The sequence below is a fragment of the Pygocentrus nattereri genome, chromosome 3 (assembly GCF_015220715.1).
Source record: "Pygocentrus nattereri isolate fPygNat1 chromosome 3, fPygNat1.pri, whole genome shotgun sequence".
Lineage (NCBI taxonomy): Eukaryota > Metazoa > Chordata > Actinopteri > Characiformes > Serrasalmidae > Pygocentrus > Pygocentrus nattereri.
The window spans coordinates 42,372,949-42,445,037 of NC_051213.1; the positions used below are offsets into that span (position 1 = coordinate 42,372,949).

Below are 72,089 nucleotides of genomic sequence, written 5' to 3' on the forward strand. Positions count from 1 at the left end.
TGCCCTAGTGGACTGCTTTCAGACAGATAAACGCACACAGAAGGACGCAGCTGGACATTGCAGACAGACAGACTCTGAACTCCAGGGATGTTGATGTCCTAAACGGTTTTGCCCCAGCTCACCCCTCTCAAAGCCCAGACAGACAAATACACGCTCACGCGTTTATACCCAGACGTCCCATCCAACAAACCCATTTCACCCAAAAACACACTCTGACCCAGACACCACTGCTCCCAAACTGACACATACACACACCCACACACACCCATGCCCTCGCATCTAAACACAACCTGCTGCCCCCAGACACACACTTCACCCCACAAACGCTCCTGCCAAAATACGAGCTCATCATACGGCTTCGATTCGGAGCGTAATCCTCTGTCTGGCCTTATCGATGTCCGGCACACCCAACCCCAGCCTACATTCCCAACACATAAACACTTACACAAACTCACACAGTCACGAAAAGCTCCCACAAACAGGCCTTGTTCTAACTGCACTGTCTTGCTGGTGTTAAATCACTTCCTTCAGCCCAGTCTGGCGTCCAGATTTCTGCCCATTTCGCCTGTACAAAAAAATATAACACTATATAGACAAATATAACCACAAATTATTAAATAAGATGATGACATTTTTTTTATTGTGAAAAAAATACATCAATTAAAAAAAAAAATCTGCATAACAAAGTGATGTGAAATAGTGCATTGTAGAGAAATACCAGCTTTCTTTACAGTGCTAGGGAACGGAACCAGGGGTCACAATGTCTACAACACATATATGGTCATTTTACTTACTATACAAAACCAGCAGTGAAACCTGTGTGGGTCAAAAATGGCAAAATGGTGGCAAAAGTATTTTTTGGGGGGCATGATTTTGCCATACCACACTCTGAATGTATCATGAATGCATGAATGCGTTTTCAAAATACAACACTTTTAGTCAAAACCTTTTTTTTTAAACCAAGGCTGTAACTAGGATCCAAATGTTGGTTAGGTTCATTTTGCAGAAATGAGACCTGCAGCTCAAAGTGAAAAAAGGCTAAATTTATTTCATTTAGATCTCTCTCTTGCATCTCTGTCCTCACTGATAACTGAAAAAGCACATAATTAAACACACGGTATAAAAAGCTGTCTGTACCAAACTCCAGACAATGGGAGAAAAGACAAGCTGAATGTACCTGCTGATTATTAATAATGTAAGCTACATGATACTATACCATCTATATGCTTGTTAACAGTGAACGTTCTCATGCTGGCTATAGTATAAGTGGGTAACAAAATACAGCTTTAATTTCTCATCTAATCACCAACATAGCGATCAACAGAGCCTGCAGCCTAAACTGAGCCAAACTTAAGCGAATTTAGTCAATTTAGCTGGCAACATTACAAGCAATCCAAACAAGAAATGAAATATAGGGCTTGAGTCATTCTATGGAAACATCCATTTTTGTGTCCCTAGTGTTTACAGATATATTACACTTGAAAAACATGTTCAGGTTACAATTTCTTTATATTTTCAAACACAACCACACGTTGTTTTACCAAATTACACTTTCTTGAGCCTCAGTTTAGCAATATTGATCATTAAATCAATTATATAGAATTCCAAGCGCCACAGAAGTGCTCGTCCTCACAGTCATGTGTAAACGGTGAGGCCGTATTCTGAGGTTAAATGAAATGTTTTTCTGCAAATTTTTCAATAATCTATACATGACTATAAAATATATGATGACGTGAAAAGCCAAACAAATATTATAAAATATATAATGTAAGTTGTGGTTCCCAGGAGTCACCACTGTGTAACAAAACATCTCTTTATTTTTTAAATAAAAATCACACTGATGACATCACGTAACTTCCTTTTGCCTGTTTTCTGAAGAGCTATGAGGAAAAGCACATGGGACGTCCACTGTGTCTTTTCAGTTATCAGAAATGTTCTCATTTAGCTCACGATTTCATATGAAGCTTTTGGTTGACGTCACTGGTGCGACCACCTTTATTCTTAGATAATTGTGAAAAGATAGAACACAAATGGATTAAATTACGTGTTTTAATGGATGTTTCATGACTGACAACATGTGGTTTGATGTTCTGTAAGCAGTCAATTTGTAAAATGCATTTTCCGTTAAAAATGTCACTGGTGCTTCTGTCTCTGGTGTCACCTTTCTGATGTGTAGTGCCAATGAGGATCGGTAACACCAGTGACTCCTATGGATAGATACAAAAGTGGATGTTTCTGTAGAATAGCCCATTTGCATTTTACAATCTTTTTTTTTTTTTTTTACCCGATTTTTCTCCCCAATTTAGTTGTTTCCAATTCACGGGGGGGGTGCTGGAGCCTATCCCAGCGGTCATCAGGCGGAAGGCAGGATACACCCTGGAGAGGTTGATTGCAACAATTGAATTGTGTAGAATATGGCAAGGCACTTGGAAGGACTTTTGTGCAGTTCGCAGGGACCGCTGAGTGCACTGACAGACAAATAACTATTTTGAACATACTGTTTAGTACAGTAGTGTGTGGACTGAGACACAGCATGTGTGCAGGCAAATGAACCTTTTATATGTCAATTATGGCTGCTTTTAAAGAGCAATAAAATACGTGTCTTCATCCTATGCATTGATAAACCTACAGAATACACAAGCTGTTTTTATTTGGTTTTATTTGCATGCACACGGTGGTAAGAAAAAAAAACCCTACACCAATGGTATGTTCGGTTCTGCCATGGGTGAAAATCTGGCAACCTTAGGAAACTGCATTGAGACACTAGCTGAAATTAGCTTTATCGTTGCGGTGGTAATTTGATGAGCAAAAACATGATGTAAAAAAAACATCTCATGCCATTTCCAGGTGGTTGCTAGGGTGTTGCCAAAATTATACAAATGTACTTGTGTTATAACTGAAGTATGGGGGGAGAAACATGCCTGAACCTCCTTCTTCTTCCAATCTGATGTCCTATAAATTCACATCCTCACCTTCTGTTCCTGTGACATCGTCCCCACCGCCTCCCCAGTCCTGTATCAGTCCTACTACAGCTATGAGGGTCTGGCCTTCTAGCTACAGGCAGGACTCCAGCCCAAGTTCTCAGAGTTCTCCCCCTCCCTCAATCAGTCTTCTCTCATACTACCACCACCATGTTGAAGGCCTCATCTGATCTCACAAAATGGTATTTTAGGTTGTTGCTACAGTGTTGCCAAGGGGTTGCTATGTCATCCCAGGTTGTTGCTAAGGTGTTGGTGGGGCAAAATGTAGCAGAAGAACGAAAAGAAAAAGAAGTATAATACACATTAAATGCACTGAATAATAATGGTGTTGCGCAATCGCTAATGAGCACATACTTTATTGAATATAAACATAATCAATTATAGCTTATTCTAACATTCGGAAATTGTTGCAATAGAATTACCTCCATCAGATCGATCTATTTTAACACCCTTAAATCATATGTTTAGTTAGTGGGTCAATGCCAACTGTCACCACTCTTCACGAAGGTGGTTATTTATGTACGTATATTTATGCCAAAACAGTAAAGGATAGTTAAAGATGAGTGCTGAGCAGCTGTAGAGTAATGAGAGAGCTCATTACCTCAGCACATGCAGAGAATAAACAGCAGGGGAGAGAGAGAGAGAGAGAGTGGGAGAGAGAGTGGGAGAGAGAGAGAGAGAGAGTCCCAGTACCTAATAATGTTGTATTTGTTTTGGAAAGCAAGTACAGTAAAAATAGACTATTTGTAGTATGTATACATGTGTATCTATAAGATTTATGACATATGACTTATAATTATTATAACAGGGAAGTACTAACAAAAAAATAGTCATGTAATGTAATGAGAGGTTGCTTGAAATGGTGAGAGAGAGAGAGAGAGAGAGAGAGAGAGAGAGAGAGAGAGAAGCCGAGCCACACAGTCCAACCACACATGGGAAGACTGTAATTAGGGATGTCCGAGAATAGAGAGGAAGGAAAGGGAAAAGAGAGGGGGGAAAAGAAATAAGTCACCAACTCCATGCGAAGCTAAACACAAAACAGAAAACAAACACAGAACTTTTGAGGAGCTGAACAATTAAAGAAATAGTTTGGCAAAAAAATCTAATCCACACGATATTCCACTCGTGCCAAAAGTAGTCAGCCTAGACATGTTTGGAGTCTAAATTTTGTTTCCACTGTTTAGAACCGGAGTGGCGAGGCTAACATTGCTAACAAACTGCAGATGGAGAAAACCTCTCTGTGTGGGTGGGATGGCACTCTCTCCCCCATTACTCAGGGCGATGCTAGCCAGCGCAGGCATCTGTTAACTGATGTAGCAGAACTGGAGGTTACCATTCTCCTCCAAGTGTGGAGGAGATCCAATGATGTTGCGTTAGCAGCAGTTCAAAGATGGTGGTACTTCACATGACAATGAGGAAGCTTGTGCTAGCCCTCAGGCTCCTAGCGCTGGTGGTATCATGCGACTGGGGGAGGCCTAACTAGTGGGTGACTTGGACATTTGGCTTAATTAATGCAAAAACATGTCCATCTATAGTTACTATGCATGCTTTTTCACGCTTACCAGCAAGCCGATTGGCTGTTTGACAGGTGGGACTTTACCCTAAACAGACTGGGCGCTTCGAGCTTTCCCATTCATGCTTCCTCTAGTTATAATCCTTTATAATTCCTCTCCCATAATGTTCACTAACTACATAATAACATTCACTCAACCAAATTGACAGAAAACTTTCGTTCAGCTCTGCAAGCCCGAACGCAAGTCAGTGACACCCTACAGCAGGCCTAAGCAGTGAATATAGTAGCAGTGAATTCTAAACCTATAATTGACTTCTCATTTCCTTTGTGCGTTAGCATAGCATGGGTGTAGATGCATACAAACACTAATCCCTTAACTGGCCTTAATGAGCACTCCCTCAAGCAAAAGGTCAGTCCGTATGCCATCCTCTAATCCACCAAATTACACACACTGCAGCCTTGTCCGTCTGGCCTGGAGCCGGTCACAGAGTTTGAACTTTGACCTATGAAGAATAACACAGCTAATCTACCAATGACCTTGTCCCAGAAAACTGCAGGGTTAAGCATAAAGGAATAATGAGGTGTTGGGCGCAAAATATCACAATATTTTCTGGATTTATCTCAATATTAGATACTGTATTTAAAGGGCAATTGCACAGATTTTCATACGTATGAGATTTCTGCACAATTAAGGCATTTAGGTGATGTGAAATGCTCAGTTCAAGAGAAACGTATCAAGTGACAGTGGTTCACAGTGGTGGTGATGGGAACCAGATGTCTGAAGATTTTGACTTTAAAACGAAAAGCATTGATTTACGATAGTTTTGATATAAGATCTAAAATATATTTTTTATAATCTATTCGTGGTGGACGGATACATGACAGGTCAAATAATACTCAAAAATAAACATTACATTTACATTCACATTTACAGCATTTAGCAGACGCTCTTATCCAGAGCGACTCACAAGAAGTGCTTTGTCTATCTAGAGAAAGTATCTTTGCTAGTTACCAATAGGTTAGAGAGAAAGACAGTCCTGAGCTCAGATACTGCTAGAAACAAAAGTCACTGTAGATACCCAGAGAAAAAGGAACCGAGTTGAACACAGAACTCTGTGCAATACATTAAATGCAATACAATACAATACAGTAAACAATACAGTAAACTACGATACACATTACATATACTCTGAACACACATGTAGTTTCACTGGTAGTTTTGAACAATAAATGCAATGGCTATATTTGTGTTGTAGACATTGTGCTAGTTACCAGTAGGTTCGAGAGAAACCTTGTCCTGAGCTCAGATACTGCTAGAAACAGAAGCCTGTGTTGATACCAAGGAAAAAAGGAACAGAATTAAACACAGCGCAGTGCAAAGTATTTCACTGTGCAGTACATACACTCACCAGTCACTTTATTAGGTACACCTATTCAGTTGCTTGTTAACACAAACAGCTAATCAGCCAATCACATGGCCACAACTCAATGCATTTAGGCATGTAGAGGTGGTCAAGACAACTTGCTGATGTGCAAACCGAGCATCAGAATGGGGAAGAAAGGGGATTTAAGTGACTTTGAACGTGGCATGGCTGTTGATGCCAGATGGGTTGGTCTGAGTATTTCAGAAACTGCTGATCTACTGGGATTTTCATGCACAACCATCTCTAGGATTTAGAGAATGGTTCGAAAAAGAGAGTGTACAATATCCAGTGAGCAGCAGTTGTGTGGACGAAAATGCCTTGTTTACGTTTACATTTACAGCATTTAGCAAACACTGTTATTCAGAGCGACTTACAAGAAGAACTTTGTCTATCTAGAGAAAATATCTTTGCTAGTTTCCAATAGGTTAGAAAAAAGACACTCCTGAGCTCAGGTACTGCTAGAAACAAACGTCAGTGTAGATACCCAGAAAAAAGGAACAGAATTGAGCACAGATCTCTGTGCCATGCACCGCCATGCAATACAATACAATAAACTACAATACACAGTGCATTCAACAATAAAGTAAACTACAAAACACAGTGCAATACCATAAAATATGATATACAAGTGGAGCACAATATATTTCAAACAATACTTAATTCAATGATCATTTAAGTGCTGTGTGAAGAGATGTGTCTTCAGTCTGCGCTTGAACACAGCAAGAGATTCTGCTGTTCGGACAGCCAGGGGGAGTTCATTCCACCACTTGGGTGCCAGTACAGAGAACGTTCTCGACGCTTGTCTTCCACGTGCCTTGAAGGATGGCGGGTCAAGCCGAGCTGTACTCGAAGCTCGAAGGGCTCGTGGTACAGTTTGAGATTTCACCATTGCCATCAAGTAGGTAGGGGCTGGTCCATTTTTGGCTTTGTAGGCAAGCATTAGGGTTTTAAATCTGATGCGAGCAGCTACAGGAAGCCAGTGAAGGGAGTGCAGCAGTGGGGTGATGTGGCTGAATTTGGGTAGACTGAAGATGAGCCGTGCTGCCACATGACCTGCATGTGAAGACCAGCCAGGAGCAAGTTGCAGTAGTCAAGTTTTGAGATGACAAGAGACTGCACTAGCACCTGGGCGGCTGCTATAGCAAAGGAAGAGAAGTAAAGATATAAAGTAACCATTTAATAATTAAAATGAAAAATAAAGTCATTGATCGTCATTTAGAGTGATTTGATGTGAAATGGTTTATTGTACAGAAACCTACTGACTCAAATTTTTTTAGAGTAGTGGTGAATGGAACCAAGTGTTGCAATGTCTACAACACAAGTATGGCCATATTATCTACTATCCAAAACCAACAGTGAACCGACATGCGTCTTGAGTTCTCCATGTAATATTGATGGTACGGTAAGGTAGCAGAGAATTTAAGGTGGCAGTGAATTTAAGGTGGTATTAATTTTGATTCATTTATTAATTTTATATTATAACTTGAGGCGGCACAGTGGCACAGTGGGTAGCGCTGTTGCCTAACAGCAAGAAGGGCCTAGGTTTGATTCCCTGGCCAGGTGACCAGGGTCCTTTTTGTGTGGAGTTTGCATGTGTGGAGTCTGTGTGGGTTTCCTCCAGGGCCCCCCCACCGTGCTAAATTTCCCTTACGTGTGTGGATGTGTATGTCTGTCTGTCTGTCTGTCTGTCTGCCCTGTGATGGACTGGTGACTTGTCCATGATGTATCCAATGTCAGCTGGGATAGACTCCAGCACCCACTGTGACCCTGAGGGAGAAGTGGCTTAGAAGGTGTGTGTGTGTGTGTTATGCCTCTCAGTGAAATGCTTTTAGAGGCATTAAAACCAGATGTTCCTATCACCACCACTATGAATGATTTTAACTTGACAAGCTTTTTTAGAATGGTGCATTTAACTTCAAACCACTCTGAATGACTTTATTTACAATTTTGTTGATTTAATGATGCAGAAATTGTGAGACATCAGTGAAATTTCACTTTAATAGCCTTGGTTTCAGAAGAAATGTTGGAGGAACAGCTAAGTGTATATTGCCCAGTACTACAAAAAGCTCTGCCGATGATTAACGGGCATTGCCTGTTAATCGTGTAGGCCTACCTTTTGTCTCATTGTGTGGCGTGTTCTGAGCTCTGAGCTGTGGCAGGGAAACTGAGTAAAGGGGGTATGAAAGCACTGCAGGAGAATGGTACAATACAGTCAAATTAGACACAGAGCTTGAAGATGGGCACAAAGAAAACAACACAACTGACAATAAAAAGGTATTGTTTTATTGCATCAGGGAGTATGACTTCTTATCTCTTGTCCTCAGATCAAATCTGTTCTAGATCTAGCCCCACACTGCCCGGTAAGCTCCCTATGCACTGGCCTAAAAACTTTAATGAGGCTCTAACTAAGGAGGAATTCCACTAATTTTTCAAAATGTCTGCATATATCACTTGTCAACCTGCAAACACAGTCACTGAGAATGGCTTGATGTGAAATGGTTTATTGCTGAGAAACCTACTGTGTCAGATTTCCTTACAGTGGTGGTGAATGGACCCAGGAGTCACAGTGTCTTCAATACAAACATTTTATTTACTATCCAAATCTGTATCTTTTAACCTACACATGTTTTATATGTTATGTCGATGATGGTAAAATAGTTGTAAATTCTGGAAAAATAAGCTTTCTTTGAGGACTATTTTGCCTCACAATGTCCTGCAGGTATTTCACCATTGTGAAGTTTCAACCCGAAACTTCTCTTAACTACTGTCAAACAATGTCTCAGGCATCAGGCAGTGTATTCATAAGTATTTTGTGTAGTAACTTTCTATGAGGGACCTTTTAGAGGCATTAAACACTTTGGACATCTGGTTCCTATCACCACTGTTGTGGATGATTCTGTATTTCACATCAAAGCATTCTGAATGACTTATACTTATGAAATAAGTAGTATGTATCATGCTTAAAGGAGTTGTTTGGCAAAAAGCAATCTTACAGAATTGATCTTTTATCACAGCCATAGCTGATCAGCCAAGATGTGTGGTGTCCAAATTTTACTTGGCATGGTGGTGCGGTGGCTAGCGCTGTCACCTCACAGCAAGAAGGTTCGATTCCCCGGCCGGGCGACCAGGGTTCTCTCTGTGTGGAGTTCGCATGTTCTCCCCGTGTCTCCGTGAGTTTCTTCCAGGTACTTCGGTTTCCTCCCACAGTCCAAAGACATGCAGTCAGGCCGTTTGGACATGCTAAATTGCCCCTAAGTGTGAGTATGTCTGTCTGTCTGGCCTGCGATGAACTGGCGACCTGTCCAGGGTGTATCCTGCCTTCAGCCTGATGACAGCTGGGATAGGCTCCAGCACCCCCTGTGACCCTGAGGGAGAAGAGGCTTAGAAGATATATTTAAAATTACACAAATAAACCACAAACTTGTTGTTGCTAAATGGACAGACCTTATTTACATATGTAATCTAAAATTGGAATGACGTTATCATGATGCTATTGCACCTTCAAACTCTGGGAGGCTGTGTTTTAACATAGTATAGTGTGTTTTAACATAGTATAGTAATATCTTGCTTACTCTAAGAGAGAGTTTTTGAAGTTGCATATCAGATAAAGACAGACCTACAAAAATTAAGTGTTGGGTTCCTATTTGCAAAGTCTACTGGAAGTCTGGTGCATGACCACTGATTTCATAATTTGTCATTGTATTGATTTTCTGAGTATTTTGGCTCAGCTTCTTTAACTACATTACTCTACGATGTCCTTGTGTTGTAAATTAAGTCCAGAATCAACCCCAAACTGGATCTGAATGTAGTTTAAGCGGGTTAAGAGAAGTTTTGATCAAGTATTTACGGACACTGTTTGGGTGACTATTGACTTCCAGTGTTTGCGAGCAACGTTTGCCTCATAGCTGCAGTTCTAAACTATACGTGCAAGTTTTGGACACCAAGCGTGTTTTGGCTGATCAGCATCATTTGGGGTAAGTGGAAAATCATGTTAAATAGATTTTCCACCAAACTGATCTTTTAATAAGGTGGAAAAAGGGTCATTTTGATTCCAGGTTGATTTTAAGTGGGACTAAAGTTTCCATCACATTCAGAAAAAAATAATAAACTCTACCACACTCATAAAGTGCAGGCACTCACTGATAGGGCTGTGCAGTTGAAAGCTTGTTAATCATTATTGCTATATTGGCCTATATTGGCAGTACTGATATCGTAGAAGGCTGTAAAATACAAATGAGCCCTCTAACCAAACACAAAGTCGTTTACTGTGTGCTGAGTCCAGATGAATGTTTCTATTGAATTACTGTATTCATGAAATCGAATAAAAGGCTACTTTGTTGAGCAAAATAACGCAGGTCCATGCCACGTTATTGATTCACTAATGTATGTCTATATGTATCACTATATGTAGCAATATAATTACAATAAGACCATTGGCGAGTCATGACTATTAGCGCTAGGCCTTCAGTTCAGGCCATGAATGTCAAAACCTCATCAAAAATGAGGAAAAATGACATGATAATGTCACACTGATCATTTCTGCTAGCACCCCTATGGTATTCTAGTAGTATGTTAGCATTGAGCACAATTTAAACACAGATTAAACACAGACTTCTAAGGCACATAAAGACTTTCCATTTGATTTGGAGCTTTTAACAGATGTATTAACATACAGTATATTTTAGCAATGTTGGCATAGAAGAACACAGTGCAGGAAACATGGCACATCAAATGAGTGATCTTTTAATAACACCATAGCAGGGGTGACCAGTCACTCAGTAAAAACCAGCAACAACAACTTCTTTACAAGATTTAAGTCTCTAAACCCTGTTTCAGTGTTCCATGTGACCCACACCTCCCAGGCATCCACAGACAAACAATCCGTTAGCGGAATGCTACAGTATTTTACTTGTGTAGCAGTTTTAGAATGGCTTTTTCAGTAAAGAGATTTAGCGTAGCATCAAACGTCAGACCATCAAACAGAAACCCATTGATTAGGCTACATTTCATATTTAGTCAATGAAATATCGAGAACTTTAAAGCCTAGAGTGATGTTTTCACTCATGACTTCTGTCCTATACACTGTAAATCAAAACTTGATTGGCTGATTCCACCATCAGTTCCTAATTATGTTGGTGCCGAATCTGGCAAATTAGGATTTCACTTACTCCTCACCAATGGTAGAGCTCACTTGGCCGTGTCTACATAAAACCACAGAGAAAAAAATCTTATTGAATCATATTTCATTGGGCATTTACATGAAAAGTAGTACTGCAGTATTTGCAGAGTTTGGATATAAACCAACTCAGGAGTCACAACATTTTATGTCTATTTTATTGAAGTAAAGTTTAACAATCTTGGCTGTAAATATATCTCAGTATGTGATAATATCCTAGTATATACTAATAATATATACACAAAAATGCAGACTTTCTTTGCTTTGCATTAAGCTTTAGCTTAGCGATAGCTCCTTTTCTCGCATCTCCAGCAGGAAACTTTTTCTCATAAGTAGGATATTTTCTTGTAAAATGTCTCTCAATGTTCAATTTATTAGGAGGCTGAAGCTTCTCAATCACCAGCTTTTTGTTCAAATTTTTTGGTTCTACCTTAAATGACACCAGAGGTGCTAGAATGCAACTGCTGCACCTTTTAAGGTGGAATGGGTCAATTCAAAGGAGAAGTTGGCAATTGCCAGCAGAGCTTTATTTTAAAGGAGGAGTGTTTTATTTTTACATACAAATCTAATTCTGCTGTGGAGCCGCAACAGGACAGCAAAAGAGTCACATGTTGCTGATCCCTGGCCTAGAAGGGCTCGAGGGTCCCCACTGAATACAACCTAGTCTCTAATGTAGCATATTGATAAAAAACATCCTGCAGTGATACTTATCTGTTTCAGCCTTAATTTTTATTGAAAAATAGTGCACGTTTGTGTATGTGTATGGCAGAGAGAGAACCCTTAATAGTCCGAATCAGCGTGAGACACCGCGTTCTTGTTAATTAAGTGTCACTTATGCAACAAGTTTCACACATGTCCCCCTGCCAGAAACACAGGCTGTCCCAAACACACTCACACAGAACATCAACACAGCAGAGCCTGACACACCGACAACAGACCAGCGCATAATGCATCACGACAAGCGGTCAAACAACAGAACCACACAATACAACAGAGCTAATGTGCTGACAAATGGTAACAATAAAATCTACAGAAAATATGAAAATGAAAACTGAAGAGTCGCAACAGCTGTTGAGCCAAAGAGTGGAGCAGCGAATATATATATATATATGAAGCTACAGTTTGGCCCAGAATCATATTTACAGTTTTACTTTTGGGCAGCTTTGAAAAGTGTTCAAAGTGTTCAGGAGTCTGAATGTAACTGCTGTTCCATTTAAGGTGGAAAGGGAATTTCGAATAACTAGCCGACTTCAGCTTTATCAAATTTCTCAGGTATCTTCAACCGTCCAACACTGCTAAAATTTTGGAAAACATCATAAACATTCACGTTTTAGTACCAGCTGGTCCAGGATCATCAGTCTGCTGTTTTCATTTTTATTTGAAACATACATTTTATCTGAAAATATTTTGCCTTTGAGGAAAAACGTTTCCTGCTGGAGATGCGAGAAAAGCAGCTATAGCTGAGCTAAAGCTTAAAGCAAAGCAAAATAAGTATGTGTTTTTGTTTAGATTATATTTTTAGTCAGTGCTAGGACAATAGCACAAACTAAGACATTAACAGCCAAGATGGTAAAACGTTACTTCAGGCAAATAGATGCTTTTGTACCAGCTGGCCCAGAGCAAGTTCTGATTCAGTTAAACGAGTCAGGCAGTACGAGGAGTAGTGTAACAATCACTCTGGTGTCCATGCAAGCTAAGGCTTACTCCAAAAGACAGGCCATTCCTTTATGTCCACTGCCTCAAAACCAAAGTGGACTACTTCAGATGCAACAGACTAGACAGCGAGAAGTGATCGACAGTCTGCTGTTTCAATTTTTATTTGTTACGTAAATTTGATCTATAACATCCCTAACTCAGTCACTCAGCTAAACGAGATAACGTTAGCAAGGTTTTGTTTTCCATTGCATTATCTGTGCTTATTTGTGGCTTACCAGTATAACTCATTACTAAGAAAGGATTTCATTTAATGTACTGTCCACCACTACTGCTTGGGGTTTCATTACAAAAGCAAAGAAAGTGAAGTTCAAACACTAGAACATATTCTGGCTATTTGAGTGCATTTTGGTTTAAATTTGTGTAGGTTTGCTAAAATCACCACCAATTCAAAATAGTGCAGAAACACATGCGGCAAAACTAAGCACAGCTGTCAAAAGAGTGAGAAATGGACAGAGCAAGGAAAGAGGAGAGAGGGAAGGAGGTGAAAAGGTGAAAGAGAGTAGGAGGACAGAGAATGAGCGTGAGAGAGAAAAGGGAGAATCACCAAACCACAGTGACCACTATGGTCAAAGCCTATGGTCAAACACAAATACGCTCTCCCACACACACACACACAAAATGGTAAATGTGTTGTGTGGAAAAGACAGACACAACCACTTTTACACCATTTACTTAAATACTTACACTCGCAGAGCACAATGAAATACAGGCTGTGTGGCCAAAGGAGTATTGCAATCCACATCATTCACTTTGGCAAGTCCAGGCATGTCACTAGAGATTTATGGATAGGTGGGCTAAAGCTTTCACGAAGGGGGGCAGCTTAGAGGCGTCTAGAACCCCAGAAGAAATGTCTGCCATGAATTTTTAGAGTAGCAATAGGCATAAAATTGATCAAAAATATGACTATTTTGGTAAAGTAGGCACACAGTAGATCTGTCTCTTCATAGTTTTTATTAGGCCTGGATCTAATATGGCATATATCTCCATCCACCTATAAGAGACGCATATTAGGCAGCGATACTAAAGCCAAGCGACACTATCCTCTCTCTGTGAGATGAACTGGAGGTCTAAAAATGTCATTTATTTACATAGACTATAGATTAGTACCTGATCAGAACTGCTCTTTTAGCTTCTTTCCCTTCTCTTTTTGCCTGTGTTTAGCTCAACATTTTTATTGAGCTCAGAATTACAAGAACCCAAGGTTTATTAAGTTGGTTTGACTCAAATTTTGTAAACTTTACAGACAGCAGTTTCTATGCGCAAACACCAAAAATTGGCACAAACGTTCCTCATATGTGGGAATAGCATGCTTGTGCTTTTTGGACCAATCCGACATACGGTTTTCACAAAAAAGTTTGTTCAAAGACAAAACTTTTTACAACGCAGATCTTTCACTCAGACACTCAAACACAGTACACACACTTGCAGCCTAACACACTGAAATAACAGAACAAATAAGTGGTGCCTCGCCAAGTTTGCAACCTATATATTGAAAAATTTGGAAACACGATTGCAGAGTCCCGCGACCCTGACGGAGAAGCGGCTTAGAAAATGGATGGATGGACAATTGCACAGTTGAAAAAGTAAAAAAATTATGATTTGAGCTAATAATGTACATAAATTAGGCACAGATAAAGCCTGAAACTGGCCTAACAACACCCCTAGGCTAGTCCAAACCCCTATAAACTAACATATTCTCTCATAGCAACTGTTGCTAGGTTGGACAAGCCTTACAGAATATCCCACTCAACCTAATGAAGTATTGACACGTACTGTCTCCACAACATGCTGAGAAAGTAGATCATGTGTTTAGCCATAATTAGTTCAGAATGCAGCAGCCCATATGCTTACCAGGAAACCAATGTTTGGGCATATTACTCCAGTTTTATTCAGTTTACACTCCTGTTAAATTAGGTTTTCTTTTTTAAATAAAACACATTTGTGAGCCCAAACATGATTGCATGACCAAAAAAAATGGCATCATATGGTGTTTTTACAGAATTACTGGGCATTCCAGTTGCAGTGATAAATGATGATATTTTTCTGAGTATTTTCTCAAAAATACAAGGAAACTTCAATAATGTTTTAAAGTAAGTGTGTGTAGTGGGACTGGTAGTGTGGGCATATGGGTGTGTGCTGTGTGTATTTACAGGTCATGTTCTCACGTTACATGTTTGATGGAACGTGTGTATTTTTGTATCACACATGTTCATGACCATGCCACCTACACACACACACACACACAGACGTGTACGTTGTGTGTAGGGGGCCTACAGGGCCTCTGTGGAGTTCATGTTCAGGTCATGACCTCTAGATCCAAAGCGAAATGAGGCCCGAATTATTATCTTACACCACAGCCCACCCCATACAAGCCCCGTGATAGGGTTACTCACAGAAATGAAATAAAAGAAGAGCATGGTCCAGTGGTCTGTCATGTTACAGCACAGCTTTCTCTTTCTCTCAGAGATACATGCCTGTGCAGGCTACTTAGGTACATCATGAAGGGACACTATACATTTTACTTGCTGAGGCAGAGCCTTTCAAAAGTAAAGATGAGGAGGGATTCAACGCTCTGTGAGAGACTGCATGATAAAATAGTGCAACAATTCAAGAATAACACTTTTCAGCATAAAAGAGCAAATAACTTCTGCTTTTCATAATCTATGATACATAATAACATTAAACGTTTCAGAGAATCTGGGGAAATCTCTGTACGCAAAGGACAAGGCTGAAAACCATGATCTTTGGGCCCTCAGACGGCACTGCATTAAAAACATACATGACTCTGTAGTGGAAATCACTGCATGGGCTCAGAAACACTTCTGAAAACCACAGTCTGTGAACGCAGTTCGTCACTGCATCCACAAATGCTAATTAAAACTCGAAAATGCAAACACGAAACCAAATATAAACAGGATCCAGAAATGCTGCCACCTTCTCTGGGCCCTAGTTCGTTTAAAATGAACTGAGGGGAAGTGGAAAGGTGTCCTGTAGTCTGACGAAACAACATTTGAAATTTCTTTTGGAAATCGTGGACACTGTGTTTACATGATTTGCGCATCCTTGCATTCTATTTGTATTTAGATTCTGCACAGCGTCCAAACTTTTTTGGAAATGGGGTTGTATTTGCTAAATCCAAATAGCAGCACACCTCTTTATATGTGGGACATGAGTTTCAGACACTTACACACGGATGACCCCATGTCCTGACAAAGTGTGTGTGTGCGCAAGGTTACCAGCAGCACTGTCGATTTCCTAGCTGCATGACCAGGCTACTTCTATTTCAGTCAAAGTACCATTTCACAAAGCTGGACTGGCTGTCTGTGTGCGTGTGAGTCACAGTGCTGTTCTTCTAAACAATAGGCACACTTTGGTCCTGAGGATGATCTAACATCCCTCTGTCTGCCTCTCTGTTGTTTTCGTTCTTTTCTCATTCTCATTCAGTCCTTTCCATCTCATTTCTCTCCATCCCTCTCGTCTCAGACATGTATGCTTACTCTTCTGCCACCTGTCTGTGGTTATCCCTCTGTTGTCTCCGCCACTTTTGGAATCGAAATGTTTTCAAATGTATGTGTGTGCGCGTGTGGCGCCGACAGTCGCACCTCGCCCCCACAGAACACAAGTCAGCCCATCTGGGATCATTAAGTCAGTGCTGATGAATAGAGCAGAAGCGCTGGGGCAGAGGGGATGGAGAGAGGAAGAGAGAGGAGTGCAGATAAAGAGATAGGCCATGAAGGAGGAAGCTAAGGCTTAAACACAGGGGCTGAGCAAGTATGAGTCAGTCAACAGTCAACGTCGGATGGGACAGATAGGTAGCGTTGTAGATTTGTATAGTGATGGATAAAATACTGCCACAAATTGTGATTTGTGACACAATATGCTATTTTATGTTATGCTATATTAAAAGTATGCTTTATTAAAATACATAGGCTAGTAGAGAGGTGAATAATGTGATAAGCTTGGCTTGTATTTAGCCTTAGTGCATAGATAGATAGATAGATAGATAGATAGATAGATAGATAGATAGATAGATAGATAGATAGATAGATAGATAGATAGATAGACTTAATATGGTGTCACATGTGATATCACCAAAGTCAATATCATGATAAAGATTAGTACATATTTATAGCAAATATTTACACCAAAAAAAAAGATCTGTCATGCCAATTAAGTCTAATTGGAATTGCATTGGACTCCAGCTAATGGACAACAAACATGGGACAGTCTGTGTAGGTCAATTTTAGAAAAAATAAAACACAGTGAGAGAGAGAGAGAGAGAGAGAGAGAGAGAGAGAGAGAGAGAGAGAGAGAGTGAGAGATAAGGAGAAGGAGAGAGAGAGAGAAGGAGAAGGAGAGAGAGGGCGAGACGGACAGGAGAAGTCAGACTGCATTGCATCGGTGTGCCTCATGGCCCAATCTTAGGCCTGTTTATTTTAATCCCGACATGGTCCACATTCGTGCTAAAGCTTTAGGTTGCATAACCGAAACAAGAAATTCATAATAATCATAATGCTAAGCCTCCTGACCACATCTATATTTAGGTTTTCAAACAGGCCATTGGGAAGAAAGAGTGATTTGGAATTAGGAGAAAAAGATCAGGAGGGAACTGTACAAAGATGGGGTGGCCACACATGGATAAAGGGCAACAATGAAAACCAGATAGCAGAGATTTACCAGAGAACATGTGCTGTTAAGTGAGAGAATGAGGTACGTGGAAAGATGACAGGTATAAGTTTCTCTGAATTTCTAAGGATAACGAAAGGATAGAGAGGCAAAGAGAGGTGCTAAATATGGCCACAGACAGAATGACAGAAAGAGTTGGTTGCAAAAACGTTGTCATATCAAAACTATTTCTGGGTTTTTTTTAGGTTTTTTTTTTTTTATATTTAAAACACCAGCTGCCCTACATTATGGGATCATTTCTTGATGAATATATTAAAGTTAGTTTTTTTTCTTCTTCTTTAAAAAAGTTACTATTTTGTCATTTTGGAGATGCACGTTTGTTACTATAGGAACAATCATTATTGTCAAAGACACCCTGCCCTCAAAAACGTGGCTTGTCATGGATGTCTTATGATTTTATAGACTGATATTTGTGTGAAATGTGTTGGTATTGTGCAGAGTTCACATGTTTTCCATTGAAAAGAAAAATAAGCTCCTCATGGTCTCTGTCCAATATACTAATGTAAGCTAATGCGAGCATTATAACAGGCCAATTGGAAACTAGAGGCTACAGCTGTACTTAGCACTAGAAGCTAATGATAACTTAGCAAGCAGACCAAGAAATAGCTTCACAACACAAGTTCAGTTCTGGTTCAATAAGGCCTCGTTGCCCACAGGCAAATAAGTGAAAAACAGAAGGTAAATAATATTATAACTGGAATTGGACTTCTAACAACAACCTGTAAGACCTGATATACCACCAAAACTGTCCCATTCAGATAAACAGTACTAAAATCCACAGGTGTTTCTGTCCATCCTTTTACTGTGAGAAGACAATTCAACACTGTGGGTCTGAAAGGATGTGTAGCTGTCAAGAAGCTTCACTGAGAAAAGGAAAAACGAAAATGTACAAATCAAGAAGCTTCTGGTGTTCTCAGAACAATGACCCAACCACCTCAGACCACCCTCACCATTACTGAATGTGTTTGGAATCACTTGATCCACAAAAGCAAACAATGTTACCAACTTCTAAGACTGAACTTTGGAGGTGTGGAAAAATAGCCCTGCAGATTTCTTTGAAAAACTGAAAGCAGCTGATCTGAAATGAATGGAAGCTCTAATACAGGCAAAGAGTGGACAAACCAAAAGCTAAAAGAAATGAATACCTTGCACTTAATGATTGTTTTAACTGAAAATTGAACAAAAGAATGGTGAACAAATAAACTCTAACCATAAACATAAGGAAAGAGCAGCAACAGCAGTGCTTAAACAGGTTGTAAAGGCAGTAAAATGGAGGGCTAGAGGAGACCAGAGCTCTAGAAGTGTGGTCCAATCGCAAATCAAAGGCAGCCATGTGGCGCAGTGACTGAGAAAAATGACTGGAAGGAGGAACGGAAAATGACGGAACGAATTTGCCGAGAATACCTCCGTTAATCATTGGCGGGCCTTAAGAGTTTATCCAGTAGTGTGTGAGTATGTCTGCATTAGCGGCTTCAGAGCGCACGGCTGTCCCTCTATTTGCCCCCCGTAGACGTGTCATTGTGCCAGGAGGTCAGTGCAGGCCACCTGTATGGTAATGAGTGGCCTTCTCATTGTCCGGCCAAAGAAGGAGCAGCTTGTCGGAGTGTGCCGCAACTGGGGGGGGGTGAGTTAAACAGGGACACAGACGGTAATGTGTGTATGTGTGTGCGCCACTGGGGTCAGACGGTAGTGTTTCTAATTGGTGACCCCAGCTGCAGGTCACTGAAGAAGAGAACAGATCACAATCCAATTGGCCTAATTCCTTTTCATGATCACACCTCCTTGTAGACAGTGAAAACACATTAGCATAGACCCCAGGGACTAATAGCTTTTCACATCTGCTCACAGTACATGGAGAAATGAGGCATTTCTGCTTCTGGCACAGGCCTACATTATACGCTCACTGGCCACATCATTAGAAATACTTACATTGTAGGTCCACCTTGATGAATTAGCCCATATGTTGACACAAAACATTCATTGTTCTTTTTTTAGCTCCTCCAAATGTAAATTCAGTTAAACCACTATTGATGCAGGATATGTACTCAATGGCCACTTTATTGGAAACCCACTAGCTTGTAGCTCCAGTTAAAGCCAATTTAAAGTACAGTTTGTGCTTTAACAATGTGGATGTTTCTGATAAAGTGGCCTGTGAGTGGAAAGTACAAGGTAGATGTTTCTAATAAAGTGGCCAATGATTAGATGTACAAAGCAGTAGTTTCTAATAAAATGGCCAGTGAGTGAACATAAAAGGTAGGTGTGGCCAGTGTGTGGAAGTACAAGGCATATGTTCCTAAAAAAAATTGGTCTGTGATGGAAAAAGTACAAGGTAGATGTGTCTAATAATGTGGCCAGTGAGTGGACCTACAAGGTAGACGATTATAATAAAATGGACATAGAAGGTAGATATTTCTAATAAAACCGCCAGTGTGCAGAAGAACTAGGTAGGTGTTGCTAATAAAGTGACCAAAGATTGGAAGTATATAGTAGGTGTTTCTAATAGAGACCAGTGAGTGGACATACAAAGTAGATGTTTCTAATAAAGTGGCCAATGACTGGAAGTACAAGGTGGTTGTTTCTTTTAAAGTGGCCAGTGTGTGGACATACAAAGTAGGTGTAGGGGTTTCTAATAAAGTGGACAGTGAATGTTATTCATTTTAAAGGAGACAAAAAGACATGAGATGGCAATGTAATGCTCATATATGATAAATGATCAAATGGAAACACAACAGCGGGTTCTCTTTTGTTCTCCATTCTTCTCCCGTCTTGTTTACTTCTGTCCTTAATGCTCCTTCCATTATTTCTTCTCTTTCACGCGCACCTCTTCACCCACTCTTGGGCCTATCCCTCTCTTTTGTTTTCGTTATCCTCCACACCCTCATGTAGAGCTACCTGCCGCCTCTTCTTCAATCTATCAATACTGGCTTGTTTTTCCTTTTTTCTTTTTTCCGTTCCTTGAGAAGTATTTCTGTACGTTCCCTCCCCTCCTTCATTCCCCTCTTGCTGTTTTGCTTTCTACCAAACCCTCGCCAACTCTCGTTCTCCTCTGCCCTGCGTAGGGCTTCTCTTCTTTCCGTCTCTCCTCCCACACGCTCTTTCCATCGCTCCTTTGCTCCTTTATCTGTTTTTTAGTATTTTCCATATCTCACGCTCTTCACTCAGCTGAACTCTCTTGCTGTAATGAGTTGTTATGCTCTATTAGCAACAGCATAATTACATTTATGCAATCGCTCACATGGGTAAACCTCAAATACCAAAACATATGCATGTGTGTGTGTGTGTGTGTGTGTGTGTGTGTGTGTGTGTGTGTGTGTGTGTGTGTGTGTGTGTGTGTGTGTGAGATCGAAACTGTTTGAGGTGGTGTATCCACGTTGCCCAAGTGGTGTTGGGTTTGTTGTTGTTGTTGTTACATAACTGCAATAGCAAACCATAAATCTATACATCAGGTAGCTGAACAAGCAAAGCTCCATAGAGATGCATCCACTCTACCATAACAAGGCTTGGCTGCTTTTTCAGAGGAAGCAATGCATGGAAATGCTAAAGTATGAACTATTAGAGCTAGGCCTCTAATTTGGCCCATAAATGTCAAAACAAGGTCAAAAAATCCGAAAAAAAAAACCTCACCTCTACAATAATGTTAATTCCTGTTACAACTCCTATGGGATTTCCAATGGTATATTAGCAGCTGACGCTGGGGCACATTAATATTTTCTGAAGCTTGTGAAAGCCATCCTATTTTTTATTTGGAGTTTGTAACAATCATTAACATCCAGTTGTATGCAAAAGTTTGGGCACCCCCATTTAAATTTTTTCTTGATTTTCTAAGTGAAAATAACACATTCTCTCACATTTTAATGCACAATTACTGTTTGTTTGCTTAAACATATAGACGGGGGGGCAGTGAACAGAAAATATGGCCTGTGCAAAAGTTATGGCACATATTGTATCTTTTAAATTCCATCCATCCATCCATCCATCCATTATCTTCCGCTTCTCCGGGGTTCGGGTCGCGGGGGCAGCATCCTAAGCAATGAGGCCCAGACCTCCCTTTCCCCAGCCACTTCCACCAGCTCTCCAAGGGGGATTCCGAGGCGCTCCCAGGCCAGCTGGGCGATATAGTCGCGCCAGCGTGTCCTGGGTCTTCCCCGGGGTCTCCTCCCAGGTGGACTCGCCTGTGACACCTCCCGAGGGAGGCGTCCAGGAGGCATCCTAACCAGATGCCCGAACCACCTCAGCTGGCTCCTCTCGACGTGAAGAAGCAGCGGCTCTACTCCGAGTCCCTCCCGGATGACTGAACTTCTCACCCTATCTCTAAGGGAGAGTCCAGACACCCTGCGGAGGAAACTCATTTCGGCCGCTTGTATTCGCGATCTTATTCTTTCGGTCATTACCCAAAGCTCATGACCATAGGTGAGGGTGGGAACGTAGATCGACCGGTAAATCGAGAGCCTTGCCTTATGGCTCAGCTCTTTCTTTACCACAACAGACCGGTAAAGAGCCCGCATCACTGCTGACCCAGCACTGATCTGCCTGTCACTCCCGCTCCCTTGTACCATCACTCGTGAACAAGACCCCGAGATACTTGAACTCCTCCACTTGAGGCAAGAGCCTATCCCCGACCCAGAGAGGGCTCTCCACCCTTTTCCGCCTGAGAACCATGGTCTCGGATTTAGAGGTACTGATTCTCATCCCAGCCGCTTCACACTCGGCTGCAAACCGATCCAGCGAAAGTTAAATTCAGCAAATAAATAGGACCTGTGCACTAAAATGTGCAGACAAATAGCAAGAAAATATAAAACTTAACTGGGGTCTTCAACATTTTGCATACAACTGGATATTTTACCTTGTATGCTGCAGATCTGCAGTGACTCCTTCAGTGAAGAGCTTTGGAAAAGAGCTGCCGCTGCTGTTTTCCGTTTCTGAAAATTGACTGACGCCTGGCTAAACTACAAGTCAGTGATGTATCTAGAATGTCCAGAAGGCCTAGAATGAAATTCACCCCTTAAACTGTAATTCAAAATATGGGTGGGTGATTCCAACATCAGTTCCTAAGTTTGCTGGCCATTAATCTCACCTAACTACATAACTGACATATTAGCTTATACTACTCACTGTGTCATTCACAGAAGCTACTAAATAAGTCATTTAAAAGATAATGATTATAAGATTTAAAAACTGAACAATGCATCATCGTCCACCGATCGTCTTTTCACTGGCTACTTTATTAGACACACCTAACTTTGTGTAGTCCTGGAGTTTCCCTGCTCTGAATACATATAACTGAAATATCAGCTTGGGCAAGAACTACAGCCATGAGGCTAATGTTGCTAACAATCACTAGAAGTCAATAGTCACCCAAATAGCCCATGTTGTTTCTGTAAAAATACATCTCCAAAACTTCTCTCAACCCCATCCAGGTCTACGTGAAAGGGGTGATTATTGAGTTCCAGTGATTATTGACAGTGTCACTCCAGTTCTGAACTAAAGGAACGAAATTTGGACTCTAAACATGTTTTATCTTATCGACTACATCTGGGCTAAGTGTGAAATACATTTTTCACCCTTTTAATACATTGAGGAAGATGTAGCAGAATGCAACAGCAACATTACAGGGATGTTAGTTACATTAGCATGACTTTAGAGGTCACGTCACTTTGGATCTGAGGTCTCCAGGGCCGTTCACACCCCAATTCTTCAGTGAAGCTGCAGCCCATTATGTAAAAATCTACTTCTATATCTGTTCAGCTGGGAGCACTGGACAAGCGTCCATTCCCATTCATCCATGTGTACAAACAAACACATACATGCATTAGGGCATAACAGAACCCAATCTAGCACAGGGTGAAATGCATCGTGGATATTTGTGTAGCTAAACGCACTGAAGTCAACCATGGTTTGCAAATGTTGACAGCAATCAGACGGATATTTCTCAATATGCACCCAGATGATTGCTTTTGCACCATAACAAACTTTGTAAATAGACCAAATCAGTACTACTTTTCAATCTTGCTGCCTCTATATAGCACCAATGTTAAGCATTTAAGCAACTCACAATGAGAGCTAGCCAGGCTAAAGTGCAGCCTCCACATGGGGGGGTTAGTTTTAACACTGTGTTATAGCTAAAATGCTACATCTACAGTCTTTTAATGTTGATTTCTCTATTAGACACCATTTTTAAGCATATAAACAACTCACATTGAAAGCTAGGTGAGCTAGCCAGGCACAGCACTTAAATGACCACTGAATTAAGTATTGATTGCAGTGTATTGTACTGTGTTTAATGCTGTTCCTTTTTCTCTCTGTATCAACAGTGACTTTTTGTATCTAGCAGTATCTGAGCTCAGGACAAGCTTTCTCTTGAACCTACTGGTAACTAGCAAAGATACTTTCTCTAAATAGACAAAGCACTTTTTTTAAGTCGCTCTGGATAAGAGCATCTGCTAAATGCTGTAAATGTAAATGTAAAGGGCAGCCTCCACACCGGTGGGGTGGTTTAGTTTCAACACAGTGTTATAGCTAAAATGCTACTTCTACATTATTATAATGTTGATTTCTCTATTAGGCAGCATTTTTAAGCATGTAAACAACTCACAATTAGAACCAGTCAGGTTAAAGTGCACCCTCCATACCTGGGGGGTGGGGGGGCATATGGCGGGGTTAGTTTTAATACAGTTTTGAGTTTATTGCATTTTATATCAATTGACCAGACTGTTAAGTGATTGTTACAGCTTGCCCCACCTATGGGGTAAGTTGTAACATCTGGACTCTGCTTTCAGCCCTGCCCTCCCAACTGTTCAAAAGTTTGGAAACACTTTGAAATGATAGAAAACCAAGTTTTATTTTAAATACACAGCTGTATGCAAAAGTTTGGCCACCTTGTTTTGTTGATTTTCTAAGTGAAAAGAAGTTAAAACATCCTCTGCACATTTTAGTGCACAATTTTAATACACAATCATTGTTTATTTGCGTAATTTTGTCAGTGCAAAGGTTCTGCAATTTTCTGGCAAATTTTTGTTACTGTGCCTTTAAGGCTGATGTATGCAAATGAGCTCAGTTCTGATTGACTTTACTTTCTTGAGCTTCATTTAAAAAGCAGCTTGGGCTGAAACACTCCTTACGACTTACAGTGTGAATGGGCAGAGCTAATTTGTTGTAGGATGAATCCGTGGATATCTGTAAATTTTATGCTTTTTGTGACCTCACAAAATCAGTGAATTCTAAATGGGCAGCTTATGCAGCTTAACTTCCATATTCCTTATATATGGCTTGAGGAGCGAATTGTTTTTAATAAACTTTACCAGCATTTACATGCTACAACAAACATCCATCCATCCATCCATCCATTCTCTAAGCCGCTTGTCCCTCAGGGTCGCAGGGGGGTGCTGGTGCCTATCCCAGCAGTCATCGGGCGGAAGGCAGGATACACAGGCCGCCAGTCCATCACAGGGCAGACAGACAGACACTCACACACTCACACCCAGGGTCAATTTAGCATGTCCAATTGGCCTGACTGCATGTCTTTGGACTGTGGGGCTACATCAAACAATTTTGTTAAAAAAAAGTGAGGAAAAAGAGACAAGCCCTTTAATATACAGAGTGCCAGATAACATGACAATGAACAGATAATTACAATATATTACTCACGTCTTCACTTCTTCCAAAAATACAATCTAGGTTACGATGTCCGACTCCACACTGTATAAATTATTATTGAACAAAAGTGATTAATATGACAAGTTGCTCAGTAGAGTACGTGCAGTCATTAGTGGACAGCATGCACCCGCGAATGGTGCATCCACCCACACGCAGTTTTCTGGACATGGACAAAGGAGAGAACAAAGAAGGCAGCAGTGCGAGACGCATAGTTTGGAGGAACAAACGGCATGCAAGGACGAACAGAAGCTTCATAGGAGAGAGGGGAGAGAGAGAGAGAGAGAGAGAGATATTTCATATTTCTTTGTCTTGAATTTTGCCCTATGCACTATACAGTACACTATTTTGGAAGTCTGAGAAACTTGCAGTGCAGTGTACAAACGACATATCCTCACAAACATGGAATACGCCGTAATGCACTGTGGTGGTTGCAACAGAATATGACAACTATAGCAAAGCAACAGTGATTAGGGGACCATTTCAGTTCCCTATAATAGTGCTCTAATGTAGTGAATAGTGATTAGTGGACCACTTCATTTCCCTATAATAGTGCTCTAATGTATTGAATAGTTATTAGTGGACCATTTCATTTCCCTATAATAGTGCTCTAATGTAGAGAATAGTGATTAGTGAACCATTTAATTTCCCTATAATAGTGCTCTAATGTATTGAATAGTTATTAGGGGACCATTTCTGCTCCTTAACACAGCATTCCATATAGCACTGTAACGTAGGGAATAGTGAGTAGGGCACCATTTTAGTTCCCTATAATAGAATTCTATATAGTGATCTAATGTAGGGAATAGTGAATAGTGATTAGAGCACCATTTATTCTTATTAATGAATTAGTAAGTGACACTTATAAGACCCACAATGGGGAAGTTTCAACCCATCTGTGCAGTGAAACATACACACTAGTCAACACACACTAGGAGGCAGTGAGAGCACTTGCCTGGAGTGCTGGGCAGTCATGGACTGGAGGTTAGGGGACCAGCCTTGTGACCGCCTTGTGGTTCCATCCCCTTGGCCGACAGTATGTTACTGAAGTGCCCTTGAGCTAGACACCTAAAACCCAATTGCTCCCCGGGCACCGCAGAGAGGGCTGCCCACTGCTCCGGGCAAGTATGCTCACTGTCCCCTAATGTGCGTGTTCATATACTGTATGTGGGTGTTTCACTGCATGGATGGGTTAATGCAGAAGTCTAATGAACACAGATGGCTAATGGTTCTGAATTTGAAATCCGCAGTGCCTGGGGAGCAGTTCGGGGTTCTTCAGTCACATACTGTGGGCTCAGGGGATCAAACCGGCAGCCTTCCAGTCACAGGACTGGCTTCCTGACATCCAGCCCTACTGCCCCTATTTCTGTTCCCTATAATAGTGTTTTATATAGTGCTATCATGTAGGGAATAGTGTTTAGGGCACTATTCCAGTTCCCAATAATAGTGTTCTATACAGTGCTCTAATGTAAGGAATAGTGATTAGGGGATCATTTCCGTTCCCTGTATAGTGTTAATTATTTTCCAGTGTAGGGAATATTGATTAGTGGACCGTTGTGAACACAGCATGTAAGATTCGCAGAGCCGGGTGCCAAAGCCAAAGGGAAGGCCTGCTGTGGCCTGATCTGTTAACGAACATTTGGTCAGTGCTTTTTTTTCTCCTTCCCCCGCCCACGCCGACGAAGCTCCAAAACTAGCCTCTAATCCGCTGCGTGCAGTGCAAACCGAGAGAAGTCAGAAATGGTACAAGCACGTGATCACACATAAAAAAAAAACACCTTTCCAGATCACTAGGTAAAGAAGACACGGCGCTGAGCAGAGTATGTGTTAAACCTACTTACTGACAGACACATATGCCGGTATTCCTATCTTTGTGGGGTATGTATATTAACTTCTGCACTGCTGTGCTACACTTAACCCAACACTAACTCTGCATACAAGGGCTAATCTTACCTTTTAGCTCTTACTTTTTCAAATAAGAGGTGTATTTTATATCAAAAGGCATTTATTCCTTATGAGGACCAGCCAGATGTCCCCACAGCATCTTGTTTTCCATCCTTTTGGGGCCAGCAGATGATTCCATATGGTTGAAGGCCATATGTAATATTCATAAGTTTAAATATTTAAAAGTTGAAATATTTACAGACAAATGACCTTTGGGTTGATTATCTAAGTGAAGGGACGGGGAATAAACTTAAATATAACTTAAATATGATATTTTTCAGCAAATTTTAGTGACCATTCTTCTGTTTGTTTGCAGTTTTTTTTTTCCTCCTAATGTGTTGAATTGTGCAAATAAACAGTAATCCTCTCTATAGAGGACATCTTCACTTGTTTTCACCTAGAAAGTCAGCACGTCATTTGACTAGGGGCATGCAAACTTTTGCACATGACTGTATGTGTACAAGCTAACTAACTGCCCCAATCTGGATGCTGTAGCAAAACAGGGCATGCATATACCTGCCCAGCCAAGCCCAAAGTAGAAACCAGCCAGACGCTCTTTACTCACTCCACTTTCCACCTTCATCTTCCAGGGTTTTGGGTGGTTCTGTCTCTGCTTTGCCCCGAGGCCGTGCTCCTAAGCTGGGTTAAAGACCACCAGAATCTCCCACCGGAGCCCTGGAGGTGTGGGGTGAAAGGTGGGAAAGCCCTGCTGACTGTTCAGGAGATGTCATAATACCCTTTATGAGGCTCAGCGGAGGATTACTAGGATTATTCCCTTTAACTGACACCCAGGAAAAGCCTGGCGTTTTTGTTTTGAAAGCTGACGCACTACAACCGAATTTCCAAAAGCAATAATTCATACATAGTCAAGCGAGATTCACCCTCAAATTCCAATGTATGGTAATATGAACAACAGTGTGATCTTAAATGTTGCGAGAAGTTTTAAAATGTATGGTTATAAAAAGAACAATTCTGATCTCAAAGTCTAGTTAGCTGAGCCGTTCTAAAGTACTTGATGTAAACACGCCAATGACTGCCTCACAACAACTTAACTTTGCATTAATACACCAAAACACTCATCACTGAATCAAGATGAGCCTATTTTAATCTTGACTTCCTATGTTGAAATGGCTTATTTTCAAAAAATATTGACTTGCAATGGTGAACCAGCGACTTGCTAGGCCAAAATAGTGACTTAGTGTCTCTTAATATAGATGCATTATCCCAAAATAATGACTTATTTTCTTGAAATTTACTAACTCCTCAAAAATTGATAAAATATGCAATTATTTTGAAGATTTTGGGGAAAAACAAAAGTCCTGTTTTTAATAACTAGTTCAATATTTCAGGAACATAATAATTATTTTGAGCGATGAGGCCAATATTCCAAGAACCTAAGTCATTATTCTGAGATAAGAAGTCAATATTTTCAGAAAATGTCATGATTTTGAGATGTTAAGTCAAAAATTCTTAAAGGAAAACACAGTCAAACCTCTGAGAAAATGTCATTATTTTTAGATATTAAGTCAAACTTCAGAGAAAATGTCATTATTTTTAGATATTAAGTCAATATTCTGAGAAAATGTTATGGTTTTGAGATGTTAGGTCAAAATTCAGAGAAAATACATCATTATTTCGCGATGTTAAATCAAAATTATGAGAAAAATGTCTGATTATTTTGAGATGTTAAATCAAGTCAAGTATGTTCTGTGCTGAAATCTTTTTGACACTCTTATTGACTCTAATTTATTCAGTATCCGATCTCTGTACAATAACACTGACGAGCGTAGTAACGTTACTGTACCTGTCAGCCCGTCGCTGAGAGACTGTAAATCTCCCCAGTGGGCGTGACCGAAGGCGGGGCGACGCGCAGCCTTTCCTTCTCATTGGCTGGCGTCGCCAAGAGGCGTTGGTGATATAAACCGTCCACGCGCAGCGGTCTTCAGTGAGACGCGGTGGTAGTTATAGAGAGGAGCAGTTCATAGTTATCAGGCCGTTTCGACATTCAGTTTCTTCACGGTTTCTTTCTTGTTTCTAAGAGGAACTCGGGCAAAAGTTGGTCATGGATTTCCTCTGGTTGTTGTTTATCTTGCTGAGCGCTTGGTGCTCGTCAGCCGAGCGACACAGCGTCTACTGGAACAGCACAAACCCGAAGTGAGTAACGTGTGTTTACGTTTTGCCTCTCATTCAGTTTAGCATGTACTGCAAAGCTGAGGGGAATTCATCCGAATTTTCAGAATTTCTGTGGAAGTCAGTTAATTAAGATATAAACAAAGTCAGCGGGGTTTGATATGAAATGATTCATTGTAGAGAAACTCGAAATTTCGCTAGGTTTTTTTTAGCGGTGGTGAATGGAACCAGGGGTTGTGTTTCATCCAAAGGCACCAGTGAACCTAGCCCTGTCTTCTGATTCTTGTTTGTGATTATGAGGGTTAAACAGTGGTAAATCTGTAAAAAATCTGTTTAGCCTGACAATGCCTTGCTGTACCCCTCCTCCATGAATAGAATTGGCTCTTTTAGGTCAAATATTTACCTCAAAACTTTAGTAAAATGATGCATCAGTCAGCGACCTCGTAACCATATAATGTAATAACGTTCTTTGAGGAGCCTTTAAAGGCATTGAACTCTTCAGACGTCTGGTTCCTATCACCACCGCTCTGAACAATGCCAGGTGTCTCTAGAATGGAACCACTCCAACCATGCAGAATGAGTTTATTTACATCTTAACCTCTGAATTTTGTACAAATGAACATTGGGTGGAATTCCCCTTTACACCTTCGTTACCTTTACGTGATTTTAAGTAGTTATAACTATCTAAAGTGCTCCCTGTACAAAGGCAGAGGGGATTTTCACCGGGCGTTCATTGGGAGATTATGTTTGTAACTGTGGCCTACTTAGTTTGCACTTCTTAGCATTTATAGTGTTTTAGTGAGTGCACATAGAGGAACATCATAACCCGAACCATTCTGAGGTAAAATCCTAGGTGTTTTAGGTTTAGATGTACAGTCATTCAGAGTGGTTTGATATGAAATGCTTCACACTAGAGAAGCCTAGAGTCAGAGTTGTTCACAGTGGTGGTGATAGGAACCAGACCTCCGGAGAGTGTAATGCCTCTGGAAGCTACATTACATAAGGTTATTATCAGAAATGGTTATGAATACTTTGCCTGATGCCTGATGCGTTGTTTTCAGTAGTTTGAAGATAAGATTTTAATCCAAAACTGATTTTTTTTTCTCTCAATTTACAGCTATTTTACCATTATCAGCCTTACATTCTAAACACTCTGAAGACATGCTGAGGTCTCACATGTTTTGCATAGAAAATAAAACAGCTGTATTTGCATTGCAGCCCCAGGTTCCAATCACTCCCACAATAATGAAATCTGAGTTGATAAGTTTCTCTTCAGTGCACCACTTCACATCAAACCATCTTGCATGACTTTGTTTACATCTCAATGCCTGAAGTCTCCTTTAAGAGCAGCTTTGTTACACCCTGTAGTGAAGCTTTTGTTTTCATCTATCTCCAACCTTTAACCTGCACTAACTTGACTGTGATTACTGACTCTGAGATCTCTTTATTTGACCATTATCTAGTGCTCTGTTATGTTAACAAGTAGGAAAGTTGACTTGCAGCATTGCACACAGTCCACACAGGAAGATAAGGCAGAGCAAAGAACACGAAAACAAATGCTTAGACAGATGGACAGACGGATCAGATTAAATATACTCACACTTCTGCAGTGCTCTGTCTCACACGCACACAGATGGGGCAAAAAATAGCCGGGCATGAGGGAACTAGACATACACGTCTGTAGTAGCCTGCTTATTTTTACAGGAAGTCTTATATTACAGTGTGTTACCAAGGGCCAGGGGGGCATACAGCTGTATCTCAGAGGGTTGAGGATTGGCTGATTGAGCATCTGTTCTGATTTCACTCTTCCTTGTAGAGGCTGAAGTGACAAACAAGCACTTTTGTGGCAATCGATGCAAGGCGCAACTTCTCGGCCTTTAGAGAGGCTTTATCAGGCTTTTAGAATGAAATCTGAGACCTTGAGAGCTTCGCAATATGTCTTATAGATCATTCAACCACAGTTGTGTTTCATCATAAACCACTTTTATGAGTTTAAAAACCCCATGGGCAGCTCCAAAGTAATTCTTGTTTTTGTTGTAAATGGAGTCTGGTCACCTCTATCCATTTCCTCATAACATCTCTGATCATTGTGTAGCGTCATAACAAGCAATTGTAGGATTTTTCAGTCCCTTCGCTGGACGATGTTGACGTGACCGCTGGGGGAGTGTTGGGGATGGGGATGGCGCAAGGCGGCCTCAGGTTGTGCTATTAGTCAGTCACAAGTTTTTGCCTTATCTGGTGCGTCATTATTAATGTGATTGTGTAATGCTAGAGTTACCTAGAGTTTCCTGCTCCAGCCAGACTCAGCACAGTCTGACTCACCATCAGTCAGCAGAGAGAGGGAGGCTAAGCAACAGCTGACAAAAAAGAGAGGGAGAGGCAGAGATGGTCAGAGAGAAGGGGGGATTGAAACTCAACTCTTTTAGCTGGAGAGGAAGAGAGTGACGGAAAGAGAAATCGGAGATGCTCAGGACTGGCGCAGCACAAGAGAGGGGGAAAAAGAGGACTTTAAGCATCATTGTAGATACAGTGTTGCTGTAAATGTGGGGCTTTTTTTGTAGCTTTACTTAATATATGTATGTGGTCGGCAGTTTAAGTTGCTGCTGTAAGTTTCTTTCAGGATTAATACAGTCTCTCTCTCCATCTATGAAGAGAGTATAACAGTAGTGGTGTGCCTCATGGTCCAGTCTTAGGCCCGTTTATTTTGCTTTTGCTTCAAGTTGCATAACCAAAACAAAAAACATAATATAACTCAGTCTTCAGGCCACTGCTAAATTTAGACAGCCTTTCAGCACATTCATATCATATATATATACAGACAGACAAATGCGCCTTAGATCTATAAATATAATCCCGTCTGTAGTGGCCCATAATCTGGTTGGTGGCTTGCTATTTGTACACCATTTCCACTGTAAAACCTCTCCATCTTGCACTTGCTGTTTAATCCCGTATTCTAAGGAAAAGAACAGAGCACAGCGATATTTGATCTATTGCGTTTAATCCGTAGCTTTCATTTCCTTGCGTTTGGTTTGGTTCAGTTGTTTTCTTCTAATTTGCTCCCAATTGGGCACTTCTGTGACTGTTCCCAATCTCAGTGATCAATGAGAGCAAAAATCTCGGCAATTCAATCTCTGAGTGGATTAGTCAGGCATGGCTAATGGATGGCCTACACTCCTGGTGTGGAGGTGTGAATTGGTAAGCAGCCGGACCACCTGAGTCCGACTATGCCTGGAACAGAAAAACGCAAACAAGCCCTTGTGCCTACTTACAACAGCGCATCACGTGTGGACCTGTTTATGAGTGCGCGTGAAGGCGTGTGAACAGTAATGGCTTAATCCCAAGCGTGTGCCTTTTGGAAAGTTGCCACTCTGGTTTGCCAAGCGTGCGTGCTAGTTTCTGACGACGGGCTTGTCAGGTTTGATGTTTTTACACCCCGTCTACGGGGTTACGGGGACTTGCCTTGTTTTTCTGACTGCTGCATGCCTGTGCTTGCTGTCGACATACATGTTATTGTGCTAAAGGGGGAAAACATAATGAAGTTAGCAACAGCTGGCTCTAAAGCCATTAGACAACGAAAATGGCTTTGGGTTTTAATTCATGCTTACACGAGATCGTGAGAATGCTATTATTTACAAGTGCTGTCATATTGATATCGTATGAAGGTTGCACTAATGCCTTTTTAGGATCAAGCATCAGTGTATGGTGGCATGCTTCAGGCCAACAAACGTATGTAAATGTGACATCATATAAAATAACATAGGCCATTACTCCAAGTGGAGTAAGCCATAAATGGGGACATTTTTTAAATAATTTATTTTGACATGAACAAAATCATTTAGAGTGGTTTCATGGTCTAATTTCTTTGGTGGTGGTGATGGAAACCAGTGGTCTTGCTATCTTTTTACTATCCAAAACCTACATGTGTCTGACTTTATAAAGTAGTTTACTGTAAAATGGAATAATTTCAGGTTTTTCCTCTTATAACCTCCTGCATTTATGTCTTGCCCATGAATACATTAAAAATATACATTTTAGGCTTCCACTGTTTAGGCTACAGCCTTTCTCCCAGGCACAAGGCAACATATTAATAATCAATTCTCTCTCTCTCTCTCTCTCTCTCTCTCTCTCTCTCTCTCTCTCTCTCTCTCTCTCTCTCTCTCTCTCTCTCTCTCTCTCTCTCTCTCTCTCTCTCTCTCTCTCTCATTTATATATATATATTATATAATATATACAGTGCCCTCTGATAAATCGGTGACACACATACACCAGGGTGGCACATGTGGAATGTGTGATTTGGGTATATTTAGTAGGTGGTGAGGCCTGCCAGCAGACGTGTTGCTATACTTGACCATCAGCTGTCCACTCATCCTCTGGCCATTCCCCCTTGGCTCTCACTCTCCTCCCTGTTCCAGTACCTGTCTGTTCCCCTCTCCATCTTCACTCCCTCCTTCCGCTTGAGGCATTTGCCTCCATTTAGCTTGTTAATCACCATCCTGCTTTTTGTGCAGGTCCACCCTCGTATACAGTTTCTCTGCACGTCGGCCGCCGGAAGGAAAAACCCATGTTAAATCTATAGAAGTGATAAAGAGAGGCGACATTTTAGGGCAATGTTCATAAGGCAACAAATGCCCTTGACAAGTGACAAAGCCCTACACAAACCTTTTATAACCGCTTACTCCAACTGAAGTAAGCCATACATATGAAGTGTAACCATAATAGAGAAGTGACAGAATATTGTTGAAACATTTTAATAAAAATAATGTGGAAATGTGAAAATTTGGAAAGGTTTGATTTTCAAAAAGTGTTGACGCAATAAAAACACAGGCCTAATAAGTAGGAAGGGAAAGTTTGTGAACAGTCTTTAAGTGGGTTTGACACAGTGAGCTAATAATGCCTCAGATGTTACACATGTGCAAAACACCTTGATCTTGTTTGTTGTTTCTGATGACTTATTTGGGTTTGTATAATAATTCCAGGTAGTTGCTGGGAGGATGTTCTGGTGTCCTAACTTGGTGTAGTTGCTAAGGGGTTGCTTGACTGTTTCCATGGTATCCCAGGTAGTTGTTAAGGTGTTTCTAGGCCGGTGCTCTGATTTCGCTAGCATACTTGTATGATGGTGAAAAATGTGGCTGACTGGGGTGGAATAAGAAGAATTTCTGTTTGACCAAACACAATAAATCAGATTGGTTAAAAAAAAACAAGTGACTAATTTGGTTATAGGCTCTGCAATCCTGCAAAGTTTTGTGGTTCTAGTTCCAGCTCTCAGAGGAATAGCACTGCAAATTTTGGATTTCTAAAATAATGTGACTAAAACAACTCCCCCCCCCCCCCCCCCCCCCCTCCCCTCCCCAAACCAACTTAACATATATACCATATAAATCATATAACAGCGATAGTATGTAGCCTCCATGGTCGTAGTGGTGTTTTATTGCGAGTGGTGAATGGTTGTAGGCTGTAGGGATGTTGTAGAGTTATATTGACTGCTGTGTATTTTTCTGGCCTGCAGACCTACTGTAGTGCAGTGTGAAGGGGGAGCCAGCTGTAGCTTTAAAGTAACAGGCTGAGCACCTGCTTTCATTTTCATTCATGCTTATTCTTAGTAAACAGCGTCTTCCTTCTTAGAATCACTACATCTGTTGTCTCCAACGCCCCCACAGCCTCTTCTGCCTCAAACACACACACTTGCACGCAAAATCTTCGCCACCCAGCCATGTATGAGCCACTATAATCTGTGGTACGGACAGAGTTCAGTCAGATTATGGGCAGATGTGTGTAATCCGGGCGGATGACCCATTCACACCGCCATCATCACTGAGTTTTATATATAGCCACGCTAATCCAGCGCCGCGTAATCCCATCCCAACTCAGTGTTATGTATGTAAAACATAATCCACCACCTTATGGGACAACGCGCGCCTCACGCCTCATTTCCAATACGTTGTCGTATATTACAGGTTGCATTGGGTATATCTTCCGTTTGGGGCCTTGGATAGAGAGAGCCTTAATCCTAGAGTGATTGATAAAGTGTATTTATAGATACAGCTCACTGAAATAACATTGTACAGGCACTACAATGTAGGTTTAATGCTTAGTTTTGGGAAGGTTTTGCCTAAAACATGCATTTTTCTTAAAGCCATTAAAGGCAGAGAGGTACATGCAGGGCTTTGGTAGGCAAAATAGTCTCCATAGAAAACTTATGTCATTCACATTTACCACTATTTTATCATAATCAACGCAAAAACGTATGTAGGATCACCGTTTATTAAAGATACCAAATGAAACGGTAGTTTTTTAGTGGACTTTTGTGCTAGGCTAGTTGCTTCATTGAAGAAACAGTTCCTTTACTTAAAGACAGGCTCTGAACGTTCTGCCATTGTTTTTTTATCGACCCACTTCTCAGTCTGTTCTTTTCTTACGCTTTCCTTGTTTCTTTCTCTACGCCCCCCCCCTCACCGCTCACTCCCCCCTTCCACCCTTATCTCTGTCCCAGACTTCCTCCCATGCTCCTGTTCCTTCTTCATCTCCCATTCTCACAGTCGCTCCTCTCTCTTCCTTTCCATAGTGTTTTTCCTTGCAATTCCCAGCCACCTCCTTTCTTCATCTCCCACAGTGATTACTGTTTTGATTCTCACCACATTAAAGAGTTGGAGCTTTCCTGTCTTTTGCTTTTGTAGTATTCGGGAGGAACTGTTCTCAGATACTGTCTAAACGTGAGAACGGTATGTTTTTCTAATTAGCATCTGATTGTCTGCACTGATTGAATTAGTCTACGTCAAGCTGAGTCTTTTCCGTGTAGTGGTTCTCACTGTTGTAGCTCACTGTTGCCACCTAGGGAGCAATAATGGCAAATCATTATAGTAATTGCTGTATGGCTGATTGTTTTTTCTTTTTCTTTTTTTTTTTTTTTTCACCCAGAGATGAGGCACAACAATAAAAGCAATATCCTCTATTGCATAACAGTCTGGCATTTAGCATCACTGGAGCTGACTTTCAGCAGTGCTCCCAGCAGGCCGCAGAACCACAGGACGACGTACCAGCTCACAATTAGCATCCATTTAAAAGTGAAAGAAAGAGGGAGGGGGGTGTTAAGGTAGCAACGTTAAAGGACAGATAGAGATGGGGGAAGGGGGATGGGTAGAGGGCAAAAAAGGTCGGACGGAGAGAAAGGAGCATTTCTGTCAAAAATGAGTTGGAATGAAGAGGCCCCTGTTTATAATGTGAATTTAAAGTGAAAAAGAAGAGAGAGCGAGGGAGAGGGGGATGGGCCAAGCATGGAGAGATAAAAGACAGACAGAAGGGGGAGGATGGACGGGACAGTGATGGATGGTATGAAATTTTGGGGCTGCAAAAAAGAGCAAGCTGTCTCCGATGAGTTTTTAAAGAAGTGCCCGTCTAAGCTCAGCAGGGACAAAAAGTGACATCAGAGAGTTGATGTCTGTTTACACAGTGAGCCTGGGGTGTGAAAATGCATTGTGAAAGTTCAAACAGACTAAAGCGCTATTCAGTACTTTATATGCACTCGGTGTACTTTTAGGAATGATTCTGAAATAATCCAAATTAATCAAACCATGGCAAAATATGAGATTTCAGGATTGTAATCTTATTGAATTGTGCGTTCTCAGCCACCTTCTACCTCCTCCCTTTTCTCTGTCTGTGGGGTTGAGTTAGTAAGGTCTGGTGCTGGTGAATAGAAGGTATGCGATCTGTGGGCTCGATGTGATAATCCTACTTTGGAATAGTGGATTAGCCGCTTGGCATTCCAGCCCAGTCTGCCGTAGCTGGGCTAATTACTGCCATGATAGCCTAGGAGTGACAATAGAGGGAGCAGGACAGAAGTTGGGGTGCAGAGGGACTGAAAGACAGAATTGGGCTTTGTGTGGTTGTGGTGTGCTTCATGGTCCAATGTTGGGTCCGCTTATTTTTATCCCAATATGGTTCACATTCAGGCTAAAGCTTGCAATAAAACAAGACATGCAGAGTATAACATGTTGTGTTTTTTTTTTTGTTTGTTTTTTTTGTTTTTTTTGACTCATGTACAAACACCCACGCACCAGAGAAATAATTCCAGTGGAAAGTTTTGATGAATTGGCAGATTTCACAGTTTAGTTACCTTCTTCCAGTAAAAGCCCCAAGATCGGGACTTCCCTGCAAATTACACTGGAACTGGAGGCCCTTGGAGCGAAAGTTTAAGCTCATCATGCGTTCGTGTGTGGAGGGTGTTACACAGATGTTATGCCTTGATAGCGTAAGAATAAACCTCCAAAACAGTCATGATGCTTGTCACAACACGCCGACCCACTGTCCCAGAAAGTGAACCCACAGGTGTGTGCGTTTGTCTGAGCGTGAACTGCTGACTGCTGTCATAGTCCAGTTGGTGCGGAGTGCATGTGTTTGGTGCTGACTGTCCGAACGTGTTGTGTAACGTGTGTGTGCGCCTTGCTGACTCCAGCAGCGTGTGTGAAACATCTGACCCTGCACTTTGACTCCTCTGACCTGCTTGACTGCTTGGCAGCTCGAGACATTCCAGAGAGAGAAAGAGAGTTTGACCCGCAAGACGAACCTTGCCATCACTTCAGTGACACTCAGACATCACACACACCCCCTGTCTAACACAACAGCACTACACAGCTGCAGGACAGTATGAAGGTAAAAATTCTTGTCCAAGCTTGACACCTGAAGTATTCTTTAAGGACACAAGCACCTACAGTCTTCTACTAAACACGTAATCGCCTGAGGGCCTGCAGCTGCAGCAAGTCCCAGGCCAGTGGTCCGCGAGTACATGCACATGGACATTTTGGCTGTTTATAAAAAAATAAAAAATAAAAAAAATAAACAGTGGAACCTAAAGCTTGTTTGGATTTGCTGTGACAACATAACTCACCCCTTTACATTCAACACTGAGGCTGAAGGTTTAGCACTAGCTACTAAATGCTTACTAAATTAGCCTGCTTAGTCATAGTAACATTAAGTATTAGTCAATAGTTTTATAAAAAAGCTTGTTTCAACGATTATTTCTGAAAAACATCCGGCAAATATTGGCAGCAGATCACTACATTCACAAAGCAATGTTAGAAAAAGCTAACTAACAGATTATAGATGGTAAAATACAATCACTTAACGGTATAAAGCCCTTTGTCTACCACCAAGGACGAAGCATCATCAGCCACAGAACAGTTACTAAATTAGCTTTGTTATAGTAACATGATCTAATTGTTAATGGTGATAAATAAAAGCAATATATAATTGCATCAGCCACTATGGAGATGTTTTAATGTAGTTTGCAACATAAGTTTTTTGTCGGTAACGCAAAATAGAAACAACATTAGAATTAGCAATGTAGGCTCGTAAAAACGCAGTGTTCAACAATTACTGTTGAAAATGCCCAGCAAATACTGGTGACGGACCACTAGAGACATTTAAAACGCAATGTTAGATTAAGCTGATTAACGCCATTTGCCCACCAAATGAAGACGAGGTTGAGCCCACTGTAAAAATACTCTGTGCAGCAATGGCCTAGATAAAATGAGGACTGGAAAGAAGCAGCACAATTTCCAAAGACTTCCCTCACTCACACCCAGCACCTCTCTTCACCAACTATCACACGGGAACAAGGGGGTGAACGTTTGAAGTCACTAATCGCCAAGAGGGGAAAGAACAACAAGAACGGCTGTGTGATTGTAAGGCCTGCAACACACTGGCCTCAGATCAGGGTCGCGCAGATGAAACGGCTCTGCCCAAATGATGTGGACTTCTTTGATGGAGCAGCATGAGTCACTCTAGGGCAGTGGTCTCCGAAATTTCTCCTGGAGACCTACCATCCTGCAGAGTCTGGTTCTGACCACGGTCTGCCATACCTGCTCCAGCTAGTTAACTTCTTCAGAAGCTCCGGATTGGCTGGATCAGATGCACCAAACTCTGCAGGATGGTCGCTCTCCAGGAGGAGGGTTGGAGACCACTTCTCTATAACGTGCTATAGCGCTCTATAACATTTCTATGATGCATGTGAGTCTGATAGATTGCGTAATACACAATGCTTTCATTAGTCAATTAATTGGAGTAACAGCTGCTGGTGATGCCTATTAGCTGCACTCCCACCAGTGGACCCAGACACCTCAGTGAGCAAAGGGCAAGGCTCAGAGCCAAACACTGGGCTATGATCCCATCTGTGGTGGATGTTTAGGGAGGACAGAGAGTTAATGACACCTCATTATGGCTACTCTCTTGTTCAGAGAGCCATACTGGGAGCAGGCCTCAAACAGCTCCTAATCAACTTGGCTTCAAAGAAAGGCAGTGGGTGGGGGTGACGGAGTGGGAGAAAACGAGAGGGACTAAATCTAACTGAAAAGTTTTAACTTTTCTAGTTTGCACAATGCTAATTGCTTATAAGCTAGATTATTTGTTAGCTACATTAGCCTCGCAGCTTCAGCGCAAAGGTAAATAAGCAAAGTTCCAAGAGCCGATATGCTTTGGCTAAACAACAATTAGGGGTAAAGTTGTATAAATTCGATTAGAACTGTCACTTTAATGTGCGAGTCAAGCTGTGCTGAAGCCAGTACAAGTTGCCAATAAAGCTTTTATCGCAATTGTCAATAGGGCAGAGCAATCATTACCCGAAGAGCGCGCGATGGCTGATCTGCTCCGACTTGCAGCAGCGAGGTGAACGCTGATTATTCATAGACATTCATGCACAAAAGCACAAGAAAGTAACATTTTCCCACACGCAGAAAAGTCGGCGGGCTTAGCAGCGTATCCACCCTGCCGTTTGAACATGGCATTGATTACAAGCTGCGCGAGACAAGGCGTAATCCCACCATTAGCCTCCGCTAACGAGGGCAGTGGGGTGTGAGCAGGACCGTGTTTACCCCTTTCTGAATAGTCAGTGAGGCTGTTTTGACAGGTCGGCTAATTCTAACAAGAGAAAAAACAGTGGGGTGGGAAACCGCTGTGAGCATGTGGGGCTGGCAGGAGCCAGTATGTCTCTTGGAAACGTAACCGGGGGTCTTGAAAACAACAGCATGAGGGAAAGTGAGAGAGAAAGAGGGTGGGCAAGCCAGCCTTCGCTTTGATGGCAGCTCTGAGACACTTGGTTGCAAGTTTTTGAGCTTGGGGTATGTGAAATGCAAATCAGAGAGCGGAGTTTACAGCATAGTAACAGCCACAGAGACGACAGCCAATCATATGCCTCGTTATTCAGTGGCGTCTGGATGTTGCTGCCCGACTAGGCCTCACGGTCACTGTAGGACAGTAGCTAATTTTGTAATAAACATGAGTTACCCAAGTACAAAAGCAGGTTGCTAGCATCACTGACTGAAAGAGGTATGAAATGAGCTGAAATACACGGGTGGTAACACTGACAAAGGTTAGAGGGTCTAATCACCGCAAAAGGGAGGACAGTAAAATGAGAGCTAAGAGGGAGACTGAGAGTCATAAACCCACCAAGGGGGACAGATGAAAAGAGAGATGCAGCCTGGACGTCTCCGCTGTCTCCGAACTGACCGATGACAATTGTAGGATGCGGTTTATGGCCATGAGAGGAGCTTAAGTAACAGCTACACTATTGAAAGTAGTTACTTTTAGTATTTGCGAGGCCATTATGCTAGTGCATAACACATTTCTGCGTTTCCCTTTTCTGTTTATTTGCCAATATTAAAGTTTCAAAAAATAAAAAGCATACAGTACAAAGATAATTTTTCACATTTCATTTTTTCCCCTCAATAAATTCTACAAATAAACTAACTGTAAATGCTTATTTTCAATTAGTCAACAAAATGTACTTTGACCACAAGCGCCAAAACTTTTGCATAAGGCCGTACGTTGGTGTAACAAGATTTTCAATCAGATTTTCAATCATTTTGGTCATCATTTTCTGTTGGTCATCATGAAATGCTCACACAATAAAAAGTACAGCAGCTGTTTTCAAATGGTGTAAAATGGTTTTAATAATACTATTGGAGGGGGGGGGGGACTTTCATGTGACAGCAGTAATGTAATACATGTAGGGCCAGTTTCCTGGACACTGATAAATACTGGTCTACGACTACATTATTATGTCAATGGTGATTTACCATTAAAAGGCCTTTTTAGTGTAGGATTAAGCTTAATCTGGGTTCAGCCCATAATAGCACATTAGTACTGATAGTAATAAGTTCAAAGAGAGGGCGAGAAAGAAAGAGAAAGAAAGAAGAGCAAGACGATTCACATCAGGTTCAGTCTCAACACCATGAAACCAAAACTTTTCACAAAACATGGCATGACTGCCAAGAAAACACAGACAGTGATTAGACATGAGAAGGGGAACATGGTGTTTACGTCCTGTCACGAAACCTGAAGAACCGGGCGACTGATAAACATGATCGTTCCTAAAAAAACAACCAGTTAGTCATGTGCCATGTGTCGGGGTTCAGGCCCGGTTTTGCTTTGCATTGACTCCTGCCTCAGGCTTTCTGCCTGTGTTTTTCCCAGTGTCTGTTTGACATTAATCAGTTTTTGTCACGACTCTCCTACGTTCCCACCCTGACAGTTATTAGCTTAGCGCTGTCCTTCCCCCAGCAGAGATTGCATCACCATTCCACAAACCTTTCCAGATGTTCACATATTCTGACCATTGCTTTTCCCCTCTTTCCAGCTTCCTGTGGGATGAGTACACAGTGCAAGTGCGCATTAACGACTACCTGGACATCATCTGCCCCCACTACAAGCGCGGAGAGATCCCGTCCCAGGAGGCAGAGCGCTACGTCCTCTACATGGTGGAGCTAGAGGACTATGAGGCCTGCAAGCCGCAGTCGTTCGACCAGCTGCGCTGGGAGTGCTCCAGGCCCTTCGCCGCTCATGCGCCAGAGAAGTTCTCTGAAAAGTTCCAGCGCTTCACGCCCTTCACTCTCGGCAAGGAGTTCCGCCAGGGAGAGAGCTACTACTACATCTGTAAGTTTCTCACTAAAAACAAAAAACTAATTTGCACATCTCAAGCAAGTGACTGAAAATCTGCTCTATAAAAATTCTGTGTATAATATGGCAAAAATCGGTAGCTCTGAATATTATACATCCATTTTTATGGATAACAGTGTCATACATCGTCAGAAGCCGTCTAAGCAAGTCTTTTTGGGGTTACTGAACAATTAAACACAGGCAAGTGTGATTAATTAGGCACACAGTTAGCACAGTGCTAATTAGTGCTTTGATGGTCTGACTGCCATGCTGATATGACATCATGACTTTCTGAGTAGGCATCTTCCAGTTGAGGGGGCGTTTCTTCATTTTTTTTTTTTTTTTTTTTTTGCTAGTTAAAGGTCCAAGTCTGGCCCAGTTGTGGGTGTTCTGGCCCAGTATACATCTGCATCCTTGGCCTAGATCTGGCCCACACACTGTAGAGGAGAATTAATGGATGTGGCCCAAATCTGGCCCAACTACCTGGTCTGTCATGCCAGAACTGGTCCACAAATGATAGGCACAAGGCAAAACCATGGCCTTGTTCTGACCCACATGCCTAACATCAACCAACACTCACATATGAAAGCCAGAATCGGGCCAGAACTGTCTGCTACTTAGTTGAATGTAGCATATGCTCTCATTTCGTAATATTTAAATAGTTTTTAAGAAAATTTAAGAAGTAAACTTGCATGTCTTGACTAGGAAGCAACACAACCACTAGCTGTCTGAAGCGAACAGCTGAACTTAAAGCATACTGTCCACTCTTATAGCAGCTAAAATGGTCTTTTATTGTGTGTCAGCAACTGTCCTTTTATTGGGTCTGAATTTTCTGTCCACTTTCTGTTCCCTTCCACAGCCAAGCCTCTTCACCACCACGGGCAGGAGTGCTTGCGGCTAAAGGTTGACGTGGTCGGACCTCACAGTAAGTGCCAAATATATTATTAGCATTCTTCGCATTAGCCACGGGCTGGTTTACTCGACACATGCTTAGCATTCACGAGCACCTGACGCCGATGAGGGGGGCGTCTATTTTTGGTTCTTCTGTCTAATAACGGAGTTCTTGCCAAGTCCCTAACAATGCGATGATTGATGTCGTAGGCTCTAAGAACCACAAGAAGACGACGGTGAAAGAGGAGGAGACGGAGGGTGGAAAGAATGAGCGGATGGGCGCGGGAGGAGTGCACAACCCATCAAACAGGCTTCCAGCAGGTGAGCATCTCCAATCTGTCATCCCTCTCTCAGCGCTGTCAGTTTGTCCATTTGCTTGAGGAAAGTAGTCTTCTTGGAACACTTAAGAGCTTGCGCAACTTAGAAAGGAAGGACTGTAACATCCCGTCGAGACAATATCTTTACATTTATGACCATAAAAACGTAAGATATTTGTTTAGTAGTTTTAACGTGTGAAACATATCCGTGCCTGATTGTTTAGGGCAAGGTCCCTGCATAGGCATTAAATCTAGTCATGGACTGTATCGCTGTTGTCGGAAGAAAACCTCGTATCTCCAAAAGAGTAACTTTACAAGAGAAGAAAAAAAACGACTTTTAATAGAAGTCAGTGAACCAAATTTTGGTTCCATTGGCTTATTTTAGGCCATTTCTTTCAGTCCTTTAATCGTGAAATTTACATACAATGTAAAGGGTAACGGGCATTTTCAAACTATGTCAAAATCCGAAAAAAGATACGAGGTTTTTTTCTCCGACAACAGTGATGTTTTCCTTTTAGTGAAAAGTCTGCATTCATAATCCTGCATAGTCCAGGACTAGGCTTATTCCTTGTCCCAGGACAACTGACCCATAATAATGTATCCTTGTGTTTGATTTAAAGATAACCTACAGAACAATGACTCCCATTAATGTACACCTTTATTATGATGCAGGGATATGGGACTTCTTGGCCGATGCTACCGTCCAATACTTTCTATGTGCTGATGCTAAATACAAAACATTTATAGAAAATATAGAAATATAGGGCTATATTAGCATCATGGACATTTTTTATTTATTTTTAGGTGGTTACTAATGCAGTTAAATGAATGAAATACTTTAGAATGGCTCATTTTAAAATGAATCAAATCTAAACATCTGTCCAGTTGTTTTTAAAGCCATTATTGACCGATACAGCTGGAATTCCAAAGTCGTCATGCATCCCTACTAATTTATCTTCTCGTTTGAAATGTTTTTTAAATGTTCTAGTTGCTGCTTCCTTTGCAGTTGATCAAACACTAATAACTGACTTCCCTCATTCTCTTTCCCTCGCAGACGACCCCGCTGCGATGATCCCAGTTGTTCAGAGGAGCGTGGGCAGCTCAGCCGTTTCCATCTCTTCAGTTTCTTTCTTCGTCACGTTGTTTCCCGTCTTGTTTGCCCTGCTTTTACACAGAGACTGAGGACTTTGACAGCTGGATCTCCTGTTAAACAGACTTTAACGCCAGTGCTGGTCGCTGGCTTTGAAAATAGTTTTTATACAAAGATTTTTTTTTTTTTTAATGTGATCTGAAGCTGGTGTGCAAGTTCCTGCGTGAAGTGCTTGTGTTTGTGACCTTCGGAGACGAGAATTCTTTTTCTCTCTCTTTTTTTAAACGGAAGAACAGTATTACCTACCAACTTTTCCTGTTTACCATGTTGTTCTACTTTGCTCCTGTAGCCTGTGTTTGGTTTTTATATATATATATATATATATTTTTTGTCTCCACTTAAAGAGTACCCAGTGTTCAGAACTGAGGACCTACCCCATAAGCAGCAACTGGAAAAGGAGCGAATGTGTAATTACTAGTTCTCATTAGACTTTGTGCATTGTACAACTTTCATTTACCATATTTAACACTGAGCCAAAGAATAAGGTGCTGTTGCACCTTAGGTGAAGAGGCTTCATCATCATGTAGAATCTGACATCTAGCCAGTTCTTGGTATGTTTTAGCATAGCCGTCATCCACGTTTCCTTTTTCCTCAACAGCCAGTTTGTGTAAGCACTATGTAATTATACACTAATTGTGAATCTCCATGGGCAAATGGAGATGAGTGGACATCAAAACACAGAGCGATGAGCAGGAAAAAAAGGACAAAAAGATTTTGCTGTTGTAACAGCCTTGTATCTCCAAACTAGCAACATTAATGCATGTTAAAGATACCCCCCCCCCCACACACACACACTTTTCTCTACATAATTTAACGTTTAATTGTGAACAAAGTAACTCAGAACAGTTTGATGTGAAATAGTTTGTGTAAAGAAACTTGCCGACTCGGATTTCTTTACAGTGGTGGTGATGGGAACCAGAGGTTGCGATATGTACAGCACAAATATAACCATTACTTTATATTTGCTCACCAGAACAACCAGTGAACCCATGTGAGCTTTGATATGTAGTGTTGATAATGGTTACATTTTTAAAAAGTTACCTTTTGTTTTTTATTTTTACAAAGCCTTCCATGCACCCCTCCATGCATGTATTCAGAAATTCAAAATATTAAAAATATTTAAGGCCAAAATCTATCGAAAAAATAAAACGATCTCATCGTATTTTCTGTGAGGGAACTTTTAGAGGTGGACGTCTGGTTCCTGTCACCACCACTCTGAACAATTCTTACGTTTCTCTAGATTGATCTATTTCACACAAACCACTCCGAATGACTTTGTTTATACCTTAGCCACTTTATAATGCTGACATTTTGCAAAACTGGTGGAATTCCTCTTTTAATGTAGCACAATTTCTATGGATTCATTCATCATGAAATGTTCACACAGTGTAAAGGGCAGCTGGCATTTTCAAATGCAAAACAAAATGGAGATACAAGGTTTTATGATGGCAGTCATATATAGTGGTACTGAGTGGTGTGTGTGTGTGTGTGTGTGTGTGTGTGTGTGTGTGTGTGTGTGTGTGTGTGTGTGAGAGAGAGAGAGAAAGGAGCAGGTTTTCTCTTTTTTACATCAGAACACTCAGTACAACTGTATATGTGCAAATGGACATAAGTTGGCAGGACAGTATCTACTAAAGCTGTGTTTTGTTTACTTGTAAATAGTTGTGTAAAAATGTACATAGAGAGATATATAAAGACTTTGTTAATTATGAAACTGTGGTAAATAAAAAAATGACTTGTGAACTCTTTGGTTGTCATTTCATTACATACAAGGTCACATTTATCAGCTTTCCAGAGAGTGTTGTATCAAGACTGATGCATGATGGTTTGTGCTGTTAAATCTGATAACAGTGGATTTGGAGGCCTAATTCTGCCAAGTTAAATTGAAAAAATCCCAACACCAAATTATTTTGTTAATTGTGTGAATTGCTATGCATATATTTTGATACTAAGTAATTTTGCAATGCTAATCATTACTTTGAGATATTCATTTTGACATGCTATGTATTTAAAAACAATTAGTATCTTAAAATAATGAGTATTCAAATAATAAACTTAGTATCTCAGAATGAGAGTATCTCAAAATAATCACAGTAACTTGTAAATAATGACTTAGTATCTCAAAAAATGACATTAATTTGAGATGCTATCTCAATAATGAGATCTCAAAATAATAAACGTATCTCAAAATGGGAGAGTATCTCAAAATAATTACTTAGAAACTCAAACTTAATGACTTAGCATCTTAAAATGAGAGAATCGCAAAATAACATAGCATCTCAGAATATCAGGTAATATCTCAAAATAATAAACTGAGTATCTCAAAATGATGATACCTGAAGGTGCCATTTGTAGGTTTACCACTACAGATTTTAGCCCGCCTGTTCATGGACAGGCCCTGCGATGGTCTGGCGACCTGTCCAGGGTGTATCCTGCCTTCCGCCCGAAGACTGCTGGGATAGGCTCCAGCACCCCCCCCCGCGACCCTGACGGAGAAGCGGCTTAGAAAATGGATGGATGGATGTTCATGGACAGTCTCAGCACCCCTGTACCCCATTCATCATTTGAAAACAACCACCACAGGACCACTCATATCATATCTGGTAAACGCTGGTCCTATGGAGATCCCTTTCTATTTGGAGGGGGGCTTATAAGTTGTGGGCTACAGTCTGTAATGGTAAAACCTACAATGTACTGCACCTAAATGCTGTTTCTGATATTTCAAAAGTATTTTAAAGTAATTGGACAGGCTATATTTGTGTTGTAGACTTCATGACTCCCGGTTCCATTCACCACCACTGTGATTCGGTTCTTCAATTAACTATTTCACATTAAACCACTCTCAATGACTTTGTTTACATGTCCACCGCTGAGCTATGTAGGAATTTTTACAAATTTGTGGAATTTCCCTGCAACCTCTCACCTCCCATGTCCTACTGCTTAATTATCATACCAGCCTTTACAATACTGCATAAAATGCAAATGAGCCTCTGGCATCCTGTGCCAGAGTCACATATGCGATTGGATGAATTCAAAGCATTCTAACACATGCAAATGACTTCAATGGCTGACCAATGCGTTCTGATGTACTGCAAGTAGCCTATCGCAGAAAGTAGCCTGCTAGTTTGTCCATATTGCCGTGGCTTTCTGACAGTTTGCCGAAGACCAAATCCCGTCTTCTGCCAAACCAAATGACAGTTCTTCTCCCCCACTTTCTCCCTCCTCTATCTTCGCCCCCCCTTTTATCCCTGGCCTTGGCCGGGACTTCACAGCCCTTATCCAAACACACGGATGAACAGGATGGAGGGAATGAAAGGAGAGAGAGCGGGGGAGCCATGGAGCAGTGTAAACTGTCACCAGGGTGCGAGGATGTCACTTGTGCACACTTTCCCCGGCACTTTCACCCCGCTTTCTGCGCCTTCTCCTGAGAAAGGTCAACACTTGTCAGGGCCGGTTGCATTCGTGCCAACTTCGTAGACAATGACCCATTGATTTCACTGATTTGGGTGGTAGGAAGGCAAATCTAACGCAGATGGCGTCAGGGTCAAAGAAGAGTGCACTGTTTCAGTCTGACTACAGAACTCTCAAAAAAACACTATGAAACACTCAAAAATCTGGCTCTTCAAGGGTTCTTGAGTAAAGGCAATGGTTCTATACAAAATCATGAACAACTTGCTTGCTGAAAAGGCTCTCTGCGTGATACAATGGCTCTTCAGAATGATGGAAACTGTGTTCTGTTTAGAACCCTTCAGAAAGTGGTTCTATATAGCACCAAAAAGGTTCTTCTATTGTTACAAGCTTGACATCTGAAGAGTTGCAGGGATCTTTTTGGTGTAATGTAAGAACCTTTTTGAAAAAGGTTTTTACATACAACCATATTCAACACATCCTCCATGACGTTTCATGATACAAAGAACACTTCAATCATGCAAAGGGCTGTTTGAGTGTTCATGGTTCTATATACAGTAGAACCATTTTCTTTACTAAAGAACCCTTGAAGAATAATCATTTTTAAGTGTGTAGAACCCTTTTCAAAAGGACCTTTTCACCATTCCAAGGATCATTTCAGCTTCAAATGGTTCTATACAATGGTTATACAAGTAGAACCATTGCCTCTACTAAAAAAACCCTTGAAGAACCGTTGATATTAAGGGTGTACAACAGCTTTGGGGCAGCTACACTCTTAAAAAAGATGGTGCTTGAAAGGTTCTTTTGTAAAGACAAAGACATGCTTAAAGAGCTTTTTGCCCATTAAAATGGTTCTTCAAATCAGCGGAGTTCTTCTATTGTTCCATAAAGTTCTTCTATTGTTACAAGATTGACATTATCACAACAGCAGAACTCTTTCTGGTGCGATATAGAAGCCTTTTCAAAAAGGTTCTATATAGAACCATCCTGTGTGCATGCGCTTTATTATACACACTATAATTCATAACCAGTGTATACATCAAGCTATAATCGTTCAGAATAGGAACCTTTTCCACTTTACTGTGGTCAGTTCTCATTCATTCATTCATCTTCTAAACCGCTTATCCTCCTGGGTTGTTGGGAGGGTCCCAGTGGTCGTTAGGCAGAAGGCAGAAAACACCCTGCACAGGTCGTCAGTGTGAATGCACAGTCATACACTCAGCTGGCGACAATTTACCATCTCCAACTGGCCTGACTGCATATCTTTGGACTGTGGGAAGCAGGAAACCCATGCAGACACAGGGGGAACATGCGAACTTCATACAGAAAGGAACCTATTTGTCTGGCTTGGGAATCGAACCAAGGCTCCTTCAGCTGTGAGGCGACTGTAACTCTTCTTAACTTCCATTGCACATGCTTTACATTACTCACAGACTGTTTGTGTATAGCCTATTTGTGTTTATACATAGTCTTTTTTTACATTTATTTTATTGGATTTTATATGTTGATACCTGCGCCAGAAGAACTGTCTTGTATATCTGGTATTTGCCAAATGAACACCCTGATTCTGGCCATTCTGGAGGGTAAATAAAGCGGCTATATTTGTGTTGTAGATATCACAGCCCCTGCTTTGCCAAGAGCTTCAGCCATCACTGCGTTTACTGTTCCTTTCATTGGCTATCTGTCTTTAAATGGCCAATAATAAGCCTATAATAAGTTACTATGATTGACAAGAGCCTAGAATACACCTTTGGCCCAGTGCTACCAGAGCCCATTCATGAGGAGCCTTGCCTCTTCCTATTTCCACTGTTATATCAAAAACACGACTGCAGTAAGTCAGAGGCCGCCTATGAGCGAGTCCTCAATGAATTGGGTGAATGGAGCTAAGCAGCTTAAAATGAAAAGATAAAATAGTCTCTAATCACTTACACAGAACTTTGTATTTCACTAAAAAGCACCTGCGTTATTTACTTTTTTCTACAGCAAACTGGTTTGGGCAGCAGAACGCTGGTATTACTGACACTGTTTGTGCTTACCGACATCATGACTGTGCATGAGGTGTTGTTTTAAACTCCTATAATACGAGTTCAAAAGCTCAGAAATCTGCTATTTTTTCATATTTGTTGACGATTTTAGTTAATTTTGGAAAAAATTTTAACTAAAATTCTTACAAATTACATCTTTATTACCTCTAAATGTGTCATTAGTATTAATACTGGAGAGGTACATGCAGGTTGTTGTAAGGCAAAATAGTACCAGATGTATTTTTTCAGATTTATTACTGTTTTATTACTGTTTTATTACACATACAAGCCAGAAGACACGTGTAGATTCACGTAGGTTCATAGCGAACCTTTATGTTCACGAACATTCTAAAGTGATTTTACCTATTTTTTTCTTTTCTTTTCAAAAGGCTGATATAAACTGATAAAAGTGTAACAAATATCCATTATATTAAAATATCGCAAATATGACGCGATGTTAAACCTCTTACAGCCACAGTTGCCAGGGAAACGAACTAACTAGCGACGTGTAACTCGCGGATGAATCACTGTTCAACATGTTGAACCGATTCAATTGTCCAACTGAACCGTTTGCTTTATAAGAGTTCAAATAAAATAAAATAATGAATTTCAATAATTTGATGTCACAAAATATAAAGAAATGCCACAGTATAAAACTGAGAACGCCTCGTATAGCGGTTAGCTAGGATTATTCCATCATTGTGCACTGTGGTTGACCTCTTTCTGTCATGAGTTTGCAAGAAACGGAGCGGGAGCAACATAATACTTTTTCTTGGAACGTAAACACACAATAATAATAATAATAATAATAATAATAATAATAATAATAATACATTAATTCGACCTGTTAAAAAACAATAGTTAAATCTAATCAGTCGTTAGACGTTCGGTCAGTTCAAAAGAATCGGTTCGCTGACGTGAGCCCAAATTCACATCACTACGACGAACCTACGCCAAACAGCTTTCCGATTGGCTGAGCGTCTCGCCGTAACCAATCAGAGAGGAGGAAAACGTGGAACGCGGATTACAAACACGGAAATAGAGACAGGGGACGTCAGCTGCGTTAGATTTCATGAAGTGTTTGTTTACGTTGCTCAGTTTAAACTGAGGTTTAATCGCTGATTTTAAAGCCCAGATTAACAAACACGGTTTCTTTTTCGTTCTATGGATTTTCTGCAGTTTCTATCATGGTCCTGCATCGTGTTTACGGTCGGAATGTTCTCCACGGGACTGTAAGCACCTGTCTGCTGCCTTCTTCTCCACCTTTCTGTTGAGCTGCACTACAAACGAGCTTCTTAGGTCATTTTAGATTCATTAGTGCGGGATATAGGATCAGACTGCGGACACAGATACCCTTAATGTCGTGCAGTTACAGTAAGATGTGCGCAGAAGTGTCACCTTACTCTATTTTAACTTCTAAAACTACGACTAGCAGAGCTGGTTAAATGACGTGTACAGGTTGTCAGGAACTTGGGTAGTTAAGCCCAAAGTTAAACCGGTTCAACGAGCCCTGGTCATGCAAATCCAAACATATAAGTTGAGCAGTATCGTTAATTCTTATTATAATGTTGTATTCCCACTTCTTGCTCGTGTATAATCCTAAATCCACGGCCCTGTATCGAGTCAGGGGTCGGTATTTTTTCCAAAGCTGATCATCTATGGAAATAAAATAAAGAAAACAATGCCTTCTTACAGTCAGATTATCGTGGGTTTACTGCGCATGCCCAGTTGTTTCCCGCCTAATAATGTAATTAAAAATAACAGTAATAGTAGTAATAATAATAATAATAATAATAACAACTTCATTTTCTATAATGCTTTTCACATACCCAAGGCCACTTTACATAATCAGACAGGGGGGGGGGGGGTTAGGAAAAAATTGAGAAGAGTTCCATAGTTTAGGAACCAAAACATTAAAGATCTGCTTCAGAAAAGCAAGGACCACCGAGAGGCCTACGTCAGAGGACCTGAGAGGGAGATCAGCTATGTAAGGGGCTGTTAGACCATTCTGGGCCTTGAATGTCAAGAGAAGGACCATAACCCCTTAAAAAGCCATCAGGCCCAAAGTTTTATTACATGCTTCCATGACCTAAGAATAGCTTGACCAGTTTGCATTGAAATCCCAATTTACTAAATAATAAGCCTTAGTATGTAATAAGCCTGGGGTTTTAAGACCAGTGTAACCAGTACAACTGAGAGAACTAGGCTGATGTGATCAGTTTTGTTGGAGGAGAGAAGCAAGCAAGCAGCCAGATTTTAAACGTAAAATTGCATTCTACAGATGAACAGACTTAACTGTAATTATTAAACTGTCTGAAATTCAAATGTTTGATTTTTTTTTCTATTTAACAGTTGACATCACATTACAAACACATAAATAATACAGAGTCGCTCACCTGACACAGTGGCATGCGTTAAAAATGCAACCCTTTATTTTATCTGTTGTAAACATGCCTGCTCACCTCCTATAGTGGTGCCACAGAGTGAGCTATTCCAGTTTAAGGGCTAGTCCTTCTAGTGATGCATCTCGAAGGTGGGAGGGATTTTTGAAAACTGGAACAGCTGATCGAAATGTCATATAGAGAAATTGTCATTGGGTTTTGTAGTGAGAACACTGGGAACATGATGAATTATGTATGTTTATTCTGTCAAACCGATGAGGCTGAGGACAATAATGCGTGGCATAAACTGCTGCTTGTAGGCCAGAATCCCCATTTACAATATCCTTAGCTGCTGTTGGGCTTACAAGGCCCTAAACTAATCACTAATAATCATCTATATTTGGAGAACTGGGTAGAAATCCGCTGTCCAAATAGTGTTAAACAATATTTACACATAATGTCTTATTAATTTTATTTTTTATTTTGATAAACAAATGATCGCACGGGTGCATAATCAAAAATATTGTCATTAACTTTTTAAAATATATCTTATTTTGGACCACCTTCTCTCAAAATTTCCATCTGTGCAACAAGCAGTTCTTTTATCTTCTTTTTATGGTGCAATGAAACAACCGAATCTATATCGCCCCCTACGCTTCCTGTAGTGTAGTGCAATCTGTCAATAGGAAGCATGAACATTTTAAAGGTGGGTGATATGCAAAAATACTGTTGAAATCTTAAACGGTATATCATTTATAATAATTTATAATAATAATGCTACTTTTAGGCCAGAATAGCCATTTAAAATGTCCTTAGCTGCTGTTGAGCAGTCAAAGCCTTGAACATCCTGTTGCAAACTGTGTACGCATGTGCATTTTGCAGGACCGACCTGAAGAAAATGAGAGCCTCTCAGAGTGCAGATAACGTCCAGTTCCTGCCCTTTCTTACCACATGCTTAAAGTAAGGGCTATTTATGTATGTATGGATTATGTACCTCCATGCTAGATTCTGAGGCTATGTTTAACTGTCTTTTTCTGTGTCTTCAGTAATCTGGGTTGGCTGTATTATGGTGTACTGAAACGGGATGGGACATTGTTACTTGTTAATACCATCGGAGCCTCCCTGCAGATCCTGTACATCTTCGCCTACTTCCATTATGCCAAAGAAAGGGTGGGTGAAAGCCACAGACTGGAATCAGAACTGCTTATGTTAGCCAGCATTTGCTAGCGTTTGGCATATTTGCTGCTGCTCTTAATTATGACGTTGGGCGTATTGGTGATGGCTGAAAAGTAATCATCACCTACACTCACCGGCCACTTTATTAGGTATTGCTTGTTAACACAAATAGCTTATCAGCCAATCACATGGCTGCAACTCAATGCATTTAGGCATGTAGAGGTGGTCAAGACAACTTGCTGAAGTGCAGACCGAGCATCAGAACGGGGAAGAAAGGGGATTTAAGTGGCTTTGAACGTGGTGTGGTTGTTGGTGCCAGACGAGCTGGTCTGAGTATTTCAGAAACTGCTGATCTACTGGGATTTTCACACGCAACCATCTCTAGAGTTTACAGAGAACGGTCAGAAAAAGAGAAAATATCCAGTGAGCAGCAGTTCTGTGGATGAAAACGCCTTGTTGATGTGAGAGGTCAGAGGAGAATGGGCAGACTGGTTTGAGATGATAGAAAGACAACAGTAACTCAAATAACCAACCAGAATCTCTGACAAATGTTTCCAATGCCTTGTTGAAAGTCTGCCATGATGAATGAAGGTAGTTCTGAAGGCAAAAGGGGGTCCAACCTTTTACTAGCACCTAATAAAGTGGCCAGTGAGTGTATATTTGCAGAACTACGTAGAGGTCAGCTTGCCAAATGGAGTTAGACAATATTTACATGTGGTGTTATATTAATTTCATTTTTATTTGTTATTTTTTAATTGTTAAATGATTACAATTAATTTTTTTGATTGTTAAATGTGGAGGCATAATCAATAATCCCGTTTGTCTATGCAGAAAATATGGCCATTAATTGTTTTAAGATATATCCCATTTCTTAATTTTCACCACCTTCTCTCAATTCCTGTGCCAACTCTTTTATCTGCTTTTTACGGTTAAATGAAACGACAGAAACCATATCGCCCCCTATGCTTCCTGTAATGTACAGCAGTCTGTAAATAGACCTGGGTGATGCAGCCAAAATGTAGTATTGCGATACTTCAAGAATTTATATATATTTTATTAAATTTTTTTTATTATTGACTTTTATCCCTGGTCAACAAACACCACCTTCAGCACCGCATCCTGCATGTATGTGTGTGTATATGTATATATGTATGTTTGTATTTTGTTTTATTTTGTCCTGACATCTGATAAATTGGAAGTAACACAAGTAACACAGTAGTGCAAAGTATATTTTAAAGAAAAATGCTGTCAAAAACTCTGCAGCATGACATGAATGTACTGTACTCTCTGTAGCCAAAGATGCAGTTGAGCGGTGTTTTTAAGCACTGTGTGTGCTCAGAAAACCATACGATCACATATGTTAAGTTTATTTAATCTGGTAACAATCATACTACCCAGCTCTATTATAGAGTGCTTTTGTTTTAAAGTGGTTTTTTTCCATTATTGTCCAGTCAAGGAGGCAGTCTTAGGGTCTGGTTTCTTAACCACTGATCTTTTGCATCTGTCTGTCTGTCTCAGAGGCGAGAGTTTCTGCAGACGCTGGCCATGGGATGTGTTCTCTGTGTGGCCTGGGTTTATTTCAGCAGGATTCTTCCACCTGGAGAAACGCAGCTTTCGCATCTCGGCCTCTTCTGCAGTGTCTTCACCGTCAGCATGTACCTGTCGCCTCTCGCCGACCTGGTAAATGCACATCTACATAACATGTTTACAGCGGAATCACAAGGTATGTGGAACGTGGCTGACCACTACCGCATAACATGTAGCCCACATTCAAAAGTCATATGTTCTATTGCTCCATGGGAACAAATGCTGACAGCCTGCAGTATTCATTATGCCAGTTGGATGCTCTTGTGTTGAATATTATTGAGCATATTTTGGCCATATTGTAGTTTTCAAAAAAAGACATTGGGGACAGGAGGGCAGACTTTAGAAAGTTGACCATTTAGGATTCCCAGCCAGACGTGTTTTTTAAGAGTCCGAGGACACATCCTGGGAAAACAGGGTGTATAAATACGTCCTATTGGACATTTGGGTACATCATTTTCCACTTACCCCAGACGTAGTCGATCAACCAAAATGTTCGGTGTCCAAATTTAACTTCTTTACAAGCTACAAAGTTAATGTTGCTAATGAACACTAAAAGTCAATGGTCACCCAAATCTTTTTTGCCAACACATCTCTAAAACGTCTCTCAACCTCCTCAAAACACATGCAGATCTTCTTTAAGGGTCACATGGACTTGTTGATTTGCTTTAGAACCCAGTTTATTTACTGTGAACTATAAAAATGAGCAAAACATCACTGTGTAGTTAAACCCTACAGGAAGTTTAGCCTTTAGACCACATGTTCAAAATTCCAACTCATCATTTCAGGTTTTCTATGTATAAGTAACTCTTAGTCTTGAGTTTTCTTGTTTTTTTTGAAAGAGACAATGAAATCCATAAATTCAGACTAGCATCAATATCATTATACAGGGTGATTCAAAAAGCTTTATCCCATTTCAAAATGATTTATTTCACATGTGTATCATTACAGAACAATGCAGCAAATTGTAAATGGTTTAAATCAGCATAAAGTATATTGTGTAATTTAAAGTGTCCAATTTGACCTCCTTCAGCTGTACAGACAACATCAATGCCATAGTTAAATTCATCTCATATGCGATTGAGCAGGTCACGGCTCTTTTATTGCGATTTCGGAGATCATCCAGTGTTGTGGAACCAACAACGAACGCTCTGAGCTGTTGGAGTTTCACTGCAGATGAAAATCACGTTGCACTGTTATGACATTCACTCTTATTGAAGTGGAGAACACAAGATGCTTTCTGCTCAGGGGTCTCCATTTCATCGCAGACGAAGGTGAAGGGAGCCATCTTCCGGTAACGGTCAGAAACTCTATGACCACCTCTTTCAATTAGTATGTGATTGGTTCCTTGGCGCCTCACGGTTGTAAAAATATGAGGCTTTGAAATCAGATGAATGAAGGAAAAGTAAAAAAATGAAAAAATAAATAAAATGTTAATAATAGTCAATAAAATATTATTCAGTAAAGACAAGCATACAACCGTGTAATCTTAATTACAACCTTAGATAAAAGCTGTTATAAGTCAGTTTGATGGAAGGTACCATAAGCATTTCTCTAGAAAGTGGTCCCAGTCATAAAAAAAAAAACATGATTGAGTGATTCTGCTGTCAGTTCCTAGTTATAATGATAGTGAATCTAATGTGTTAAGCCTTCAGTTCAGCTGCTGAAGGCCTAACCAATGGGAGAGCTTGTTTGGCTGTATCTACCTAGATTTTCTGTTTTGCTAAAATACTTGCAGAATTTAAGTATACCTATGATGATAATGTTAAATAAACCAAACATTTAAGGAGGACCTGAAATTTAGTAGGTTTAATTCAGGTTCTAGTCATTTGTACTATAGTAACCCTAGTGTGAATGTTAATATTCACAAAGAGATCTTTAAAGACAGTCTATCACTCTCGCCTCCCCCTCCCCTGTAATTTTTAGTCCCTCTGTCCACTCTGAGCTATACAGTTTGTTTCCTGTCTTTCTTTCCCCTCCTTTTGTTTCTTCCTGTTTTTCCCTGACTTTGTGTGTGAGTGTCTGTATCTTATGTTTTGGACAAGGACGTCTTTGTGTGAGTGTGTGTGAGTGTGTGTGAGTGTGTGTGAGTGTGTGTGAGTGTGTGTGAGTGTGTGTGAGTGTGTGTGAGTGTGTGTGAGCGCGTGTGCGCGATGTGAGACCTGAACTCACTGAACTCTCATCATATTGTAGTGTTGCGTTCTGAACACGTGTAACATTCAAATGTACCTCAACTTTTGACCTATTTAATGGTGTGAACTGAAGTGCGACTGTTATGCTGAATTACTTTATGCTCTCTTTCTCCTCCAGTTGGAGATTGTGCGCACTCGTTCAGTCGAGCGGTTGTCCTTCTCCCTCACTGTGGCTACCTTCCTCACTTCAGCCTCCTGGACACTGTATGGCCTTCAACTGAACGATTATTACATTATGGTGAGGAGAGAAATGTGGGAGAGGTTACAAACGCTGGGACTTCACACCGTTCATATTCAAACACACAGCTGACTTATGAGTCACACATCTCTTTACACAGCACTTAAATGAGCATTGAATTAAGTATTGATTGCAATATACTGTGCTGCACTTATATATGTTATATTTTATTGTATTGCACTGTGTATTGTAGTTTACTGTATTGCATTGTATTGTATTGCAGAGTTCTGTGTTCAACTCTGTTCCTTTTTTCAGGGTATCTAGTGGCTTTTGTTTCTAGCAGTATCTGAGCTCAGGACTGTCTTTTTCTCTAACCTATTGGAAACTAGCAAAGATACTTTCTCTAGACAGACAAAGGACGTCTTGTAAGTCGCTCTGGATAAGAGCGTCTGCTAAATGCTGGAAAAAATTGAAAGGGGAATTTCATCGATTTCTTTTTCTGATGTTTGCATCATTAAATTGTTAAGGCTGTCTTTGCATGGTTCAACTTTATGAGTTGTGTGCAACTTAATTCCCATGCAAGTTTGTTGTAATTTGCAGGCAACTTAATTTCCATGCAACTTTGTTGTGAGTCGAAGGCAACTTGATTTGCGCGCAACTTTGTTGTGATTGGCATGCATCTTAATTTCTGTGCAAGCTTGTTGTGAGTGTAGGCAACTTAATTACTGTGCAACTTTGTTCTGAGTTGCATGCAACTTCATTTTTGTGTGGCTTTGTTCTTGTTCACAATCATACGAAGCGATTCAAAAACAATAAAGGTTGCATATAACACATTCCGTTACCCCACTAGTAACTACTTGATATAGTAGTTTTTTGAGACTGTATTGTTCTCTCATCCTTGTCTCCTCTTCTGTAACAATTTAGGCTATGTGTAAATTAAGTGGGCATCCTGAGAGGAGAAAATGAATAATCTAGCTACGTGGATCAGGTTAATAGCAGGCAAGCAAAGAAGGATGAATCCTGAAAAAATAGTGCCCAAAGAAAAGTATTAAGCACTATTTAAACATTATCAACTCAGATAACACATGTAGCTTCACTGGTCAATTGGGATAGTTACTAACCACGAATTCCCCTTTCAAATGGTATAAATATCATTTATGGACTGGATATTTTGTGACGACAGTGTTACTTCTGTATTAAAAATCAGTTAAACATTTATATTTAAACATTTGTATTTTCTTCTCTCTACTCAGGTGCCCAACACTCCAGGCATCATAACTAGCCTCATCCGATTCTTCCTGTTCCGGCAGTTCGGAGCCGTCAGTCAAGAGAAGCCATCCTATAAACTCATCCAGACCTGAGAAAATCTGATTAAGTCACAAAGTGCCTACCCCTTGGTTCCTGCCCTGATATAAACCATTTTCAAACTTCTTCTGCCCCAATTTGGGCTTTTAAATTAATCAAGACTGTCCATATACTCAACCGGAATTTCAACCGCATATGAGGTATGCCACAAGGGGCCAAGGTTCCATTGGCTTTCATTTTGCCATTTAGTCCAGCTGTTACTGCCACTTTCAAAGCCGCCACTGACAGATGCCAGTTTCCACGCTTTCTACATGTGTACACTTAAACAAAACCTACTATTGTTCAAGTAGTCAGTTCCACACCATCTAGAGAGCAGCCTGCTCCATCCCTTGGCTCATTGTCTCCTTGAAGGAGAAAAAAAAAGGAAAGCTGGGGTTATGTGCAAAGCCAGCTTTTTGGCAGCAAGACCTGAAATGTTAAGCTATTTGTTATGCAAACAGGTCATGACTCATGGCTTTTTAGTGCCACTTTATTCTTTTTATTGTAACTGTCAAAACATGAGATTCATACTTTCCATGTAAATGCCTTACTGTGAGTTGGTGGAGATTTTGAGGGTTGACCCACAGACCTTCTTAAGAATGAATGTACTGTACTGTAATCATTTTGAAGTTGATCTTGGAGCTGGGGGTGTAACCTGGGATTCAGAGCTCCTGCTTGGCAGGCTCTTGTCAGACACACCCCTGGACTTGAATTAACTTATCAGGTGTGTTTGGTTTGGGCTGGAGCAAACAAGGACACACCCAGTTGAGATGTAGATGGGGCTCAGATCATGTTTTTGTGCCTGGCCTTGCACACATGTGCATTTATCAAGCACACCCACCATAGAAATGCACTTTGTAGGTTTACAGATTGTAGCCCAAAATTTATCAGCACCCATCCATGAATGCAAAGGGACCACCACTGACCAGATATTACTTGGGTGATGGACCATTCTCAGCATAGCAGCTCTGTTTTAAACCTACAAAGTGTGTGTACAGTGTCATGCAAAAGTCATTTATTTTATTGGTTTCATTTTCAGACAAAACAGCCTGTAAGTACAAGTTATTCATGTATCGGCATAAGAAAAAAATAAATAAAAAACTAAATATAATTTCTTATAAAAATATAAAGTTTTTCAGCATTTAGTGTGTCCATCCTTTGACATTTATTACAGCTTCCATTATTTTCATGACTCGCCATCACTGTTTCAAAGAATTCGGCAGGGATATTTTCCACACCTCCAATGTTCAGTCTTAAAAGTTGGTTGAAATTTCTGCTTCTTATGATTCCAAGTTATCACAAACACATTCAGTGATTTTTGATGGCTGGACTCAATGGTCTGTCTGTTGTTTTGAGAGCACCAGCAACATCTCCATTTGACTTGCAAATGCTTTTGCAAATGTAACAGCGTTGTCTTCTCACAGTGGAAGGATGGACAGAAACACCTGTAGATCGTTCAAAACTGAAGCAGCTTAATTTTTTGCTGGTCTGCCAGGTGTTCTCTGTGTCTTTTAAGCATTTTTTAACTTTGAGTTTTGGAAACTCTTGTCTCACATATGCTTTTTTTATCCTTTATGCAAATGTATTATTTTGGATCCGATCTCAGAAGGATCACCTGAAAAATTAATACCTTGTACTTAATGGCTATTTTGACCTCATATTTAATAAATGAAGGGTGGTCCCTGACTTTTTCAGATTACTGTGTATGGTAGGTGTACTTGATAAAATGACCAATGAGTGTAGATACAAGTTAGGGGTACCTATAAACCTAAAACTCGATGTGCACTAACCTTTGACATTGGGAACCTTGGGAATTCTTAGCCTCAAATAGATTGTACAAACAGATGCATTCAACAGATACTTTAACATACCGTATCTCACAAAAGTGACTACACCCCTCATATTTCTGCAGATATTTTATTAGATCTTTTCATGGGACAATACTATAGAAATGACGCTTGGATATAACTTAAAGTAGTCACTGTACAGCTTGTATAGCAGTATAGATTTACTGTCCTCTGAAAATAACTCAACACACAGCCATCAATGTCTAAATGGCTGGCTACACAAGTGAGTCCACCTCACAGTGAACATGCCCAAATTGTGCTGAAAGTGTCAATATTTTGTTTGACCACCATTATTATCTAGCACTGCCTGAACCCTCTTGGGCATTGAATTCACCAGAGCTGCACAGGTTGCTACTGGAATCCTGGAATCTGCCACTCCTCCATGATGACGTCACGGAGCTGGTGGATGTTAGACACTTTGCGCTCCTCATTCTTCCGCTTGAGGATGCCCCACAGCCACTCAATTGGGTTTAGGTCTGGAGACATACTTGGCCAGTCCATCACCTTTACCTTCAGTAAGGCAGTTGTCATCTTGGTGTGTTTGGGGTCGTTACCGAGTTGGAAAACTGCTATGTGGTGCAGTTTTCAAAGGGAGAGGATCTCTCAATGAAGTGCAGCTTCCCAGTGCCGGCAGCACTCATGCAGCTCCAGATCATGATACTTGACTGTAGGCAAGAGACAGTTGTCTTGGTACTTCTCACCAGGGTGCCACCACACATGCTGGACACCATCTGAGCCAAACAAGTTTATCTTGTTCTCATCAGACCACAGGACATGGTTCCAGTATTCCATATTCTTGGACTGCTTGTCTTCAGCAAACTGTTTGGGGGCTTTCTTGTGCATCAGCTTCAGAAGAGACTTCCTTCTGAGACAACGGCCATGCAGACCAAGTTGATGCGTTGTGCGGCATATGGTCTGAGCACTGACAAGCTGACCTACTTCTTCAACCTCTGCAGCAATGCTGGCAGCACTCATGCGTCTATTTTTTGAAGCCAACCTCTGGATATGACGCTGAACACGTGGACTCAACTTCTTTGGTCGACCCTAGCAAGGCCTATTCGGAGTGGAACCTGTCCCATTCACACCTAGACCCTTGTAACTAACGAGTCGCATGACACCAGGGAGGGACAGCGACACAATTGGGAGCAATTTGGACATGTTCACTGTGAGGCTATGTAGACATTAAAGGCTGTGTGATGAGTTATTTTTAGAGGACAGTAAATCTATACTGCTATACAAGCTATACACTGACAATTTTATACTTTTTTTATACAATTTATACAATTGTAAATTATATCCAAGTTACATTTCTATAGTGTTGTCTCATGAAAAGATAAAATATTTGCAGAAATGTGAAAGGTGTACTCACTTCTGTGAGATACTGTATTTTTCATTAACAGAGTAGTTGCTTTAAGATGTTGCACGCAATTTGATGATGTCAACTTTACATGTAACATTGTTAACTATCATGAGGGATAAAACTTGTTTGTTTAGCATTGATGTAGTTAATCAAAACACAGTTGAAGACATGTCACTCTCCTGAGATGCACATGTCCTGGTAGAGATGATATGGATGGGAATTTTTTTAAATTGCAGTTAGACTGCTTTCTAAAACAATGTCATCTTTTTAATGTCTACTTGGTGGGACCTTTCCGAACTGTGGAGAGTGTTTAAAATCATACTAAAAAATGGAAAAGCAGATTTTACTTGCTCTAATTGTAGACCTCAGTGTACTCCATGTGCTTAGTAGGTTATTGGAAAAGATCATTTTTAATCAACTGTTAATTTATTTAGCTAGAAATGGCCTATTTACATATGCACAGCATGCATATAGGGTACTCTAGCCCTGCATTAGTATACATGACTGATCAATGTTAACACATATTGAGGATATAAAACTAGTTGGAGCAGGACTGTTGGCTTTTACTGCCGCTTTTGATGTCATTGATCATGGTACTCTTATTGCTAAGCTTGAATGTTATGGCTGTTCACCTTTAGCTCTTAATTGGATCTTGGGTGACCTTTTTGGCAGAACACTGTGTATATTTTTCTGACAGTAAAAAAGGACTTTGGGGTGTCCCACAGGGGCACGGTTTGGGTCAGCTTTTATTTTTAATTTTATTAAATGTTTGCTGCATATCATTAAAAATTAGAGCAGTGGGTAACGCTATGGCCTCAGAGTAAGAGGGGCCTACGTTCAATTCCCCAGCCGGGTGACTAGGGTCTTTTCTGTGTGGAGTTTGTGTGGGTTTCCTCCCACAGTCCAAAGACATGCTGTAAGGCCAATTAGAGATGCAAAATCACCCCAAGGTGTGAATGTATATGTCTGCCATGTAATGGACTAGTGGCTTTTCCAGGGTGTTTCCTGCCTTCTGCCCTATGACCATCACCCCCTGCAACCCAGGAGGATTAGTGGCTTAGATAATGTGTGTTACCAACTTTAGAGGAGTAAATATTGAGTTGCAAATGAATACATTAATACTAAATATTGCTAAAACCAAATGCATTGTAGGAGTAGTAGGAATGTTCTTGTTAACTCTCCAAGAGTCACCAAGTCCAAATTACTGGGTGTAAAATTAGATAATTTACTAACCTGGTCTGGTCATATCGACCACATTGTTTCAGTAATGGAAAAGGGACTTGTAATCGCTAGGAAATGTTGTGTATATGTTCTAACTTCTGTTGTGATTGCTGTAGTTCAGTCACTTGTTTTGTCACATCTGTAGTACTGCCCAGTGGTTGGGTCAAGTGCTGCCAAGAAAACTTCAAGTTATACAGAACAGAGTTATAATTATATATGTATAATGTTATTTGGAATTATACACCACATTTCTTTTGCAACAAACTAGTAGTTTTCAGGTTTTTGTCATGAGTAAAATAGACATCAAGTGAGTTCTTGTATGAAAGAAGTGGTCTTTGTAGGACATCCTTAGCTTGGAACATGCTCCCCATTAACACCAGACACATTATTTTACTAAAACAAAATATGATAAACCATATATAGATATTATTGTAGTAGTGTAGTTTTTTATTGTTTTTCATTTGGGACTTCTTTTTGTGTTTTGTTTGTTTTTGTTTTTATTTATGATACAGGATGCTTTTAAAGATGTTTTTATTTTTATTGTAATTTCTCTTGTGTGGACCCCAGGAAGACTAACAACCACTTTGCAGAAGCTAATGGGGATCCAAGAAAAATGGGTTGCCCAATGCCTGGTTGATTAAAGTCTAATCAACCAGGCATTGTGCAACCCATCTGTGTTGTTTTCGAAGTAGGCTTATTCAAATGTTGTTGATTGAGTCTTACAAAGCGATACTTGGACTGTGTGTTCATCTTTCCCTTTTGCTTGGAAGGGAAATAGCAAATTTGCACAGATGCCTGCTCAATCAGAGCCCCTGGCTGACTGTCTCCACTTAGACACATCCTCCCTTCCACCCACAGACTCCAATGAAGCAACATTTGAAAAGGTACTTGCCTGCACTTTCAGAAAAGGTGCCACACTTTGGACTGATGCCATAGAAGAACTACTTGTACTTCCCAGAACCTTTCAATGGATAACTCTTCGAAAAACCCACTTTGAAGGACTTGAAGAGTGTAAGAAACCTCCATGTAATGCAATAGTTTCACACCAAGAACAGTCTTTCATAGAACCTTGCGTCACAAGCGTCCAAGCCAAAAACCATTTAGGAACCTACTTTTAAGGGTGTGGGACATCTGGCAGGGAATCATAGAATGACCTCTTATCCTCCTCCACTCAAAACCTCCCAAAGACATGCAGTAATGCAGGGAGGTCTGTGGAATCTGCACCTCAACAGACTCTGTTAGGCAAGGGCCAATCAAGGCCAGATGTACCCCTTATGAAAATGAAATGAAAACTTGCAGCAGATTCTTTGAAAGGAACGTTTAGCAGAACGAAGAGAGAAAAAAAACATCTGATTCATGAGACGGAGAGAAAGTACAGATGGAATCCTTGGCGTATTCATTCTGCCCATCTGGCCAAGACCTGCAAAATATGAGTCATTGACGCGTCAGTGACTCTAACACCCATATTTACTGGGACGCATATAGAAATCCAATATGGTGAAGAGCGGTTGGTGTATGACCAGCATCTTGTTTGTCACAAAGTGCTTTGGCATGAGCTCCATAAGTGTTGAAGGTTTTGATAAACAGGCTCTGATCCTTGTCTCAGTCCTTGTTTTACTGTGTGCGACTTTTAGTAGCTTGTTAATATTGAGATTTTCTACATATGGAATGTATATAATTGGTTTACTTCTTTTTAAACTATTATCTTTAAGGGTGCGTCATGGGCTTTTATCATATGCAATGGTGTGTAATAATAATATGCTGCATATTGCTGCTGTTGGAACAAAATCTTGTCCATTTTTGTTGTTTTTTTTTTCCAATTTTTGACATAATGTGAAAATGCCTGTTGTCTTTTACATTGTGGGTAAATTTCATGATAAATGGACCATAAGAAATGGCCCAAAATTACTTGAGAGTAAGTCTAGTTCCTTTGGCTTCCATTAAAAGTAAAGTAGGTTTTTTCCTTCTCCTGTAAAGTTACCATTTTGGAGATACAAGATTTTGTTCTGACAACAGCGATACATATATATATATATATATATATATATATATATATATATATATCAATGAGTATTGAAGGGATGTACGTGTGAAAACTCTTCAGAAATAAAGTTTATATAATGCATAATCTTTGGTGTATGGTTTTACAGCAAGAATTAGAGGAGAGGCTCCCAAAGCTTAGCGTCTGAATGCGAGTGGATTTTCTGTCTCAGAGAGGATAATCTCTGGCTGAAAAGCACAGGCAAACACAAAAGTATCCTCGCTTTCGCAGCTCATTAGATGGAATGCGGCTCATGAGGGCAGGAATTTAATTACAGCTGCTGTGCGAAATTACTCTGCAGTGGGCCTCTTCTACTACAGTGCATCTTGACTGTTTTTGAGTCACAACCCCCTCCTTCTTGACCTCCCCCAAAATGCAGTAGTACATGCCCTGTCCCAATTGCTGCATTTGCAGTCTTGCTGTCCTCATTTGTGGAGCACTGTGAGGCCATATGCTGTCCCATTTCTCATTTTGGTGCTAAAAGGGGTGCTCATGAATGCCACTGCAGGTTTCATTTCAACTTTGGGGGGGGGTGTATTTTTGTATCAACTTTGGATCGATGATGTAGGTTTTTCAGTTTTTATCTTCTCTTCTGTTGTTTTGGCAGAATGTTTGGGATCATTGTCTTGCTGTAGGATGGTGCACCGTCCAGTGAGTTTGGATGTGTTTTTCTGAATTGGGTGGGTTGTCACAATTACAGCAGGCAGAATGTGGGGGTCCTTCCCTAGAAAAAAAGAAAATTATGATGACAAGTTCACATATATTTTAAAACTCCACTAAATCACTGTAACTCAGTGATTTCTAACTTTATTTACCATACATAAATCTGCTTAGACCTGCAGTTCCTAATATGGACATGACACCAGCTACTGACTGATGACGCAACTTCAGAGGTCTGAATGGTTGACGCACTAATTGGTAAATGGTTCATTTCAGTGAATCATTCGTTTCTGAACAAATCTTTGAGAACTAATTCCCACCATTAGGTCAACCCCCAGACTGAGACCCACTGCTGTGCTAGATAAGCATATTGGACATACATGGAGCATGTTTGTGTGCCAGTAGCACGTCACTGTCAGCATGTGTGCAGTGGGAACTGTAGATTAGGCTGTTCTCAGTGTCTCCTATGGAGTCTCTGCATCAGCTTCCTTCCCTCTGCTCAGGGAGAGAGAGAGATGAAAGAAGAGAACAGTCCTGGGGGTGATTGTTCATTGCAGCCGTCTGGAGGAGAAGTCAGGTAAAAAGAGATGGGGCGGAGTCTAGAACAGACAAAAAAAGCATTTTTTCGCTGTTTGAAGATGACATTGTAAAATAGATGCCTTCATAGGTGCATTTAAAATTTGTTTACATGTCCTGAGATGGCTAAGTGGGGATAAGAGGATTCTTGGCACTCTTGAGCTGCCAAACTGAAGAGAGAATTTTGGCCCAAATCACTCTGTGTACTCTCATACTTTATTGGAAACACATACCTTGTGCTTCTGATCACTGTCCACTTTATTAAAAACACCTACCTTGTGCTTACAGTCACTGGCCACTTTATTGGAAACACCTACTTTGTAGTTCCACTTGCTGGCCCCCTTATAAGAAACCCCTACCTTGTACTTACACTAAGTGGCCACTTTATTAGAAACACCTGCCTTATGCTTCCACTAACTGGCCACTTTATTGGAAACACTTACCTTGTACTTCTGCTCACTGGCCACTTTATTAGAAACAGGCTTGTCTTTTCACTCACTAGTCCCTCCATTTTCAGATCAACGGACTGAACACCTCACAGTCCAGACCTCACTTTTCTGAATGAGTTTATGATTATTTGTATTACAAGAAAATGCAGCCAACTTCTAAGACTGAACTTTGCAGGTGTGGAGAATCTTTTCAGATTTCTTTGAAAAAAACTTAAAAGGAAGTCACCCGGAATGAGTCGTACCTGTAATAAAGGCAGAGAGTGGACAGAGTAAATACTGAAAAAATATATATTTAGTTATTGAAACATCCCTTAGCCACTAATAGGACTCATGCATGAGTACAACACGTTGAACAAATACAGAGTTTTAATGGTCTTTAAACTGGTTTACCATCAGTGGCAGACGTTTGGTGAAGTAATTTTGTTCTGTGAATTTGCTGCTTAATACTATTCTATTGCAAATTACTGCACATTCCTTTGTCCCAAGATGCTCCCATAAAACCACACAAAAGTTCTATTATTCCACCATGGTGAAAGCACACTTTCTTAGGAATGAAAGAATCTTTATTCAAGCCTCACGCTAATCTTTCCATCTTTAATTAAAAACAGTTTGAAGTATACAGATTTGACTGCACTAATACATTTGGAAGGCAGAGTATAAACACAGAGGAGATAATAATGGATGTACAGCATGCATGGAGACAGTGAGACTAGACTAGACTAGACTGTGTGTGTGTGTGTGTGTGTGAAAAGGAGTGTACGGGAAAGAGGTGCACTAAAGAAGACATGATCAGTGTGCAGTAGCTCTAGTATGTATTAAAAAGTCACCCTTCACTGATTTAATTTCCAGTCAAAACAATCATTAAGTGCAAGTTATTCATTTTTTCAGGAGATATTTCCAAAGAGATTAGATTTAAGATAATCCACCTGCATATGGAAGGGGAAAGTCAAAGGAAAATAAATGGGGAAAAAATGTTAAAAAGATGCCGAGAAAATGGGATTCCTAACAGCTGGCTGGAAGACTAGACCACCAAACTGTCCTCATTAGATAAACAGCACTTTGTTCAGACCATGCGTTCAACATGGTGGTGGTAGTATGAGAGAAGACTGATTGAGCGAGGAGGGAGAACTTTGAGAACTTGGGGTGGGTTTCTGGGCAGCTTCACAATGTTATTACTGCCATCGTTATATGTAGGAACATGTAGGAGCATACTGCTTCACTGTATTTTAAATGCCCTGTATTCTGAATGCCATATGACAGTAAACCAGTCTTGAAGGCACATAGAAGCTAGCCTTCCTCATGTAAACATGGCACAATACACAATTTTGACTCACTTCTGACAATGTACTCAGCTGACTGTCAGCACTATCAGCACAGCTACCGCGTGTGTGTATCTCAGCCTAATCAGTGCCACAATGGGAGTCTCCTCAAAAACAGGATCCCTCTGTTTCCTGAGTTAGAGAAAATCTCTGATATACACACACATGCAGGTCTTGACGTTCTGACCATCTTTCCCACTCCCATACACATTTGTCTATGGTCATTATGTTACATTTGCGATGGTCATTTTTTCGTAAGCCACAGAGCCGTTCAAAAGTTTGGTATCACTTTCCTCAGCAAAATAATACCAGTTTGGTTGCATTTGGTTCAGGCCTTAAAAAAAAACTTGTATTCTAATTCTAATTTAAGATAGACCAGCTTGTTGACCCCACAAGGAAGAAAGGTCCCCACCTTGTGTGTGTATATGAACAGGATTTGGTCCCCACAATGTGGCATAAACCTAATGCACAGAAAATCTGCTCAAATGCAAACATACAGAATACTACTCATTATTCAGTAACTACTGTAAATTGTTCAGTCAATGCTGTGAATGAACCAGAAACTACTGTTAAATGTTCTGTCTGTACTATGAATTATTAGCTACTATAAATTATTCAGCAACTACTACAAATTTGCCATGAATGAATCAGTAAATACCAAAAGTTCATTTTAGATAGAAATTGACACACATCTCTAATAACATATAATGCATGTATACGTGTTTCACTTCATGCAGTAAAGCCACAGTGTTTGTATGAACTGTCTAAGCCTGCCAGCATTCAGCCCAAAAACTTCAGCTCCATTCCAGAACCAACTAAGGCTCTGTTTTAGACCTTCCACCACCATATTCACCATTCCTAATACAAATAAAGAAGTTTGCAAAAAGCAAGTTTGCAAAAAGAATTTCAAATTTTGATTTGTCAGACCACAGGACATGTTTCCACTTCTCCTCAGTCCATTTTAAATGACCTCAGGCCCAGAGAAGGCGGCAGTGTTTTTGCATCCTGTTTATATATATATATATGGTTTCTTCTTTGCATGGTAGAATTTTAACCTGTATTTGTGGATGCAGCAACAAACTGTGTTTTCAGACAGCGGTTGTCTGAACTGTTTCTATGCCAAAGCAGTGATTTCCACTGCCAAATTCGGTCTTTTTTAATGCAGTGCCATCTGAGGGCCCGAAGGTCACGACCAACCGGTATTGGTTTTCGGCCTTGTCCCTTGAATACAGAGATTTCTCTGGATTCTCTGGATTCTCTGGATTCTCTTTTAATGATATTAGGTAACATAGATAATGAAATCTTCAGGTTCTTTGCTATTTCATGTTGAGAAATGTTATTCTTGAATTGTTGCACCATTTTCCTACTTAGTCTTTCACAGAGTGGTGAACCCCTCCTCATCTTTACTTCTGAAAGACTCAGCCTCTCTGAGATGATCTTTTTATACCTAGTCATTCAACAAGTGTTGTTTATCATTACTCAACTTGACCAGCCTTTTGTTGCCCCCGTCCCAAACATCTTGAAAAATGTTGCTGGCATCAAATTCAAAGTGGGCAATAAAACACAATAAAATTTCTCAGTTTCAAAAGTTGATATGTTGCCTTTATATTTTCTTTTTCTGTTTTCAACAGAATATAGGGTTTAAATGATTCACACATCATTAGATTCTGTTTTGATTTAGATTTTGCACAGCATCCCAACTTCATTTGAAGACAAGGTTGAACCTTTTTTGGGGCTGTATAAAAGCCTTTTCAAAAAGATTCTATATAGAACCTTACAAAACACATTCTCCTTCAATTGGAAGAATCTTTTCACCATGCAAACAATCATTTAGGCATGCATAAATGTTCCCTAAATAACTCATGCTTCTAAATAGAACCTTTGCCTTTACTAAAGAACCATCTTTTTGAAGTGTCTAGCAAAGGACTGAGGGGAAAAACTCAACCTACATTAAAAGAAAAAAGATGGTGTGAGCATGAGCGAAATCCACAAGAATGTATACAAGAAACAGATGGTCTAGTAAAAGGTGAAAATAAAGTGAAACAGAAATATCTGCACCCCTCACAGAGCTTCAGTAAGAAACACCTGACCATCTATAGAAACAGATATACAGACAAAAGTTCAGGCTTCAGGACTTCAGAATAGCTATTACTGTTTTAGCTATGCAACATACTTTTGTCCATGTTTACAGGTAACAGCAGGTTATACAGCGTCAGGAACCAGATCAGCAAGTCCACTTGAGATTACTCTACAACTCAAAATGGTTTAAGGCAAATGTGTAAAGATTTAGCTGTGCTCATTGTTACTTATTAGCTATGTTAGCCTTGTAGCCCCAGTGCAAAACTAAAGAACCAAATATCTTGGCTGGCTGACTACATTTGGGGGTAAAACTGTGTATGTCTGATTTCTGGCTGAACTTTCACTTTATCAGTTGGCCAAAAGCAAAGCCAGGCCACCACTGCTTTATAGGCTGACCTCTGACTTCACCTGTTCCCTTAGCAACAGGTTGACCTCTCAGGCTCTGTTTACAGTCAGCAGGTGCCAGAGTGGTGCCTGAGTGTAGGTTTCCAGTTAAAACAGCCACAGAAGCTTCAACACCTAAAAATAATCCAAAAAAATCTAACGTCTCCACGCTTTGCCTTTATTATAGCTTCCATTCTCTTCAGATCTCTTGCTTTCAGTGTTGCAAAGAAATCTGCAGGGATATTTAGCGCACCTCCAAAGTTCAGTCTTAGAAGTTGGTTGCACTTTCTGCTCCTCACGATCCACAGTACATGTTACTTATCAGTCCATCAAAACCTCCACAGCTCGAGTGTACAGTTTGACTGTTCTGCAGACCTTGCTCTCTTTTGTCTGTTCTCTTTTCTCATTAAGGGCACCTGTGGATGTTTTTCAGATCTGAGACAGGAGTAGAGCTCGCTTTTCTCCTCTCTCTCAAAGACAAAAGTAATACTTTAAGGATTGTTTATCTTCCAGGTGGTTGTTAGGAGTGTAACTTTCTCTTTTTAATCCCTGAAGCAACGGGCCCACTGGCAGGCAAAGAAAATTTATGCCAATTTATTATTATTTCAGTCCCAGATTTCTTGGCCTTTGTTAATTTTCTAGGAAGAACATATAAAATAACACATTTTCAATGACTTCACACTGTTCACATTTATATTACATATGGGGAATAAATGGGCAGAGGCACTGTCTCCCTTCACTCTCTTCTCCTCCTACCTGGCCCTTGTTAGTGTGTGTCTATCTGTTTGTATGTACACCGATCAGGCATGACATTATGACCACTGCCTTGTTTCTACACTCATTGTCTACTTTATCAGTTTCATTTACTATATAGGTGCACTTTGTCGTTCTGCAATCACAGACTGTAGTCCATCTGTTTCTCTGATACTTTGTTAGCCCCCTTTTACCCTGCTCTTCAGTGGTCAGGACCCCCATGGACCCTCACAGAGCAGGTACTATTGTACTGCAGTAACACTGATGTGGTGGTGGTGTGTTAGTGTGTGTTTTGCTGGTGGATCAGACACAGCAATACTGCTGGAGTTTTTAAACACTGTGTCCATTCACTGTCCACTCTTTTAGACATTCCTACCTTGTCAGTCCGCCTTGTAGATGTAAGGTCAGAGAGAGTAACTCATCTGCTGCTGCCCAGTTTGTGTTGGTCATCCTCTAGTCCTTCAGCAGTGGTCACAGGACACTGTTGGCTGGATATTTTTGGTTGGTGGACTATTCTCAGTCCAACAGTGACGCTGAGGTGTTTAAAAAGCACCACTGCTGTGTCTCATCCACTCAGACCAGCACAACACACATTAACACACCACCACCAC

The 72,089-nt window shown here is 40.6% G+C and overlaps 2 protein-coding genes across 2 annotated transcripts; both read left to right on the forward strand.

Moving 5' to 3' along the window:
- Window positions 1-29,048: 29,048 nt before the first annotated feature.
- On the forward strand, window positions 29,049-46,245 carry efna1b (ephrin-A1b). Its single transcript, XM_017702010.2, has 5 exons — window positions 29,049-29,244; window positions 41,846-42,141; window positions 43,004-43,069; window positions 43,246-43,356; window positions 44,407-46,245. The coding sequence occupies exons 1-5, from the start codon at window positions 29,153-29,155 to the stop codon at window positions 44,532-44,534; spliced, it is 693 nt and encodes a 230-aa protein (XP_017557499.1). The 5' UTR covers window positions 29,049-29,152; the 3' UTR covers window positions 44,535-46,245.
- A 4,728-nt stretch (window positions 46,246-50,973) lies between these two features.
- Window positions 50,974-59,263, forward strand: slc50a1 (solute carrier family 50 member 1). The gene is made up of 6 exons (XM_017702012.2): window positions 50,974-51,166; window positions 53,198-53,275; window positions 53,362-53,485; window positions 55,010-55,171; window positions 57,386-57,505; window positions 58,699-59,263. Exons 1-6 carry the CDS (start codon window positions 51,099-51,101, stop codon window positions 58,804-58,806), a joined length of 660 nt encoding a protein of 219 aa, XP_017557501.1. The 5' UTR covers window positions 50,974-51,098; the 3' UTR covers window positions 58,807-59,263.
- The last annotated feature ends 12,826 nt before the right edge of the window (window positions 59,264-72,089 follow it).

Bases quoted from the DNA above. Each gene is read 5' to 3' on its own strand.
- efna1b (XM_017702010.2), top strand. From the start codon at position 29,153: ATGGATTTCCTCTGGTTGTTGTTTATCTTGCTGAGCGCTTGGTGCTCG. The intron at 43,070-43,245 runs GTAAGTGCCAAA...TTGATGTCGTAG, and splicing joins TGACGTGGTCGGACCTCACA to GCTCTAAGAACCACAAGAAG. The intron at 43,357-44,406 runs GTGAGCATCTCC...TTTCCCTCGCAG, and splicing joins ATCAAACAGGCTTCCAGCAG to ACGACCCCGCTGCGATGATC.
- slc50a1 (XM_017702012.2), top strand. From the start codon at position 51,099: ATGGATTTTCTGCAGTTTCTATCATGGTCCTGCATCGTGTTTACGGTC. The intron at 53,486-55,009 runs GTGGGTGAAAGC...TGTCTGTCTCAG, and splicing joins TCCATTATGCCAAAGAAAGG to AGGCGAGAGTTTCTGCAGAC. The intron at 57,506-58,698 runs GTGAGGAGAGAA...CTCTCTACTCAG, and splicing joins TGAACGATTATTACATTATG to GTGCCCAACACTCCAGGCAT.